Source organism: Labrus mixtus, chromosome 4, assembly GCF_963584025.1.
Source record: "Labrus mixtus chromosome 4, fLabMix1.1, whole genome shotgun sequence".
In the NCBI taxonomy this organism is placed as follows: Eukaryota; Metazoa; Chordata; class Actinopteri; order Labriformes; family Labridae; genus Labrus; species Labrus mixtus.
In genome coordinates this window covers 4,243,657-4,315,745 of record NC_083615.1, presented here as the reverse complement: position 1 = coordinate 4,315,745, position 72,089 = coordinate 4,243,657, and the positions used below count along the sequence as shown (strand labels likewise).

At 39.1% G+C, this 72,089-nt stretch overlaps 1 protein-coding gene and 1 long non-coding RNA gene across 2 annotated transcripts; both read left to right on the top strand.

The window, feature by feature from the left end:
* The first annotated feature begins 30,958 nt into the window (after positions 1-30,958).
* Positions 30,959-35,588, top strand: lysmd4 (LysM, putative peptidoglycan-binding, domain containing 4). Its single transcript, XM_061035225.1, has 3 exons — positions 30,959-31,065; positions 33,429-33,704; positions 33,794-35,588. Exons 2-3 carry the CDS (start codon positions 33,438-33,440, stop codon positions 34,337-34,339), a joined length of 813 nt encoding a protein of 270 aa, XP_060891208.1. The 5' UTR covers positions 30,959-31,065; positions 33,429-33,437; the 3' UTR covers positions 34,340-35,588.
* Positions 35,589-37,516: 1,928 nt separating this feature from the next.
* On the top strand, positions 37,517-61,325 carry LOC132973579 (uncharacterized). The gene is made up of 3 exons (XR_009673018.1): positions 37,517-37,781; positions 51,889-52,006; positions 60,982-61,325. It is a non-coding gene; the product is annotated as an uncharacterized LOC132973579 (long non-coding RNA).
* The last annotated feature ends 10,764 nt before the right edge of the window (positions 61,326-72,089 follow it).

Sequence of the window (72,089 nt, the reverse complement as noted above, 5' to 3'; positions counted from 1 at the left end):
TGTCAGATAGCAGTGAAAAGAAGTGAAAGGATGAAGTATGATAAAACGTGAACATTAATCCAGCACTTAGCCGTTTATTATAAACTTCTCAGTACTTCAGATATTGTGAGGTATGATAATAGGATTGTCTGTCTAAAATTCAACATCAACATTAGATCATAAATAATCAGTATGTCCCGAGATTTAAATGATAAATAAGCTGATGTGCCACATGTGTAATTGCGCACAGCAGACGCACATAGGCCAGAGACTTCATGTGACATAATAACGGATAAAGAAATCAGGGGGCTGTAAGGCCTGTGAGATTTTGCCGAACGTTACTATGGTACCTGCAGTGAAATTGCTTCATATGAGAGTGAATTGTTCATGTGTAGGATGAAATAAAACAGAGGATGAAGCGCATGGAAATCAAGTGTGACTCGAAGAGAAAGATGAGGAGTTTATGAATGAGATCGGATGAGATTTTTTAAGTTCAATCAGAATCAGCTTTATTGTCCATGTATGCTTACACACAATTCATTTTTCTTCATTGAACTGTGCTCTCTTTGACTTTCAGCCCGCAGTGAAAGTTGTAAAGCACAGACTAGCTAGCTTGCGAGTCGTAGTTATTTAGGACTGAAGTCAGAAAAATAGTCAGACTAATACCTTGGGGTGGTTCAGAGTATTTAATTAACGTAAAGTGCATGTCTTTGACTGTGGGTGAAAACCGGAGCACCCGGAGAAAAACCACAAATGCACATAGGGAACATGCAAACTAGGAACCTTTTTGCTGTGAGGGGACAGTGCTTATCATTGAACTAGCATGCATGCCTGTTCTTATTATTAATGAATAAGGGAGGGGGAGATGACTTTGGAGAAGGGAACACATTAGAAGAAGGTCGGGAGACGACCAAAGAATGAGGAAAAGATTTCTCCAGTGTTCCTGAAAAACTGGATGAATCTTGTCTTCAGAGATGTACTTTTTGGTCGAGTCTCCAGCTTGTAGATCTTATCCTCCAGCTCAGCAAGCTCGTTTCTACACTTGTCCAGAGCTTTGTCTCTCTTCTTCACAGTTTGTTTGAGACTGCTGAAGTGCTGGCGGAGATTGGACCTCTCCTCCTCCCATTGCAGCTGCTGATTCTCCATCTCTGCCATTGTGTGGGACAGTGATGCCTTCAGTTTATTGTTTTCTTCTTTTTGCTGCCCCAGCTGCACTTCCACTTCAAGTTGACCCGGCAGTTGGTTCCCTAGATATTTTTCCAACTTCTGGAAATTTTTAAGAGTCTCAGATTCAAAAGTATTCTTCCCTAACAACTGAGGCTCCCGGACTGTGACCTCTATGTCCCTCATCATCTTCTCTTGATCATGCTGCTCATCGATACTTTTGATCACTTTTTTGAGCTGTTTCCCCCCGGTCGTTGAAGCTTTATTGTGCTTCTTGAGCCTTGTGGTCTTCTTAACACTTTTGTTTGTGACTTGCTCAGGCTCAAGCTCAGAAACAAAATTCATGTTTGGCATGGACTGAGCCCTTTCCTTAGCACAAGCCTCAGCCGGTGTTTCCTTCACCTGCACCAACAGAGCTTCCACAGTCTTTTGGTCCGGCTTTTGCTTTTTGCTCTGCTTTTTCGTGATCAATGAAGTTGGCTTGTTATCACTAAGATCTAGCTTCTTTAAAGCTGGGGTTTCACTTGTGTCATGCTGTGACAAAGTCTTTACTCTATCAGCCTGCGCTGGTTTGGCGGGTAAGGTATGGTTATGCTGTTGAACGTTATATACCCTACCTTGATTTGCTGTTATTTCTGGGTCTCTCTTCTGTTCAGTTTGTTCGGGACTGCTGAGGGACTGGAGGAGGTTGTACCTCTCCTCCTCCCACTGCAGCTGCTGATTCTCCATATTTGTAATTGTGTTGGACAGTTTCGCCTGCAGTTTGTGATTTTTTTTCCTTTCAAGCTGCAGCCGCTCTTCCAGTTTAAAGTAACTCTGCTTTTGGTTCCATAGTTCTTGTTCCAACTGCTCTACATTTTTACGAGGCCCAGAATAAAAAACATTTTTCCCCGACAGCTGACCCTCCAAGTCTTTGAGCTCTATGTCGTTCATCAGCTTTCCTTCTTCTAGCTGCTCATCCATCTTTTGGAGCTCTTCTTTGAGCTGTGTCACCTGTGCCTCTAAAGCCATATTGTGCTTCATGAGCCGTATGATCTTCTCCGCCTTTCCGTTTTTGAGCTCCTTAAGCTCAAGCTCAGAAACAAGAACCATTGTTTGCTGCGCTTGTTTGGCTGCTACTGGGTTATGGCTATGCTGGTGCATGTTATTTACCCTACCTTGATTTGTTCCTTTCAGTGGGGGTAATGGTAAGGGTGCTTGTTTGGCTGCTACTGGGTTATGGCTATGCTGGTGCATGTTATTTACCCTACCTTGATTTGTTCCTTTTGGTTGGGGTAATGGTAAATGTGGTGCCCAGAGCTCTTTACCTACAAGTCTTCTTGACATACTGTTGTCTCCACAAGCCTGCAGTGAAGCACCTGTAGATGCAGCAGTCTGCTGTGCAGCATCTGGTTTCTTTTTGAGGATGAGATGTTGGGGCTGAGTCTCTGCCATCTTCATCTTTGAGTCTCTTTCCTCTTTCTTGCTCTTCTTAGCCCAATGTTCTCTCTTCTGGCTCGGTGTCTCCAGGGTTGAGGCGTCCATAGCCTGCTTATGGGCAGGTTTAACCTCCTGTAGAGAGGTAGCTCTCTCCTTCTGCGAGTGGACATTGGACATTTTTGAATCCCAAGGACCAAGAACCCGTAAGTTCAGGGAGTGCGACTCCATGGGTTTCTTTACGTTCTTGTTTTTTTTACGTCCTTTCTTGTCTTGTATGTCTTTGTTTTCCATCGTGAAAACTTCTGTTATCTTTGCTCCGTTCATCTCTGCGTGTACTTGTATCCGGCTGCCCTGAATAAGTGTGTAGTATGTCAGGTAAAGGAGCTCTATTTGGTAAGTCTAGAGATTCTAGAAATGTTGGTCATCAAAGGGAACAAAGGAATCAAAGGACGGAATGTTGTTTTTTTTCCTCCAGTCTTTACCATGACAACAATCACTATGGAAACGTTTGATGGGCCTGGGTTCTGAAATGTCTGGGAATGTTTTTTTAAAAGTAAATAGTAATTATACATAATTGCACATAAATGTACATAGCTCAAAGCTACAATGAGGAACATTTATATTGTTCAGTTGACAAGATGGTGCCCTCATCTCTCTACTACGTACTCATCAGAGTGATCAAGTAGTGAAGTTGATTTTGTGGTTCTTTTGATACGTTAATAAAAAACAACCGTGTCTGTCCAATCCTGAAAACATTTAGAGCAAGAAGAGTTTATTATTTTTTATTTGAGAGACAAGACAGTGGATAGAGTCAGAAAACATGGAGAGAGAAGGTGGGGAATGACATGTGGGAAAGCAGCCACAGGTCAGATTCAAACCTGGGCCGCCCACTTGGAGGACTACATTCTCCATACATGGGGCGTGCACACTAGCCACTGGTCCACCAGCGCCCCAAAATGTATTAGACTTCTGACTTGAATAGAAAATACAGTTAAATTGCTTAATGATTTGCCAAAACAACTTAACAATGTCTGTTGTGTAAACACGTAAAGAAATGTTAACAGAAGTTAAATGGCCAAAGAAGAGGTTGACAGCAGGATAACAGAAGAAAAAGACAGCTGGATAATGTCAGATAGCAGTGAAAAGAAGTGAAAGGATGAAGTATGATAAAACGTGAACATTAATCCAGCACTTAGCCGTTTATTATAAACTTCTCAGTACTTCAGATATTGTGAGGTATGATAATAGGATTGTCTGTCTAAAATTGTAAAATCGCAAAAATAACAGTATTGCAAAATAACGGTTCTCATGAGGCGCATATCAAATATCCATAGTATCGTGAGTTAACCCGGGACTCCCAGCCTTATTCAATACTGGTACTAAACTTTAAAAATAGCATATACACTCTAAACAAGTCTACAATGAATTTAAGAAAAATAAATAAACATATCTACCTATTGAAGGTAGCATCTTTAAATAAAAGTTGTGTACATATGTTGAACTTGGATTCATAGAAGGTGGAAGGACATGATTGTATTAGGGTTGGAAGGTTTAGGTACAGGTTCATCTATCTAAGCCTTTATTTAGCCCCCTATCCTGTCTGGGTACTTCCTGAACTGAGATCAGTCTGCAGTTTTCCCCAGAGACAACACTAATGTCACATACTGACTTGGCACACTAATATTTCACATCCAAACCGAACCTATTAAGGATGACTACTTACCATAGACAAGATATGTCCTTCACACAGCAACCTTCACATTCAATGTTTTTTTCTATCCCCACACACACACAGTCACATACATGTACAGACGGGCACATAAACACAGAGACTGCTGTGCATATGTTTTTTTGTGTTATATTTCATGTACTGCCAGATATGATGGTCTTGTCCTTTCTCCCCTTATCATACCCTTGAAATCTTTAGCATCACATACAGTGCTGTTCATGAGCCAGTATTTTCAGATAGCAGTGTGGAACTGGAAGAAATCTAAGTCAGAATGTAAATTTAGGCTAAAATTGTAAAGCTACAGTGGCCTAAATAATGTTGAAATCATTTTCTCTTTGTACACTCATAACACTTAATTATATCTACATAATCAAAGAAAATGCATCAAAGCTTTATTCTCATTAAAGGGACTGTATTTTTTTCAACTGGAATATCTGTTCAAAGTAGGCCTGGGCGATAAAATGATAACGATAATTATCGCGGTATAATTTTTGTCAATATAAATATTAAAAACATTTGATAAAAGTTCGATAGATTTAAACCAGTAATTACACCATCCAACCACAGGGAGTTGCCATGCTAGTTGCCACCCGACATTAAAGAGAAGAAGAAAAAGACTACGAATAGCCGAAATAAGCGATAGCTACTCTGAACAAAACGTTAAACCTACCGGCTCAAAGAGGGGGGATTATCATCGACAAGACGACAAGAAAGGCCGCTTAACTTCCTGAGTTTAGAGACATTTTGGCTCTTTACAGTCCAACAATTTTTTTTTTTTTATCGTGATAACATTTTTTCTCATCGCCCAGGCCTAGTTCAAAGTACTGTTGACTCCTTTCAAATCAATAATATGAGAGCTCCTGTACTTAGTTTTTAGCTGACTACTAGAGAGACTGATACCATTGCCTCTATATGACCTACAAAAGCAAAGCAGATTTGACACAATTGATTATTTCCATATATCATTTTTTTAATGTCTGAAATCACTGCTTCAGGGTAGGTGTCAGACCAAGTGATTGACAGTACGTTGCAGACACAGCCTTTGTATTCCATAGCAACAATTCACAATAAGTGAAACATTCGACTGTCAAAATAAAGGATGAAAGTTTTCACCAGGAAACACTGCTTACACATACAGGACAAGATTGGCAAAGAGATAACATAAAGAGGTATCAGAGAGGTGCTTGGTAATTCATTTCACATTTTGTCCACAAGGGGTGCCGAAATCGACACTACACCTGAAAGTTCCTCAGAGTAGCTCTAAAAATGAAGGTACCTAGTAGATTGTCAATTCACTAAAGTGTTCTCATGAATAACTAATCTGTACGTATCAATTTAAGCATCAGAAGTTATATGTGCAAACACATTAGTATTTAGGCTTTCATACTCAAATCCAAGTTGTGAAAGTTAAATTGTTCTGGTCTGTAAACATTCCTTATCACTTTAAAGATAAAAAAGGGAAAACTTGCCAGCAAAAAAAGTTGCTTACAGGTCCATAACATATGGGGCAACATCAGCGTTCATCTGAGTCCATTGGTTGAATTAAGAGCCAAGTATCACTCCCCTTTCAGTTATCCCATTATTTTCCACCTTCTTTGCAGAGATAACTGGCTCTTTGGCTGTCAAAAGCTCAACTATGCTTTCCAGTTAGTTGTTGCCTTATAGGTGGCTCATTTGAAATTTAAAGAACTTGTTCACTAGCAGGTGCTGCCTGCATTGGCTGAATTTATATATATACATATATATATATATATATATATATATATATATATATATATATATATCGATAGATATAGCCTATTATAGCCTTTTTACACATGCACAATCCTTTTTAAATATATTTTCTGAAAATTTCACGTTGAGCTGTGAACACAAACAGCTGCACCCTGATTTTTCTAAACTTTTTACAGCCAGCACCTTAATAAATATTTGGCAAGAAGTTGGGTTGAACAAAAGTGTGAACACAGATGTTAACAATGAGGAAAATGCATGTGAGGAAGTCTACTGTAAATACGTTCAACACACGTAGCTTGCCGACTGTTGCTTTGTCTATCATCTTGGATATAGTGGTGGACGATATAACGATCTTAGATCGTGAAGGATTTTAACGATCTGCCAAAGCAGGGAGATTGTAGAACCGGGCTAATGTGTTTATTCTATCATGCTGCAGTTTATGCTCCGACACAGACGCGTCTCCCTCCCTCCTTTTTGCTCCGCAGCAGTGAAAACGAAAACGAAACTTAAAAGTAACACAAAAATAGGACACATAACTAAATCATCATTTCAAAGTGGTGAGGAAAACCTTCAAATTGTGCATAAAAATTGATCAAATTGAGGGAAAGACGTTTCTGTTTCTGCTAAAGAAGGAGAGACCTCCTACAAAGATGTTTTTCAAATAGATTAAACTTGTCTGCACAGTTTTTGTGCATTCAAAAACATTATACAGGGAAATAAGTTTGGTTGAACTGGTCAGTAACTTACAAATTTGTCTAAAGATCAGTATGAAAAAAATTGTGATAAAATCGTGATCGTGATTTTGCAAAAAAAAATTGTGATATGATATTTTTCCCATATCGCCCACCTCTACTTGAATATAATGAAAACATTACACTGACTTCCCCATTGTCCTTTCCTCATCATAACCAGCATCTAAAGACCCCTACAGTAATAGTTGCATTATTACAGATTTGCTTTATTCCTTTATACTGACCTTATGGTAATAAATGATTGACAAATAAGAGACTACTGTTAATCTGTTTCCTGTGGCAGCGTTCATTTGATTTTATTGTTCTCCCCTATTCTATTGAACAAAAGGAACACTCCACCTTGACCGCTCTATTAAAGCAAGAAGCCAAAGTTATCAATTGAGGGGGTGAGAGGAAGGGAAGTCTTCTCAACAAGCCATGCTTTCTCAGCCTAATGGATCATGCTACGCAGCCGAGAGCAAAGGAGAGAGACAGAGACCGAGTGAGTGAGACAGAGAGAGCAAGATGTTGCTTCTACTGTATGGTTTTGACTGATTATGCATTTTTTTCTTAAGCTATTCATAGAAGATAGATTCATCATTCCAATTTGTCATGCTAGCAAAGATTTCAATTAATTATGTGCTGCGAGAGACTGGGTGTATTAGGCCTCTCTTGTCAGCACTAGTCTGAGTCCCCCATTTACCGGACTCAAAATAAAGAGGTATCAGAGAGGTGCTTGGATCCACCAGTAATTAATTTGATGAATGCCTTAGCGGCACAAATAGTGGCAGCCATGCATCTTTTCATCAGACACACCGGCAGCAGTCTCGGTGCTTGGTGCTAATTTGAAGGGGGCAGCTCATGTGTATAGTGGATGTGTTTGTGGTTGGATCTATTCTTCAACCCATGTGCTCACTGCTGCCTGCTGTCCAGACAGTGTGTGGGGGGCCTTATGTTTTCTGTCAACTTTGTCCTTGTGGCAAGCAACTTGCTGCACTTTAATGTCCAGTTTTTTGACTTTGTGGCCTGAACTTGATAATGGGAGGCCTTCTGGATTAATGAAAGGTGCTGTCATGATGCTCTTGGTCATTCAAAGACCCAGACAGTATTGAGGTAATTACCATCATATCATATGCTGTATCTGCCTGGCTCATGTGAAATGGATTAATCTTGGGATAAAAGCGCCTATCTGACAAACTACCAATAATTAATTAGAGGAAAATATCTGATTACATATTTTAAGGATAAGGATGCATCTACACAATGATAGATGAAGAGGGTAACATAGTGTGAGGTGTGATTGGGCCAAACTAAAATGATGGATCATATTATTGTTATTAGGTGAAAGCCTCAATGGCAGCTATTTGTGATGCACACCGTCAATGTCGACAGGAGGCTCAGCCGAACAAAGAAATAATTGGACTGGTGCCACATAATTCAGGTTCATATTTTCACAAGTGGGGGGACCTCATTATAAATCAGGTCAGCCACTGATACAAGACCATAAATCAAAGAAAGACATAGCTCGAACAATTAGATAATTACTAGACCACCATGTCACGGCTGCTGAGATGTTTTGCCGTGCCGCTGAGAAGCGATGGAGAAATTGAACGACCGGCACTTAGAACATACAAAAACATTTTGGCATCAAATGAGAAAGTAGAGAGGAATAAAAACAAATCAATAATAAGGCTTTTAAAAATATCACATTTCTTGGTTATGCTTTGAAATGTTGTCTAATAATCAAGCTTCTGCAGCAATTGCTTTTGTATTAAAAACACATTTTTTTCAAGTTTTTAAATGAATCAATAATCACCTTAATTCATCATCTAAAAGACTATGTCCTCTCATCCCACCTATAAGTGATCTAAACATGTCAGAAAGGGTTTCTTAACTGCATGATTTCATGGACTGCCACTGACCCCTAGTGTTGCTCAGACATTTAGTTGCACCACTTGAACGGCAGCGGGAAAGCCTGTTACTCTAATTTTATCTATGGCCGCCTCTTGATTACCTCTAGGCAGAGAAGCTCCCTGAAATCTAGAGGCAAGGGTCCAATTGACCCCAATTGAAAGTGTCATTTCACAGGAATGCAAAGTTGGAGATGCACTTGCAGTACAGGATGAGCGGACATTAATTCAATGTTCGTCCTCACTTTCATTGTTTGATATCGGAAAGGCTCTTCCACTCTGCCGACCTATGCTCTGCTGGGCGGGTGCAAACCTGCCTGTATAGTTCTTGTGTCAAACCGGAGTGTGAGGAAGCTCCAACAGCAGTCAAAAATTGAGGTCACAGCACAAGAGTGAACCAACTGGAACAGATTGTCGAGGAACCTCCAGGCTTTTGCTGACACGTGTTGATCTTAGCACAGCTTTTACCTTCCCAGCCCTTTCTTCACAACTCCCTTGGAAGCAGCTTATGGATAGGCGCAAAGTCCAGGCGTTTCAATTTACATCACATGAACTGAACATCCCTATCAATGTCTCAAGTATGATGGACATCCTTTTAATCAGTTTCTAACACTTGGCAGAGAGCTTTGATGTTTTTTTTACGTTTGCTTGTTTTAAAGAAAACGTTTCATCTGTTGCTGCTGTTTGAGCAAAATTAAAAAGAAGTGAAAATAAATAGCACTGAAAATACACCACTGTTACTGTTCACAAATTGTGAGTTTTACGACAATCGGCTGCTTATCTGCTTATTCTGCCCAGTTTGATTTTATTACAATCATATTTTGAACACGTTTCCTTGTAATTTTTTCAATAATGACAAGCATTTAATCTTGGCTGTGTGGGAACATACAGTTTAGGTCAAAATTATTTCAGCTTGGGTGAAAATGTGTTTAACACAGAAAAAAATGACCTGTATCTGAACTTTAGCATACTGTGAATGTGTGTATGCCCATAATATCAGATGACAGCCTCTTTGGTCAGAGCTTTCTCAACCCAGCTGAACAAAATGTAAATGTCTCATTAGATCATTGTCTCTAAAGCTCTTTAAATAGATATTAAAGCTGCTCTGCATAAGTCCCATCTGTTCTACTACATATCCCCATGGAGGAGAGGCAGTGTTTTAAGGCACAATTGATCCTTTTATAATGTCATGACCATTGTATGACCCTTAGCAGGGGGTGTGCTTGTTGGAGGGGGAGGTGGCTTGTATGTGCACACACATGTTAAGGTCTGTTGATGGGCAGTGGGAGGGATACAGGTACTATGATTCTGTTTAAGAAGAATGGGATTCAGTGTCGTCTTGTGTTAACTGGCTACATTTGGTAACATTTCTGACATTCTGTCATAATTGTCACTTTACATGAGAGCTGGGACAGCAAAGAGGGAGCACTGACAGCAGATTGACCCCAGATGCTGTTCATTTGATTGATATCGCTAGAGACAATGATCCCTTTTTTGCACTGCAGTGGTGGTTACATAGGGAGGCGTTGGGAGGGGGCAAATACAGGAGAAATGTCACACCAGGGAAGTCAGCGAGGCGTAAAGCCCTGCCTGACGAGTGCAGGGTCAGTGGCTCCTCTCTGCCCCCTTTGTGCCCCGGGTAAAATGATCTAAGTGACTCTGGACCTCTGCCACCGATCCGCTGGAGTGCAGGAGTCAACCGCGTAGGCATGGTAGAGTGATGGCTGGCAAAGGATTTACTGGTAAAACAGCATGTAGTGTGCTATTGCCTAGAGGACAGACTCATTCCATTGTTGATGCTTTCATTGCATTTTTTTTCCCATAACCAGAACATATATATAAAAATTGACGTTATTTTGTCAAGCAATACCTAAAATATATAATTTAGAAAAACAAATGGGTAACACTAAACACTTAAACTAACATTTTCTTTTAAATTGTGCTGTAAAGCTTTTAAAGCAACTGCTAAATGTCAGACCATATATAGAAATCATTCTGATGCTCCCGGTGTTTCTATATTTATAGCTGGGCGGTTGAGCCTCCCAGATGATGAATAAAGGGGAGAGGTTAAGATTACATTGTTCTGGTAAATTACTTGCACAGAATGGCTGCAAGGCAGAGCTACATCAGTGGATCCGTGGAAACATCTTTAAAGACTGCAGCACAGGACTTATCTTGTGTTTAAGCTGTATGTTTCATTATTGGGATCAACCTAAATGAAATGTGCAAATATTGTCACTGTCTGTCATTTGGGGGAAATGGCCACCACTGCCACCCACCCCCCACACCACACACACACACACACACTGAATAGACATTTCATGAAAACATTCTATTCAGGTTTAATGGAGCATTAAGGACTGTATGTCATGTATTACAGCAGCATTGTTTTATTGTAAATGTTCCTTGTATTTTTCACAAATATTTAAAAGCTTGTTTAATGATGTAAATAACAATATCTGCATCTAGATGTGTTTGTGTCAGAGTCAGAGGGAGCAAGTTGTGTGGCAAGCTCGTCACTGCGCAGGGTAATAAGGTCAATGCAAAAAATAACCCAGGGGCACATTTCCCAGCAAACGTGCAGAAACACACAAACACACAAACACACACACACACACACACACACACACACACACAACACTGTCCCGGCCTTATGTTGCAGAATCCAAACCAATCGAGTCAATTGCCAGAAAACATGACATGACCTTTCAGATTCACTGAGCATCAACCGTGAGTGGGACTGGCGTGCTTTCCGTTTCAGCGCACCCTGTGCCCCTCCCGCCCACTCTGTCACCCCCAGGGCCCTAAACCCTCCACAAATAATTACTCTCAGTGGAGTCTGTACTCCAGAAGAAAGAGCCAAAAAAACTTGACTCTGATCTTGACCCATACTTAGGGTACACTCACTATTAAATCATTCCTCACAGGGCCTTTAGTATTTGAACAATTCAGTCACCGTAAAGTGAAAATGAGTAGAGGTCGGGATCATGTTTAGACACCTAGTGTAACAAATAAATCGTAGGGGAAATTAATTGAGTTTTAATTTCAATTACGATATTGGCTGCCAACGATCATGAAAACAAAATAATCAAGATCAAATGATTACTGCATGCCATGTTGAGCTCGTTTTGGTTTCATGTGTGGTAAATGTTTCAAGTGTTCTTTGGTCTACATTTTTTTTACGTAACAGCCTGCTGTAGTATGTAGCTCCAAATGTAGACAAACTGTTATAGAGCGTTGTGCTCGATTACTGGATGTAACTCCAGTTCTGAGAACGTGCTTAGCCCTCTGACGGGCTTCGCTCTTGGTTTGGTAACAAATACTGCTTTAAAATGATTCAGCTTTTCACATTACAGTCAGTTGAACTCAGATCTTAAAAAACACTTTCTAAATGAAAGGGAGTTCAGGTTTATCCAAATGTTTGTATAATTAGTATCAATGTTATTGTACAATTTTTGCATTTATTTTGTGTACATGTTACTCGTGCTTAGTTGTTCCTTATGTTTAAGCCGATGCACACGCAGATATTTCTCTGGAACATTTTCAATACCAAAATTGCTTTTGTTCACCGCCAACTTTCTATACTTTATCTGACACACGCGAGTATTGTAAAGCAGGCTCATCTTAAATGGGGCGGCAGTAGCTCAGTCTGTATGGACTTGGGTTGGGAATCGGAGGGCCGCCGGCTCAAGTCCCGGCACGGACCAAGTCCAGAAATTGGCCTGGTAGCTGGAGAGGTCCACTTCCTGAGCACTGCCGAGGTGCCCTTCAGCAATGTGTTCATGTTCATCAGACAGAGTGTAAAATTGAATTTCCCCTCGTGGGATTAATAAAGGATAAATTATATAAAAAATTATAAATTATAATTATTATTATAAAGGATAGAGCAAAAATACTATGGATGGTATATGAAAGGGGCCTCCAACCTTTTTTCATCATCCAGGGGCCATGTGATGGGTTAAGTAGTATCAGTGTTTTCACTACCTGCAGCTTGCATGTAAGGAACCTGGGTCTGTTGAAGGTGGCAATACAGTTTGGGCTGTGATGACCATGTGGTGGGGTAGGTAAGATATAGAAGTTTTGCATGTGGGTGTGGTGGGCGGTAAGAACCGGCATGGAGGGGGGTGACTCTGGGACGCTGAAGCTCACTGTCTGGCCTACTGGTAACAGCGGTGAAGGGAGGTTCCCATTTGACAACCCTGGTGATGTCCTGTCCTACATGGTTGAGTTGTGGAGGCCAGAAGTGGCCATGTGATGTGTAGGTAGTATCGGCGTTGTCACTACATGGAGCTCACATCAACAAAGCCTGGTTCTGTTGAAGGTGACAATGCCATTTTGATTGTGGTGGCAACTAAACAATGATGGCAATGTAACATCAGTACACAATAAACAACCAATCCATTACTCACGCAAAGGCTCCTTGAAATGTATATAAGTATGTTTTTTTTTTTTTTCTTTAAGGGGATATCTTAACAGATATTTCAGTCAGATTTTGTAGTATCTAGCAGACAATGTCAAAATGTCAGGGGTCAAACAACCAGGTTGAGGCAGTGAGTGGACTAATTCATGGTGTGTTCAACCATTCTGCATGGCAGCACCTGATAAAGTCATGGATCAATGGAGATTGTAACTACTGACACTCAACAGTAAACTTAAGCAATGTCATCAGTAACCTTAATGGTTGGCCACTGAAGTGTAATCAGGTGACTGTAACTCACCAGGAATTGGAAAGTATCTCTTATCATTCAGCAGAGCAAGGCTGATTCTCCTTCTATGTTCAAAAAATGTCAAATTTAGGCTATGATTTCTATTTCTATGACATCTATATAGTAATAATACATGCTGGAAGGGGCCCATAGAGACTGACTATGTACAGAACCATGAATTTTTGCTAGGCTTCTGCAGGCAATCACTGTTTTCAACTTCATTTACAGAATGACCAACTACTAGAAGAGTTTTTGAGCTGCTTAACATAGGTAATGTCACACAATGTACATTATTTTAGGTTGGGTTTTTTTTTTTAAATGCTAGTTTATCATATGGTATTTCAGCTGCAGGAATGGTTCCTCTAACTGCCAGTACCAAAGTTTTGATATCTAAGATATAGAAGTCATTTAAACATTTAAATTCTCCTTTGGATATAGTCTTTGTTAAGGGGCATTTTTGCTTACTCCAACTTTTTGAAAGCTTATTGTTTATTTTTTCAAACATTACAATATGTGCTTCAATGAATGGTAGAAATGTCATCTTCCCCCTACGCAGCCAATGAGAATTTTATTCCATGTTATTTTTAACTTTTAAATTATGAAAATATTTTGTTGGCACTGAAGCTTCAGTGTTTAGCCAGCTCTGCCTCGGCCTTGAAACTTTTCTGCATTCTAACTTCTCTCTCATCTCTTTAAAAAGCATCTCCAATATTTATCCTAGTTTTATCACGTATCTGGCCGTGGAGCTTTTAGAAAAATGCCAAAGCTGTTAAGGTCGGGGAGACTCAGTTATATCTGAACCAGTTCCCTTGCCCCCCTCCGCCTGTTGATTTCCAGTGATAACTGGTCTCATATCGGGCAAACCGAGGGGTGTCCAAAACAGTCATGTGGGGGTGCCTATCTTCTCTGGTCAAAACAAATACAGACCATTCCAGAACAGAATCGAATCCTAGAAGGAGGACATACTGGCTGCTGCATTGTCGTCATTCAACCAGCATTTCAACATGTTTCCACAATGTCTAATAATGTAGTAATGTCATTTCACTATTTAATTCAGTAGATATCTTACATATTGCTCCTTTAACTATTGGAATAACATTTGACTCCCAAAATTCAAATTACTCATTAACAGAGTCAACAGTATTTTGTTGGCACAACAATATACGAAGCCAACGTGTTCCCTGTTGGCATTTAGCCAATAGCCCAACTTGGGACTGTCTAAAGCAAGCAAGTTTGCCAAACTGAACTTTAAACAGCAAAGAGTTTCAGCACATCACTGATGCCCTATCATGTGAGCTAGTTTATCCACTGCAGGTCACTTGCTTTACAGCTGTGACATATTTCAACTAACACTTTCTTCCTCGTCCTTAGTTTATTTAATGTTTGAGACAAAAACATTAGTAAACTGTTTTGTTTAGCAAACCAAAGACGCTCGTTGCCCATCCCAGAGCTATCAATTACAAGTAAGATTTGTCTTAGAAGGCTTTCTTAAGCCTTAATAAAAAGAGGTGGTCATAAAAAAAAGACTCTTAAGGTCAAGGATTTTAAACTGGTTTCAAGTTTGCTTTTGATTGTGACTGGCTCCGCTTGTTTTCCCTCTCTAACTTAATAGATTTAAAGACTGAGACAATGAAAGGTCAAGCACATTTAACCCTAAATATTAAGCTTATTCCACTGTCACATCTGCATCATCAAATTAATGTCAAGCGACAACACACTTTTTTCCTGTGAGAGGGTAAACCTTTGTGACACACAGCAGGGAGGACCCAGCCAGTCTCTTTTCATTTACCACAAAAAGAGGAAGGCAGAATGATGTGGGGCAAAAGTCTTAATACAACAATCTCATTTCATGGAGGATGCTGCCCTTTCCCCTCTTTTTGTGCCTGTGAAGTCAATTGAAGTGATGGTTAGTCCTTTTGATATGAGGCTGGGTCAGACCAATTTGCCACCTGGTGAGGAGGGGGAAGTAGGGAGGTACATTTTTTAATTGTCAGGTCACTTGGTACAGGGACAGAAGATCCTTTGGGCACATTGTCTGTCTTTGTGTGAAGGACCAGCCATCTGAAATCCCCCACCTCATTATGGGAGAGGGAAGATTAATTGACCAGTTCTCTAACTGGCAGCCTCAAGACTAGATCAACTTCGCAAGGGAGCTCACCAATTAAGACTGATCTACAGCACCTTTTCTTACACCAAGAGTAATCCTTTTTATTATCATTAGTCTCTATAGTCCTGTGAGGAAGATCAAGGCTAAGTTGCCCTTTGTCGAGGCACAAAAAAGACTATAGGATGTGACAGTATGATTTAATGCTAGTGATGGCAGGGGTCACTCCAAGTAGAGGAGAGCACTGCTTCATAAGGGTGAAATAAACATGTGTGTGCATTTGCTGATCTATTTAATGAACAACACTGACGTGGATGTTCCCAAAATCACTTGTTAATGTCACTTCAATAGGTTATTTGTTCCACTACTTTCCCCAACTATATTTATAATAACAAAGAAGAAGAAAACAAAACAGTTATTAGGGCCTGAATTTTGGCACAGGATTACCGCTTACAATATATTGAACTCCCGCAAGTCTGGCTCCCATAATGCTGGAAAATTCTGCGTGAAGTCATACATTTACAATTATGTTAACAATACCCCCATATGTCATACAGTTGCTGGGTTGATTACAGGGTTGACTGGCCACAAACGCTGCATCAGAGTCTTAAACACTTTTGTTCATTTTTTAACCCTCTACTAAACATGCGTAAATACACAAATGCATTTGGGATGGTGAGTGTTCCTCTGGGCAGCTCGTCCAGATATAGTTGCAGTCCAGCATTTTTATTTTCTTTATCTACATAACATCACCATTCCTAATTGATAAACTAGTGGACAATCTCCCTTTTTATCCATACTCCACGCATGTCCACCAGCGGATCACACAATTTCGAGACTAAATGTAGCCTACTTCCAAATTATTGTTACCATTCAACCTTATTTGTTGAACGGCTATGTCATTTGTATGGGAAAAGGGATTATATAAATAACAAAGTTCCACTTTATTCTTATATAACATTGATAATTAGGGCTGTTGCGGTGAAGGATTTCCCCCTGTTGTGATTCAGGGTGGCTCAATAGCTCATGTTTGGCATTATCCCACCACCCCTTTTTCATTTATTTAGCAAATTTGTTTGAATGTCACAAAATATGTTAACTCTAAAGTCTATGTGTACATGAGTCTGTATGTCTGCATGTGTGTCAGTGTTTCAAAAAAAAAAAAAAAAAAAAAGAACCTTTGAGGCAATTCCTTTTTTTTGTTTGACCAAAGGCCAGGCCAATTTCCTCTCTCTTTTTCACTCAGGTTAACCTTAAAATAGTTCATGCTGTACTTCCTTTCCTTTATAGCTTTAAAGTTCCTTATCAATATTTTTCTTGAGAATTCAATTTCAGGGAAAGAGGCTGTAATAATCTTTCACAAACAATGGCACAAGCAGCTAGCTTCACACCTGGGACATTTCAAAAGCTGCCTTAATGAAAGCTTTCCGAGGCACAATCACACAATCAAGTACACTTTATTTTCACTATTATATTTGGCATACAATACATGGCATACCAGGACCAAAAATGCCATTTATATTCCTCAGCAGAGATGTGGTTTTTGTTGTCAAAGCACCTTTTGTGGTGGTAAAACTAACTAGAGGGGATGGATATGTCATGACCACAGAGGTGTCAGAGATCTGGTGCCAACACCTGTCGTCCAAAGGAGCTTGCATCTCCAATAGCAATACTCATTTTGGCATGAAGCATATAACACATCCATAGATATACACATACTCAAACACACACACACACACACTCATTTTGTCTTTTGTGCACACACAAATGCTTTGAGGGCAAACAGAGTGCTGAAAAGATGTCATCATCACTCTCTTCAGGAGGCCATTATGGATACGAAGCTAATGCACTCCGTTGATACCAGCGTCTTTTTTACCAAGGGCTGCATATCCCTTGTGGGTGATCGGTAAAATTGGTTGACATATTCCTGGCTCCAATTAACCTTCGATTTGACTCTCGGTTTTGCCTGTCTTCTTTTATTGTCTTCTTGGAACAGTTGCAAAGGGGCAGCACAGTTGGAAATAGAGGCATTGGTTTCCTGATGTTGACCATATCCTTTTTTGGCCTAATTGTTCTCTTTCCCTGTGGATGACAACTAAATGAAGAGTTGATGTACTTCATCAGGAAGCCATGGCATTCTCCACAGAAGGTTAATAAAGTTCTCATCTTATTGAATTTTAGAACAGATATCATTTGAGATAAAAAAAAAAAAAAAGATAAGTGCCACCATTTTTTTCTTGAGTCTTCTTTTTTTTCTTTTCACCCTTAAAAAAATCGAGTTCAATGTTATCCCAATAGATCAATCCGAAATCTATTTTATCTAAAGCTATACAGGATGCGGTCTCAAGGGTCAGTCATTAGTGTTTGCCTGTGGATAACAGTTACTTTATAATCATGTGTATTTAGCTCTCCATCCATATAGTGGTTCATTCAGAGGTCAAACTCAGATTGTGTTAAGAGGTTTTCCTCATGTTAAAGCTGTTTGTAAATGTGCACATTGCATTATCTTCTACACGAGTAGAGAAGAGAAAGACAGAGAGAGAGAGAGAGAGAAAATTCTTTGTAGGGTTTATTTAAAAAAATAAAAAGAAGGCGCAGATTGGTTTAAAAGATTATACCAGGGCATTACACATCGACAAGCCCCATCAACTGAATAAAGACTCAGGCTTCTTATCTAGAATGAATAAATCATAATCGTATGAGGATAAACTTTATCAACCCACAAAAAAAAAGTTGACTATATTGTGGGGAATATTTTAGATGAGTGGCACCGCAGGTGGTTCGTTTGGCGTTTGTTAGAGAACAGAACGTGTTTTAAAGGCAGTACAACGCTTCTGTGGTCAAAGGTTAAAGAATCTCATGTACCTGTACCTATGCGTAATTATGAGGATAGGATTGCATTTGTCCAAGTGTTATATTTTCCCCCGAATATTAATTTCCACATCTAAATGTTCTTTATTTTTTTTAATTCGATTATATATTTGAATTTGGAATATTCTTTGACAGTCCTAATGACCTGTTCTTAGTATGTTTTTATTGATCCAGGGTAACAAATAAAAAGTTGTTTATCTTTACATCCCTATTATCAAAACATGTGAGATGTCTTTTATATATAGTATAGTATATTACAATGATGAATGCCTGTCCATTTTTATAAAAACAAATGTATCCAAAGGGTTAATTGAGCATCAACATCTTGTGACTATGACTATAATTAAGTCAATGAAAGTCAAGTTTTATGCTTGTCAGATCTATAAGAAACAGATATTTAATAGGGGTGGGAAAAAAGTCGATTTAAATAAAAAATCAAGATTGTTATCTTCTGAGATTTTTTTATTAATTCATAACTTCCCAAAATCGATTTTGATCGGGGGGTTTTAGCAAAGGCTAGCTCTTTAACTCAGTCGATTGCCAACTGGAGCAGTACGAAATTTTGCCGGTCTCACAGACGACTTGAGTAGATCCTGCAGTGTATACTAATTCAATAATAGACTTTGAATCCATGGATCCATGAATACAGAATCGTTTTTAATCGAAAATTGGTTCTGGATCCAATCGTGACCCCAAGAATCAAAATCGAATCATGAGACAACCAAAGATTCCCGGTCCTAATATTTAATGCTCATTATTTTCTTGCAGCTATTCTAGATCAACATTGTTTTGCTGTTTCTTTAAGAGAGAGTCAAAGAGTATCTATTGACTAGTTTCCACTCCATAACTGATTTGACCGTGTACAGTGAATGGGTTTTTCTTAACGCCCATCTTTTGTCATTGCTCAACCTCAGGAGTCTCCACCAGTTTGAAGATGGTATTTTTACTGGAATTCACTCTATACAGTTGTACCACAACTGGCTAAAGAGCAAAGTCTATAAAATAATCAATATTTCAATGCATCTCATTTTCCCCATCAACAGTGTGGATTTCACTGCACTAACGCTGAGGTCATGCAGTGGTCCAACTAAAGCATAAATATACAGTGCAGTGCCTGAACACAACTGGCATACATTATTGAAATCCCATGGTCACAGGGAAACTGACATTCTCTCAAACCAGCAAAGGTAGTGAAGCCTGTGACTGCAGTTTGAACTCGCACTGAGGATACCAAGCATTACAAGTCACTCTCCTCTCAGAGGCAGAGTGTTTTTCCAACATAGTCCATTACATGAAGCCTTTCAACTCAATGTGTTTTTGGGGGTATTTGCATGCCAGAGGTAAAAGAGAAATAACTTTGACAGGCATGAGCTAAGTATTATTCAATTAATGTTCTTCCTTTTTGTAGGTGAGCATAATACTATTGCACGTCTTTGCCAGATTTATGTGAATGTGTTATCTTTTATGGACTCAAATTATTTTTAAGACTGTGTTGAACAGTCTCACAATTGCATTATTCTACTGTTTATAGAATTGGTTAATTGGGCAGATAAAAATTATTTGACATAGGTGCAACATCAACTCTCCCCTGCTATTTTTTTAAGAAACCTCAAATAGGTGTGGGAATTGAGAACCTGAGCTAAAGTAGTAAGTAAGGTGTCTTTATATAGCACTTCTAAATATGGCTGTTCATAGGCAGTGCCCATGCTAAATGTCAATACGCATTGCTCCGGTCGATAAATCAGTTTAACCCGACACAGCCTACATACTGTACATTATTTTATCTGAATTTTCTAGCTCATAGTACTGCCAGATGCACTGCTCTCAGGAAATGCTCTTCACTGTGCTTTGTATTGGTGGATGTCTTCATTTGAGCATAAAATATAACTGGCATCAAGTGCCAATAAATACAAATAATGGTAGTATTGATAGTAATTTGGGTGCTGAATAGTGAGGCTGATGACATTTAAACCTTTAGTTAACTAAAATTGCACATGCAAGGCAAGTTTATTTATAGCACATTTCAGCCACAAGGCATTCACAGTGCTTTATACAGCACATGAAAAGCATCAAGACAAAGGGAAACATGCCGTGTTTTAAAATACTTGGTTACATAGTAATCAAATTATCTTGGCTGGCAGTGGAGGATACAGGTGCGGGATACAGGTCTGGGCATAATTCAGCTCAATGCAGAAAAGATGTTAAGATATCCACAAATGGGACACCCCTGTTCCTAAAGTATCCCTTAAGCCAAGAGTGAAGTTGACGCAGATGTCTGAAGTTCTCCACACAAAAATTGGCAGGGGGACAGCAGGCCGGTGATTATATACTGCTTGTTGGTGTCCTGAACGCTAGCACCAGCGGAACTATAATAGTAATAGAGTAATACTTCCAAAAAACATTCAGTTTTTGGCTGCGATAACACTTTGGAAAAGCACCCATTTAAACAAGGTCACAAAGGCTTATGCCCTTGTTTAACAGAGGTACAGGCTACAAACATCATGATCCAGTACCATGCCCCAAATGTCCTAGCCCTGGTACGCAGTTAGGGCGAGGTTATACAGAGCCTCGGATCTCATAGGGCTGAAGCGCTGGCTCAACGTCAATCACGGTAATGTTAGCTGACACATTGGTGAGGGTGGTGACAGGGCAAGGTTATGTGTCACTGTACGCTCATGGCCTGCATGAAGACCAGGACTGCCAGACCTCTATCTCATGTGAGGGGTCACCCTTAGGGTTTGGGATCCAAATTAATATACCCCACTACAGTCACACAGCACCTATCAGCAAAATGCCCCCCTCCACTCAAGACCCATCTCCCTACTGAAGGCATTCCTTGCCTGAAATTCTACCCATAGCACAAAACACACCATCATTGGCACGCTATCATAAAATATACGCATGACATTTTCTGTTTGAGCCATGATGTTGGCTCTCAAAAGTTGTCCCCACATAGGCATAGCTATCCTCATAGATTCATGGTTTGCCGTTATCTTTTTATTTTTTTCTATTTATTTAACCAGGAGAACGTCGTTGAGATTAAGAATCTCATTTGCAAGAGTGACCTGGCCAAATCTAATGACGTGCTAAAAAAAATTCACAGAAATGAACAAAAAAAGTAGCGTCAAATTCCTTAATTTTTTTCATCTAATCTTCACAATATGACTGAAACTGACCATTATTTAATTTCAAATGAATTTGCAATTTTTTAAAATTAATATATCAATTACTTGATAATGAAGTAAATTATTCAACATTTTCAATGCAAGTTCTTAGAGATTGCCTGTGACATTATTATCAGCATCGTAAGTTGAACTAAGAATCTAATAAAGCATTTTATTATGATTACAATGATGTAGAACATGACAAAGAGTGTTGTTGCCGTTTTCTCAGACAAATTACTATCTCAGAATATCCAACAGTATAGCACATTTTTAAACAATTGTAGAGCAGATCAGACAGCTGTGACCCTCTGAGAGGATTCTGAACTATGGAATCGGACCACACCCTGCTGGACGAACAACTGATGGCACCATTTCTTAATCGACCTACAATTGTAAATACATTTTCTTATGTCCTGTTTCCTATCAGTGCATATCAGAAAACATACACTGAAGCTGTTATAAGGCTCCCATGGGCTTATTACAACTGCTGAAGTTATATTTGTAATTATTTTAATAGGTCTTTCTATTACTTCAAGAATAAGAAATGTTTTTTTAAAAATATGGTATTATTACTAACCCAGAACATGACAGCTCAGAAACCTGCATTTCTGGTTACTGAGTCCTATTTGAGTTATACAAAAGATCCAAACAAGCAGTGATGTTGTGTTGGTTTGAATGTTCCTCTACGGGTGATGGATTGTTGAAGTAGGCCCCTCTGAGTTGTGAATCACATTCACCTGGGCAGTTGACATTTAATCAATAAACATCTGAACTGTTGCCATGACCCTGAGCCATAAGGATTTAATTTTGTTTTCCCGCACCAACTGAAGCAGGACCCCCATGAATTTCCCAGACAAACCTCCCATCACCTGCGGTTCCTTTTTCGACATCCACCCAGCAGACGAAAACAAAATTCTTATGCTCTAATTTTTGCAAGACACATAATCAAATGCTTCTCACGGTGACGTCAATAGGGTGTAATCAGGCATGTGTCAACACTTCAATAACAATCAAATAATAACTGCAAAATGCCACCTTCAAAAAATACAAGATCACTACTTAAGAAATGTCATTAAAGGTGTTTTTGCATACTCTTATAATTTCAGGAGGACTGCCCCTGAAATTCTCCTGATGTGGTTGTTCACACATGGACCTAACAGCTAGGAAAGACTATGCCTATTCATAGTTTTCAGTCATGTGACCAGCGCGGAGGGCAGAAGACGCTCTGGAAAGTAACGGCTAGGCGTTGAAAACACTGCAGCACAGGCTTTTGATTGAACTCTTCCTATAAACGACATGTGTTTAAATCACCTGACAACCAAAGTAAAACTGAGTTATTAAGATAAACAGTGCGTTTGGGGCACTTGCACACGGGACGCTATTTATATCGCTAGAAACGGCAAAGTCTGTGCCGGTGTTACAGTTAAAAAAGTGACCATGTTAACTGGTGACTGTCAGCCGAGTGAATCTGGTTGTCGGACGTTATGTGTCCCAACAAACGCCTATTTGTTTAGCTTTCATTAAAACACATCGAATAAGTCATTTTGACACTATGATAATACAAAACGCAATTGTCTGAAAGTTGTCACTTAACATGCTCACTGTAACACCAGAACGTCCCTTCAGTGATATTTAGAGGAGACTCCCTCTCTTTACATCGATGTAGGATGAAAGTCTACAAACATACAGGCAGCTTTATGTATTTCGGATGTGTCCGGGTCGATAATGCTGCTGTTTGGGAAGTGAAGGGGCAGTAATGCTTATCATTCAAGCATAAGCTAACATTAGCTAGTTAATGTTCGCTAACGATAGTATCGGGACTGTCAGCTGTCAATTTCAGTGTTCTGGGGCAGTAATGTGAGTTACCAGCAGGAAGATTTAGATTTAGTCAACACAATCTTTGATGTCAGGATGAGGAGAAATCAGTTCTTTTTTCCCTCACAGTGGAGGGTCTAACTGCATTAATCCACAAAGTTCCTCCTCTCTGTGTTTTCTTTCTCAGAGTTAATTCTGTACACTAGAAGCAGAACCTGAACTCGTCTCCTCGTCAATCAGTGCATCACATTAAACAAAAACTATCTTTCATTTGAAAAATTTAGAATTATAACTGATAAAAAAAAAACGTAGGGTGCAACTGAGACCAGTAACTTCTCAGTAGCGTACAGCGGTGGAGAACCTTTCATGCCAGCCGAGTGGGCGGTTCCATAAGACTGTGACATCATGTGAAAAGCTATGAATTGATGGAAGGGGGGCAGGGGGTCTCCTCAGGCAAGAAATGACGTAACAGAGTCTGCTATATGACACTATGATGAGAATATTTACCTTTGTATCAATGCTATGAGTAGTTCAACAGAATTACAATACAACGTAATGCAACAGTTTAAATTATGAGAATGGAGATCGCAACGGTCGCATGCCTAAATCTATGGTCATGCACCAATCACAAGTGACACACGTCATCAGCCTCTCCCACTCTCTTGAGGTCAGTTCTTCAGATTATATCCTGCTGCATTCTCATATTAGCTCACTCAAACTTTCTGCAGGAAAAATACTAGAGGTCTGGCAGGAGAAAATGTGGCTGTTTACACTCACACATGATCAGTTTTCCAGGACTTTTGTGCAAGTGTGATCAAGGCTTAAGATAAAAATGGAGGCTCCCCAAGTTTTGGGGGAAATTGCCAAAACAATATTTCCCTCAGAAAGTATATTAAAGGATATTTATAGCTGAGCCTTTCCCCTGATCCACAGAAACTGCATTAAGATGAAAATGTAGCTTTTAACAAAGCTGCTTTTGTGCATACTCTAACACCACCAACATGTGTTTTTCTGTCAATTAAAAACCTCTCACAAAGATACTAGTACATGATATTATGTGGCCGTACAGCAATGAGTTCATAGATGTGGCATACATGAATCTTTCACCTCAATAAATATTTAATCTTTGCTCTGAATCATTTAAAGCAAAGCCCTTTCTGTTGTTCTTCGGGCAACATGTGCATGCAGTGCAGGGTTTTATCCCCACTTCTCGGTCTCTTCCTCCCTCCTTCCCCTCTTCCTCTCTCTCTCTTTTTTATCTCTCCCTCTCATTGCATAGTCTCTTACTCCCTCTCTCTCTCTATCTCTCTGTCAGATGGACAAGCTGCTCAGTGGCCCTGAAATATGGCACATTATGCCGCTCTGCTGATCATCGTTCAGCGTTACACCCTGAATCTGAATGCAATGTAAATGATATGATGAAACCCTCTAAGGCAACATTAACTTAACTATCGTTCAGCATTTTCAAGTGCAAAGGCTGTCTTGATGAGACAACGAAGTGAAAAGAAAGGTTCACTTCAGTTTAACGCAGTGACGATGGTGCATGAACTTACAATAACAACAGCAATTTTAAAACAATCCTGGTGAGACACAGAGAGGTGTTTATTCAGAAGATTCATGCATGTTGAATTATTATTTATATCATAATACTGTTCTTTATCATTTCACACCAAATACAGATTTACAGTGATTACACTATGCTGTCTAGTTAAAGGAGTCAACTGGAGGTCATGTGTGGTTTCCAGCTGACTGGGTATGCATATGTGGAAAGAAACACTAGAATATGCATGACTGCTATTAACTTCATGTTTAACCAGTCTTGCTTGTAGCTCAGCCCTGTATATGAAATGTGAATTAAAAATAATGTACACAAGATGCACTTCATAAAACGCAAGTATGTGACTGCTGAGTAAAACAAATTTAGTATTTTTCAAGTTCAAATGTTTCTGATGTATGAAAATACAGTTCTACACTTGAATCCACGATTTTTATGAACTTTAACTAAAAAACAAATTACGGTAATAGGGAGAGTTATTTTGTTTTGTTAGCAAAAATAAATCATGTGCTTGCACAAGTAAATACACTTGCAACAACTCCTTTAGCTGCTGCCATATTATCAATGACTGTTACATTTTTGGGGCAAGCATGCGACATAAAAAGCAAAAATTCCAAAGATTTTTCCCATAAACGCAGAAAAGTTAAAAATATTTTTTCTCCAGCAGTTGTCATTGACAACAACACCAGACTCAATGTTACCCACGAACTGACTTGACTTGGGCCGACCACCCAGCCATAATAACGACAGCCAAAGTATACTTGGCAATGCAGTTTAGCATTTTTCTTCGATGTCCACAAATCTGATTTTATACCTATTGGTTTTCGAGAGCTAGATTCGAATTAGGTAAAGCTGTATTCCGTTCCAGACGGTCATTGTGTTGCACATGAGGTTGTTTAATAACTTCCAGAAAAGTCAATAAATTTAGCCAAATTTGCCTTTATCAGACAGCTAGTGAACTACACAAAGTAAAGTAACCCAAACACAAGTATGGATATGAACAATAAACAAGACAAGTTTTGCTGTCTCCTTTACTTCTGATTCGAGTAAGGTCTTTTACCTGCTTCTTGTAAAGTGTCTCGAGATAACACTTGTTATGAGTTGACGCTATACAAATAAAAGTTGATTGAATTGATTGATTCATGACAATTCCCCAACCTAACAGATCATTCAATGGTCGAACAGATCAGAGATCAGGTCAAAACCACTACAACATCTCAGGGAGCAATTTCTATGATTTATCTGTTGATCTTACTAAAACCTCGTGTCTGTCAGTCTTAAACAACAGTAAAAACAGCAGTTAATTTCTGTGTTATCTCAGGTCAACTTTACTTCAGTATCATTTCTACCGGGATAGACCGTGTACTTACCTTTCTTACATATGGCTTCCTGACAGTTACACTTGGGAGGAGTAAAATCATTTTCAAATGTTACACAGGAATGGCCTTATAAGGTTCTAAATTCATTTTGATCAACTTTGTCAAGGCTGACAATCAGCAACATTCCTCTGTTGACCTAGCTGCTTCCAACATGAATATGTGTGCATTATGAGTCTATGTTGTGCTGTAATTATACAAATTAAGTGTGTTAACAGGCATTCGTTCACTTTCTGATACAGAGCAACATGAATTGTCTGCATTGAATATAAAATACCTGTGTTATAATTATCTCATCTAAAATGTTTACATTGTCTCATTTACCCAGGCAGTCAGTATGTGTGTTAAGTGAATGCAGAAAGCCATTGAGATGTTGTCAGGACTCTCAAGAATCTGTTGCAGAGACCTTCAGCGTTTCTACAATCGCCACTTGTTATTTCTCAAGACGAAGCACAGCCATCAGAAACGCACAGAGTTACAATACAAGTGCAATGAAACGTACACCTTCAAACTGGTTTCTGTTTTGTCCATGATATCCTTTCACATTTCACCTCAAAGCCTTTGAGTTCATGATATCAAAAGTTTCCTCCAATTGGCACGACTAAAAATGAAATACTCTGTTTACAATACGGACAACTACAATTTCAACAGAACATCTGGTCCCTCTTTTAATATTAAATTCAAAATCCAGTCTCACTTCCAGGAGCCTCTGTGTCACTCTCAGTGTCTTCATTTCATGTACCAGCAACTACTACAAGCACTTGAAAAGTTTCCAGAAAAAAAAGTGCATTCTTGAATGTTTGTAGAGTGGATATGTCACAATACAATTAGCCATGGACAAAATGCTATCACTATACCAATGTCAAAATACAGCTTACCTCGTCACTTCTTGCTTCCTGCCTTAAATGCTCTTTCACCATCAGAAACTCATACGTCTGTTTTGACAACAAAAAAAACATTGACATTAATCTTCTATTTTAACTTTATTCAAATTAAGTGACTGTTCAAATGACATGTATTAAAAAACATTACGCTTCTGTTTAAATTCTCACCACACGTTTTGCATTCTCTCCCAGTTTGGCTTGACGTAGCTCTGCATCACTTTTCTTCAGTTAATTCATCTGTAATGACCACAAGTGAGAATTAAAATTAATATCATGATCTGATATGCACCTAGATCAAAAAACACAAGTTCACATACACAGTCATAAATATTCTGAAGTCAACTTTTGTATAATTTAATTTGGGCTTAACTCTACAGAGGGGCTAGTCTTAAATCACTAATGCAGCACATCTTTGAACTTTCTAAATACAGCCGTTTACACTGTCGTAGTACCCATCTAGAAGAAGAGACTGAGAGTCTGCCAGGTAGTCCCCCAGCACGGGGGTTACCTGGGTTTGAGTCTTAACTCAAATAATTTTTTTAACTTTGGGTAACTAACAAACAAAAATGACGAAAAGGTAAGCTTCCAACATGAGGTCAAGAATTGAAACAAAAAATATATTATAATAAGGAACCCCTGAAGTCCCGAAAAGTAAAAACATATATATGTATATATCTTGGGAGCACAAGTTGCACAAACTAATTAACTTGTGCGCACAAGATAATTATGTACGTAGCCTACATATTGATGTCAGGTAATGTTTAAAAATAACTGTCAGCCACAGTTGGTAGAGTCGTCGCCTCTCAACCGGAAGGTCAAAGGTTCGATCCCCAGCTGAGCAACATGTCCGATGTGTCCTTGGGCAAGACACTTAACCCCGCATTGGTCCCGCTGCTTCTGTGGCGGTGTATGAATGGATTAGTACTTACTCTCTGATGTACGTCGCTTTGGATAAAAGCGTCTGCTAAGTGAATTGTAACATTGTTAAAACAGTACTTTTTGTTAACCTGCAGTGTTAAAGCAGCAGCTTCTTTTTTATAATATTCTAAGATGAATGTTGTTATAACATTTCAGTTATGTTGAGTTATCTCTATAAGGCTGAACTGAACTATTTGCCGAAGCAAATTAATTCCAAATTAACTTTTGAGATAATTATAATTATCTTGTGCACACAAGATTCTTTACTTTTTGGGACTTCAGGAGCGCCGTATTATAATGAGTCAAAAGTGAAAAGTAGAGCACCTGTATAATACTGCAGTACTTCACAAACAGTATTTACCATTGGCAGCTCATACAGGTTATTTATAATTACATACAGAGCTATTAAGCTAACTGCCATTAGCAAGCTGTCGAGTACTGCTTTACTTGTTTCATAAATGCTTGGACTAAAAAAAATAATAAATAAAAAAATAAAAAATTAAATTAAATTAAATTAAATTAAATTAAATAAATAAAATAAAATAAAATCAATAAAATAAATGCTTGGACTAAAAAATTTAAAAAAATAAAAATCAATAAAAATAAAATAAAATAAAATAAATAAAATAAATGCTTGGACTACGAATACATTGTGTTTGTCTGACTTAAATTAATAATGTCCGTATTATGGACAACTCAAGTTTACAGTAGCGTACCATTTTGGTACCAATTTTAGTTGTCCCGTTTTTTGTTTTGTTTTTTAAGCTAGCAGTCCTAATAATGTGAGGCAGGTATCTGGTTTGAGCTAGCTTTTGTTAATATGGGTGTAACATTTTCTTCAATAAATAAAACATTGCGTACTGGAAGAACCTAAACTAGTAATTTTCTTGGCAGTTTAATCCTCTGTATGAACGATGTGGGCGACGAGGAAAGCCGCCAGCTGAAGACACGCCCCTTAAGAATGCACGGTTCTCGGCTGACAAATCACGTTCATTGTAAACAGGTTCACGTTTTTTTTGTTTTTATCAGTGATGCCCTATAAAGTGTTTTAGGGAGACATGAAGAAACATTATGCTGTATAATGTGGCCATAACTTAAGACAAAACATGGACAGTACTGTATATTTACTATCAGCTAATCCCTTTATTAAGTGCTGTAATTGAGCTTTTTTCAATTATTATTATTTTACTTTGTGTATGCTGTAGGCATCATATATGTTTTACTTAGAAGTAACAACCATGTATATATTGAGACTCATATATAATTTGATATAATGGGATGATACTATTTGTGCCATCACTCTCCTAGCAGTTTTCCATCGCTCCTTTAATATAAGTTAAAATAACTATATGAATATTAAATACCTCTTAACTATATAAATCAATAACAGAATTATATTATCATAATACTGGACTCCATGTCAGAAACCCTCTGCATCAGTTAAATCTGATGAACAGATGAACAGCTTCAAGCCAGAGAGATGTGAAAGATCATTAGCCCCACCTAGTGCCCGCAGTGAGCACTACCACTACTCGGACCTTTTTAAAACCTCTTTGGCCTTTTCCCTCGGGACTCAAGAACCAGCATTCACTTTCTAACATCCTCCTAATCCAAGGCTGCGTTGCTGCTATTCTAAACTCCAAATGTTTTGTATCAGAGCTTCAATTTACTAATTAATAATTTTCAAGAGAAAATACCTTATAAATGAGTTTTCATGTGTTATTTTTCATAAAATACAGTTTAAGAAGTCGAGTGTATTTATATAGTATAGCAATATGCAGACACCACCAAAAGGATCTTGTTAAAAGAAATCTGTTTTGGTTCATGTTCATGTTTTACCTGTGGTCTGGATTGTGCACCAGCCTAAATAACCTGTCTCGAACATTTTCATGTGTGAGGCCACATTGAGTCCCTAGCTCAATCATAAAATACAAACATAATGCAAACTCAGCATAAGTCGCTGAAATGTAACTCGGTGAGCTTCTTAAACGTTGCTGTTAAGTTTCATTAAATTTGGTCTTAACTGGTATACCTTCTTCTTAAATTCTTTTAAATCCCTTCTTAAAACGTACTTTTACATACTTGCTTTTATGTGATGTCTTTTCTTACTGGTTTTACTATTTTTATCTTCTTTTACTTCTTACTGTCCTTTTATTTATGTTCTTTATTTATGCTCTTATCTTAACTCCTCTTATGTTTTATCTTGGTAATTTCTTATCTTACTTACTTTGTCTATTTATGTTTTATATTTATATTTACTTTTTATTTTTATTAATATTATAGTTTTATTTTTATCCTTTAACCACTTGTTTCTATTTTCTTTTACTGCTCTTACCTTCTTATTGCTGTTATCTTTTTATTTGCTTTTAGCTCTTTTAGTTTCTTACATCTTTTTAAATCTTTGGTTCCTCTTGGTCTCAGCTCGTGTTGTTGGGTTCTTGTGTTGCCTGGGTTCTTATGATGGTTCTTATGATGGTTCTTGTGATGGTTATATATGTCTGTTGGGTATCGTGCACTTTGGGTTCTTTTCTGTTGAATTGTATTTAATTATTTTTAGTATTTTGCATTTGTTATGTTCTTGCTGTTGTTTATGTTCTTCTGTGTTTGGTTTAGTTTGTTCTTGTTTTTGCTGTTTGTCAAAGCACTTTGTAAACCTGAGTTTTTAAAAGGTGCTATATAAATAAAGGTTATTATTATTAAAAGTTATTATAATATAGCCTAATATTCAGTATTATTATTATTAGTAGTAGTATGCCTATTAGCAGTAGTATCAAGCATTTTTATCAAGTCTTCTATTTTGGTGAACTTATTTTAGAAATAAAAAAAACAAGGTGTATTACATTCCAGACCAGTAGGTGTCAGTGTTGCATATCTCACAACTCGTTTTAGAAATAACACGAAGAAGAAGGCCAGTAGCCAGTTAGAGCCATTAGTTGCTGTAATGTAAGCAAGTGCAGCTGGTGAAGGCGGTGGCTTGGAGCACTGTTGTCAAAGCATTTTGATAAGGTAACTAAAGTCAAAAATAGAAATCCGAGTTTTAAAAACTGTACTGAATAACATGTTTTTAACCACGATGTCGAGCAGACGAGCTGGCTAACTGTGTGTGTGAGGTCTGCTGAAGACAGTGAGCTGAACACATGCTAAATGTCAAAAGCTAAGGCTAACCTGTAAGCAATAGTTCCTACTACTTTCCGCAGACTGTCCATGCTGCCTTCAGGTGCTTCTTATGCTGCCTTCAGGTGCTTCTTTGTGAGCTCGGTCCAGTGACCTCTGCAGGATTTGTACTTTGAACCGTACAAATGATTTTCGACAGGTTTAAGATGTTTGGGATAAAATTCACTTTTATCTAGATGTTTTATTCGTCTTATCTGCAAGTCTGTGATGGACAACAACGCTGTCTCCTCTCCTGACCGTTTTGGTCTGTTTTCTTTGGTTTCGTAGAGGAAACTGTCAGCCCGCAAACGAGCGTTTTATTTGTTCTACACATAAAGCCATTTATCAGACAATGCTGTGTTTTTCCAAATTTAAAAAAGTGTTTACTTTACACAAACTCAATTCAATTTCAAATTCAATGGTTTTGATTAGAGATGAGTTTCCTAATCAAAAACCGTTTTTGATTAGCTCCACCTGGGGTAACCATGGTAACACTTCAACCATCAGAAAGAAAATATTGTTGATATTCCATGCCTTGTGTTATTTATGCGATTCCTTTTTAAAGTAATCAAAACATTGTGATCACACTTATTTATTGTCCAAATTACTTGAAGTTTATGGCATACCTTTATTATTGGGTTTTGTACTCTAGACCAGTGGTTCCCAAAGTGGGGGTCGGGACCCCCCTGTGGGTTCGGAAGACACTGGGAGGGGGGGTCGCAAGTTGCCTTCCAAAAACAAATGCAAACTGGAAATGACATATTTGACCTTTTATTGTGAAATTACACACAAATGTTGTTCAATTAGTTTAAGGCTTATTGTTGTTCTAATGTCAGTGTTTGGATCGGCCCATTAGTGCGCGCTGCTGTGTGCACCGTTATGCTTTAACCACTTCCAGGGACAGAAGGGGGCCCCCGGTCTCTCGCATCGTTATTTTGGGGGTCGAGGGATGAAAAGTTTGGGAACCCCTGCTCTAGACTGTTAGACATTTAGATTACTCCAGCATGTTTTAATTTAATATCACATAGTTTAAGCTCAATATTTTAGCCCAACTCAGTGTGCAATTTCTGTCTCGCAATACGCGGCACTCTCCTAATAAAGGGATCATCAGAGTTGATTTGCACATCAATCATTTGGTTATGTTAGTCAGTCAAATACATCATCACTGAGGTCATAAAATCAAGCAAAGAGTGCAGACATCTTGGTTAATAAACCTCTTGTCTTCCCTGGTACTGCATGTGGATAAACAGAACTGCCACTTTCTAACTCTCTGCTGACCTCAAGGTTCGTTTGATTGAAACTAAACTGTCCGGGTTCTTTTGTAGCGGTACAACGTCCACCAGGTCCACGATAGGAAAATCAAACAACTTTAAAATGATATGGTTTCCTTCAGTGGCCTAACCATTGGACTAACTATTTGTTTTGCAGTCACTGGACTTTTACAGCACAGTGAAAGTGAAAATGTATAACTCACACAAGGTTATCGGTGTCCCTTTTGGGATTTCTCTTCCTGCAAATGAAACGTTTACAAAACTTGACAAAGACGAGGATGTCCTAGAAAAGGCAAGACACATGTTCTGATGGATGTTGCAGGTTAGGACATCTTCTGAAGTGCAAACTAAAATGTATAATGTTTACTTGCTTCCGCATTTGCATTGCGTCCAGTAATTCAAAGCTGGATTTACCATGAGGCCATGGTGGAGCCCAAATAGCTAAACAATTTTAGAAATGACTTTTTAATTGAAGGGTAATTTTAATTTTAAGGCTGTCCTGAAAAAGTAAATCACAGCGCCCATCAACTTTTGTCTAACAACAATCTGGGAATGATGCTTATTTTTGGGCTCTTCTATTGTAGCCAGCAGTTAGATGAGTAATAATAGGATTTCCATGTCAAGAGACTTCCTATTCTGTTCATTATTGTTTTGCCTTGAGTTGCAGGAATTGATTTCCCATAGGAGGAAAAAAATTCCCATGGAAATTAGGTTTTCAGGCAGAAAAAGCCAAAGAATAAATCTTTAAAAGACAGATGAACGACACTTTCCACCATAAATCCTTCTTGATTTCAATGGAGGAGAGATTAGTTCAAAGTTAATGTAAAATTCTAGCTGGGAAATGAGGCATGTAGAGCCATCTTGTATATCTATGTTTTATCAGCTTCTTAATTGATACACACCCAACTGTGATGGTCTAATTGAAATTTGGGACATCCTTTACAGGCTGTCATTATGCGGCGAGGTGAGCATGTTCCACAGGCTTTCCAGGCCCCGGTGGATGTCCATGCCAGTGCAGACGGCCAGGTTTACATGTTCAGGAGGATGCCGAATGAGTCTTCTGTGTCCTCGGATGATGAGGAGGAGCTCACGGTGATGGAGATGAGGCCCCGAGTTTTGCGAGAACACGAGCCGGACAGACTGAGGAACATGGAGCTGCTCGAGCGGGAGGTGTTGGACGATGACAATCTCAACAAGCTCGCATTACAATACGGCTGCAAGGTCAAGAGTTTTGGTCACTGAAGTTTGTGAATTATTTCTGTCGTTAATCTCTTTAGCCATAATAAATGTTCTCTTGTTTTTGTCAACAGGTAGCAGATATAAAACGGGTGAACAACCTTATGCAGGAACAAGATTTATTTGGACTCAAATCTATCAAAATACCAGTTCAAAAACATAGCTTTTTAACTGAGGCTTCCACAGACCTTAGTTACGCTCAAGTCGAGATGCCACATACATCCAGCACTTTAGTGAAGCCTCAGGATAGAGCCAGAGCCCAACCACATCTACAGGAGGTCACAGACTTTCTAATGGAGGTGGACCAGGATATTGAGAGACTGATTCAGACCACGGATGATCAAGACGAAGATATTTTGGCAAACTCCGGGAACAGGCTGAAGTTTGATCCCAAAGGACAGAGCCTGACCGGTCACGGCTCCGACTGGGGAATCCAGTGGTGGAACGCTGTGGTGGCCATGCTCCTCATAGGCATCGTCCTGCCCTTATTTTACGTCATTTATTTCAAAACAAAAGATAATGGAGTAGTTTCACCAACAGATGACGGTGCAGCGACACCGACCTCTGCCAACTCTTCACACACCTCAGCTCTAGGCCTTGTTACAAGAGGAGCTGGATAGTACAGCTCAGAAATCTAGAATATTTTCTGAGACTTTTAGCCAAGATGAAGCCAAATCCTAAACATTAAACTCAAGTGCAATACCACCATGTCTCTACCCTCCACCAGCAAATGAAACCTTGTGTATAAGAACTTTGATAGTTGAGGCAAATTCCTCCATGGTCGTGTATCAATGAAATATTTCTATACTGATCTAATACTTCTAAAGTAATTGATTCAGAGAGGACTAATACTTCAATAGTTTGATTTGTCCTCTTGGTTCATGTGTTGCCAGTATGACTTACCTTTTTACTTTTGACCCTGGAATGAGAGGTCGCTTTTTTTTACCCCACATGGATTGTGCCCTGAATTTGCGCTTATGCCAAGGTAATTGGAGGGATGTATAACGTATTAAATAATATATAAAATTGTTGAACTATGTGTGATAAAACATATTCTTCAATACTGATATATCTCTACTAGGCCTACATTAGCCAACCAATAGATCGGTCAGTCTCTAGTATTCGATGGTTTTGCAGACGTCTGCTCTAGTCTCATTTCTGTGGAGGCTTTAATCATGACCTGTCTGTACAGCAGTGCCTGTTTTCAGTATTAACACACCATCAAGTGTCATCATATACGTTTTATACCACAGGTACAATCTCTATCACCTCTCTTGGTAAAGTAATATATTTTTAAACTTCATCTTAATGTGACTCTCAAGTGTTTTTGCCATGGGTTTGAGCAGTATACTCATGTGCTTTGTTAACTTATTTTTGTGTGTCTGTGTGTTCATTGTTAAGTTATTGTCATTCACCTCATTGCCTTTTCTCTAGGTATTTGATACAATGCTGCTTAATGTGAAAACTGTGTTTACATAATCAAAGTGGTGCAATACACTTAGTCGTGTTAGATTTTTATGTGCTCATTATTAGACAACTTGCGATCTTAAGAATACAAAGATTAGCATTTTTGGAAAATGACGTGATCATCTCTAGGTTCTTTAAAATGAACTGTGAGGTGAAGCAAAGTGCCTTCAACTTTTTATAGTATCGCACACTTTGTCTTACATTGTGAGCTTGTGTGACTTCACCTATGCAGTTTTAAAGTCTGAAGAGTTTTGAACTTGTGAAACTGGAACAGATATTTTACTGACATATTTTCAAACCTTTACTTCAGTGTAACAGTTGTTGGTGGGATGTTGGACACAATGAATGTGCTAAAATATTTTCTCAGCATGGTCCTATTTGAATACAAACTTTGTGAAAGTGTCACTGTCCTTTTTCTCTGGAGAGTTTGCATGTGTTCTTTTGGTGTTCAAAGATGATCCAAGCCAATTTGTAAATTGGTATGTGGAGCCCACTTAACATACTACATGAAGACTGGGATACATGCAGAACATTCACTACTGAAAGTAAATCTACTTGAAACACCAGTACATATTTTGTGGAATTAAAGTCTTTATTCTAGCAGCGATTGATCTCTTGCAGTATTTACAGATACCAACAGGTGGCAGCATGCACACTGCTTGTTTTGCTTGATTTTGGAGGAATGGATGAAGACAAAATTACTATACCTTCAGAATAAATTAGACTGTATGAAGGATGACTGCATGATTTGATACATGATACATTTATTTTGGAATATAATTGATCATTGAAATAAGATTTTAACAAGACGAGCAGCATGTTGTTTCACTCTCACCCTGTGATATAAAGTATATCTAAGGCACTAAACATAAGTAATAGCACCTTGTAATAAACTTGAACATGCTGTTTGGCCAGTATATTTTGCAGACTGTCATTAGTCCCAAAGTATTTTTGTCGGAATTTGTTTGCCAATGTGTACACACTTTGTCTTTGTTATAACAGTAAAACCAAAGGACAAATTGTGTGAGCAGACTTGTAAGCGACAGGATTTTGAAACATTTGCCAAAAAAGTTGCATAACAAAAATACCATACGTAAATAGATTGCTGTCGTTTTTCCAAACTGAGCACTGCAGTTTGGGAAAATCAGTTTTCATATTTTTCTAGTCTCAACCTTCTCTGTTCAATCAGCTGAAAGGTTCAACTTAAAGGTTTTTGACATACTGAGTGAATAAAAAAAATAGGTGCATAACTTTGGACACACACAGCCAAGGTTTTTAGACCTGAACAGATTCATTTCTATGTCAACAATGAGCACAGAAAACCAAATAAAAAGTAAATGAAATATGCTTGCACAGAGTCACAAAACCAGCAGAGATTTTTTAAAGGCCCAAAGGCAAGAGTTATTGCTTTTCTTTCCCCTCTCAGTGCAGAAGTCAAAGCTCCAGGTTAGCACCAGAGCAGCACTGCTGAAACTATTAGGAATGCAGCGTCTGGCCAATGGACGGTTGTTGTGATGGTGTTGGAACCTTGATTTTCTGGTTGACACTACACTGTAACATTGCTGCCCAAGCTATTTGTACCCTATGTTCAAAGCCAAAAAGACAACTGTGCAGTTTGAAAGTGAGAGGAAAACAAGCAATATTAGTCGTTTCTGAGTCATAAAAACACAAGTTTAAGTCTGACTCTATTGCTGAAGCTGGCTCTATGCCTTTTATTATTCTCATAACTGCAGCTTACGAACCCTGCTCTGATGTAGCTCCAGGCCGCAGAGCTCTGGCACGCTGCCAGCGGCCAGGCTGAGTCTTCTCCTAATGCTGATACACGGGCCTCCCCCTTTTTTTCCCCTTTACCTCCAACCTGGACTCTGCTGCTCCCTGCCTTTCTTTATTTGATGAGTTCAAATCAAGTCTGCTCCTGTAGAGGACAGAAAGAGAGTCTTAATATATCGGATTCAAACCTTCAGCAATCCAAACATTCTCTGGCGGATTGCTCTAATACTTAAGAATGTGAACAAAAGACATCAGAATCAAACTTCACAGTGTGAATCGACCGTGATCAGGATTATTGTTTTAATTCAATTCAAATACTTCACTTTTGCTTGTATTTGAAGTTGAAATAAGTACATTTCTTCAAGTTTATTTAAGTTCACACTCTGTATTTTGGGGGGTTTTGGTGTCAGGAAGGCTAAGTTTGAATCCAACACATTTTCTAGGGGCAGAGTGTGCTTTAATGGGGGTGGGGGCTGAAGTTGAAGGGGCTTTCCCTCTTAACAAAGCACAACGCAGCCATGCAGTTTGGGTGGAGGGTATATAGAGCAAAAAGACTCACAAGCAACCCAAAGCTCTGCAGCTTTAAGAAGTTTGCACACTTGAGCAGCTGGCAGCGCGCCACTTGGCCAACATAAACAGCCCTAATCCTTTTTCCAAGGAGCTTTCAACACTCATCTCTCTGGCACATCGGCCACTGACTCACTCTTTCTCTCTCTAACATTCCTGTTTGTACGCAGGTCAGCAGAGTCGTCACCAGGGGGCGATGTGGCCCTTGAAATGTAGAAGCTTTTGGCTTCTTGCTGTTGATCATTATTCACTGCTAAGGTATGTGCCTTTCTTTGATTTTCCCCTGAAGCGAAACAGGTCTCAGTTTTCACCCTTTCTTAGTGTGAAAGGAGGCTTAGTTCACAATGTCATGTTGACCTGAAGCCCACAGAAGTATGGTGGGAGATTTGTGTTGAAGAAAGTAAACCTGGAACTGTCTCAGGGCTTTTTTTCTTCTTCCCCTCAAGGCACTTTCATTCTGATAAGCTGAAAGTTTAAATCTTTTAAAAACACAGCTTCACTTTCAATGCTTATTAATAAAAAAAATCATCGCAGGTAAGAGTTACAACTTAAGTCCAGCCAATAAAAATATCAAAGTATATTTAATACATATTTTTTAATTTAAAAACCATAATTGTTCGAGTTATAAGCAACCCGAGCTTTCCTTGTGGGTAAGCCTCAGCTCTGTGTCTGTGGGGGCAGGGAGATCCAGGGTTTTGATTTCCTCCGCTCCCGGGGGGATTTGGCAGACACAGGGTAATTTGTAGTGAAATTTCCAGCACAGTTTGTTTTGCAGGTGGCTAAGAACGAAGGCAGGGCGTGGTGGGGAATGAGAGAAGCAATTTGCTGTCTGTGGGCTGTGAATGTGTGTATTGTTGCACAGCAGTCGGTTCAGTGTTGAGCTGGTATGTGCTATGGTCAGGGCTGGAGTGCTGGAAGGGAGGCAGCAGAGAGACAATTGACAAACCAAACCTCAACTGGTGTGCATGGTGTCAGTGTATGACCTTTTTTTAAATCTTTTTTTGGCCACTTTTCCACAGCAGTGTTAGATTACTGAATTGAACCATGCTTGTGTGGACAGATAGAAGTTGAAAAAGACTGTCAATTTGAGACAGGAGTCAAATAACGAGAGGAAAACTATTTTTGATCTGCGAAAGAAGTCACATGACAAAGCAACATGAGCACGTATCCAAAGGTTGTTGCCAGAAGACATTCGGGTCTCACAGGCCTCGGAGTGGATTCAATTAAAAGAACTCTTCTCTTTGAATCCCCTGCCAGACTTTCAGTGTATAAATCCATGCCAGATGTTCCAGCGCCACCACTTGAAGAACACACAAGGTGTCAAAGCAAGAGCTCAGATTGTTTCGGGTTTGTATCAGCATATTTTCCCTTTTATGAGAAACATACATGTGTGACATCAAGATGAATCGTCCAGAAAACAAACAGAGAATGTGCTGTGTAGGTATATTCAATCACCGGAGAGGGATACATCTTTAAATGCAAAAGGGTCGTGCAGAAATATTGCATGCTTGCTGTATGTTATCCTTTAAGTCTGTCTGTGTAAATAAGGGATCATCTGGAGGCACAGTTGGCTGGAGAATGTGATTTTCTGTCAGTCAGGAGCGGCTGTTTTTCTTTCACCCCTCGCTGTGGAGGAACCAATTGCGCAGCACCTGTTTTACATTCCGGCCGAGGTTTGAGGGGTCTTCACTCGGGGGATCATGCTTGTCAAACTAGACTGATGGATTTTCTTTTTTTGAAGAGCTCAAAATTTTAAAGGATTTCACGTTGTCTCGTAAAACCTTTCTGACACCTCTTGGTGAAGCATGTATGAGCTATACGTACCAGTATTTAAACACATTAAATATTAGAGTCACAAAGAATACGTTGTGACCATAATAAGCAACACCAGTTGTAGTATTTTACTCTAACTACACTCAAACCTCCAGGAGACAAATCTTTAGCAGCCAAAATGTAAATTTCAATGAAAAGGAGCAAAAAATGAGAAAGATAAAATGTAACCTACTCAAACTATCATCATCGCTAAATGTCAACATGTCTTTTAAATCACAAGGAAATAAATGGGGGGTGGGATTATAATATAGGACAGACTGAAAAAAGGATAAAATTGATCTTCTTGTGTTCAAAAATTGCAACTGACTTAAATCAGATCTCATGTGGCAGATATTGTAGATTTCTGCTGGTTTACCCTACAACATACCAAGATTGTCCTCCCCAACAGAAAGATTCAAAGTTCAGTTTTTCCAGACTAGTAACGGCTGTAACGAGATGCTAATCTTAAAGCAATCTTATCCTTCATATTCATTTAAGAAAAGTTTATCTTATAGAGGAGTGTTGCTGAAAGACAAAGCAGGTTTCTAACATCATTTTAACTAATTGTCTGTGTTAGAGTATTTACATGCATGCAAACACTTAATGGCATCAGGTTTGTGTTATTTTTTTTAAATGGCCACCGTCTTGTTTTTATTCTTCGACTGTACCGGATCATACTCAGTTTGTGTTGTTTTGAATATATTCTTCTGCTATTGTTCTTACATTTTGTTTTCTCTGCCTGTACTTACCTTTTCTAATTGACGTGATCACACTTATACTACTGATAGCAACTCCATCCCTTAAGAGTGCTGCAGTTTTGTTGAAGCTGTTTCTTAGATGAACAGAATTACAGAGGAATGATTTCTATGCTATATAAAATATATATCATAGTTACAAATGGCTGTGTAAACATTGATAGATTTGACTATTTTTGGCTTTTCCCTTTAAAAAAAAAACTAGATTAATGATTTGAGTACCATGTGAGAGATGCAGTAAAATAACTTGTATCTGTTGGAAAATTCAGAATATATTCTCCTGTCAAGGATTAAGATAAAAGAATAGTCGTACTGTATTCAAAGTGTTACTGCTGAGATCATGTATACTCTCTCATAAGCACTGGCACTCCATTGTGTCCTCGTTAGCTGTGCAGGACAATGTAAAATTCTGGCAGGAGGACAGAATCCACTGAGACAGGCATGGATGAGGAGAGGATAATGGGTTGGCATGCTTCTCAAAATCACTGGATGCAACTCAACTGAGCACCTGCTTGGCTCAACAAGAGCACAACAAGACATTAACACGAGGCCCAATGTGGTCCCTCAGTACTCGCTGATTGTATATTACACCTGCAGTGCTGATGAAATTAACCCCTTATCTGCAACCTCCAAATTTAGACCTTGTCCCAACTTCACTCGCAGTATTTGGAAAACAAAGAATTTACGTTTTGTTTGGAACCAGTCACGTGACTTTCAACACAATTAAGTCCCTTGGGTAATAACGACAAACATTAACAAGATGAATACACAACAAACATTTCAATTATTCATGAGGTTATGACAATAGGTAATCAGTTAATTGGTTGGCCGTCTTGCATTCGTTTAAATTAAATTTCTCTACTTGTGGATGAATACATTTCCTTGTATTTTTCTCTGTTACTAGCATGAGATGCCAAATAAAACATTTTAAAAAACAAAACAGCTAGAGAAACAATGTGTCCATTCTATTTTCTGCCTTCAACACATTTTAAAGGCCCTAACACAAAATCTGGTCTCCTAATCCGAGCAGCAGAACTGCGTGTGAAACAGCTGTGTCGGACCAGATGCAGTCGGTTCAGTCCTCCACTCTCAGGCAGAATTTATACCGTAATTCCTGGCTGATAATGCGCAGCTCTGCTCTGCCAGATGAACACCATTAAAACTGGAGGCTTTTTATTTTTTTTTAACTGGAACTGGAATGCCCTCTCACTCTGGTGGGGGATTCCTTTTATTAACAGACATTTCTTCTTCTGTGGTTTTTATGCTGCACGAGGACATTTGGGATTTTTGTTTGCACACTATGGTGAGCGTTAATGATATGGAAATCCTCCTCGGTCGCCTGTATTCAAGTCACGTCACACCAAGTGTATTATTAACAACTGGAACAATATTGTGGACATATTGCAAAAACACAATATAACAGTAATTATAACGGGAGACAAACATCAACCCCAAGAACCCCAGCTGGGACTTCAATACTGCAATTTGTCTGGAAGAGGACGTGTAATGAGAACCACTTGCCGCTGGACTCCATAAATTCTGTCGGGGGTTTGGAGGTTGCGGCGCTCAATACCATGCTCATCCCTCTGAAGTGCTCGAAAAAAACATTCATCGCACGTCACGCTGAGAGATGCCGAGTTTCCTGCCATTCCCAGATGGTCCCGTGCAGATGTTCTCAGAGGAGAACTTTCAAAGGGAGAGTTATTTGCTTGCGAAAGTTGCGCTCAAGTTTTGACGTTTGCTCACACGTCCACACAAAAGATGGCGTTTGTAAAGTCCTGTTTGAAACACGACCGTTAAAGGCTTAATATGCGATTTTTCACACTTAAATATAATATAAATCAAGTATATCCTCTGAAAATAACTCTGTGAGTCATGACTGTCTACAATGGGTGTAACACCCGAGTCCCACTGTCTGTGATGTTTTCAGAGTTTTCAGAGTCCTATCTTCACTTTGTTTACATCGCCGGGACGGCCGGCTGACTCCTCCCCTCGTGTATAAAAGTTCTTTAATTGAGGGACTAGAGAAAAGAAGAATAACATACTGTACTCACTGCTTAACTGTGTTTCTAGATCACGCTCATTTCAGGTAAATTTACATGCAGTGTGAAGATACGAGCATAATAAAGATCGCTAGCATTAGCATGCTAACACAACAATGCACCACAAGTTGTTTTTGTTTCATGCTGGTGCTCAAGGGCGACATCTGCTGGATCAGAAAAAAATCACATATAAAGCCTTTAAACACACAAGACACCATATAACGTGAAAAGAGGCAAATGAAGCCGTGCATACTATAAATAGACACGGATAGAGTAAACAATAAAGAACAGGTAATTATTCAATTAAATTTTGCATAAACATACAGTACATACTAGAAAGATGACTTAAAACTGCCTTTACTTATTCTATTCACGTTTCACCCTTGACTTAACCAAGTAGCAGACCGTCAGACGAAGCACCCCTGAATGTTGAGGTCAGAGAAAGTTGATGAAAACATGATAGAGGACTCGGTCAACAAAGAGAGCGGACACAAGGAACAAGTGTCTATCTCTCATCGCAGGCCTCACAAAAGCTGTCTTACATCGGGGGAGTTCTTGTCAGCTGCGTTCCCTTTTGGCGAGTGGCTCCTGATCCAAGGCCAGATAAAGACACAGCCACAGACCCTTTATACCTCCAGACTGAGTTGTGGCCTTGACGCTTATTTGGCATCAGGGAGACACAAACACTGACTGCGGAGGGACCGATGTGAGGCCTGACCCTGAATCCCTGCTGGTTCTCTGAAACGCTGTACTGATGCCAGAATATGCAGACTTGTAAACTGATCTGTGTGTACACGGTGAGGCTGATTGGTCATTAACAGTGCCTGCAGACTCCGGACGCAAGCAGATGTTTCAGCAGATTACAACAATCAAAGTCAGAGAGGCCAGCGGGTTTGATTTAGTTTGTCCTGCTGCACATGCGATAGAAAACAAAAGTGAACGACAACGACGGGAAAATCAGGAGTCAAGCGAGGTCCAACAACAGATGCAAAGTCTTGTTCACTACAGCTGTACAAATCTAACATAGCCCTTTGTTGTTTTTACCAAAACTGTACAGATCAAAGCACCACATCAGTCTCATGTTGCTCTCAGTATTGATTTCTCGGAGACTTCAATTGGAGGAAGGTGCAGCAGGAATAGTGGCTTTGTTTTTCTTATTGATTGTTATTCGTCGGACTTCATTACTCTGTCATTTGAAACAGATGGACTTTACTCACGGACAATAATCATAATAGTGATATGAGAAATTCAAATCATGGATGAGCATGGTCCAGCTTCCCATGTGATTTACTTTACTCCATGAAACATTTGTTTATAATTGTATGGTCTCAATCACTAGTTTCGAGTCTTCTTCTATACAGAATAAAGTCCTTTTTTTTGTAAATCATGTTCCGTTTTGGAGTCAAACAGATGATAAAGCAGGGTATTCTTTGGGACCGGCTGCCTCGTGAATGACAGCCACGGTGACCTGTCAACAAACATTGGAGAACTTTGACACTTGGAAAGAGACACAAAAGTAGAAATTTGGTCAAATTGAACCGTTTGTCCACTCGTTGGTTGTATTTTTTTTTAAAAACACAGCATTTGGAGTTGGCTATAATTATTTTGTATCCAGTGCATTTTGTTAGCCAACATGATGTTGGTCAACATGCCAGCCTGCATCTGGATGTCCAAAAAGACACTTAGGAGCTGTCTGTGTTATCCTTTTTGTGTTTTTTGGTTGTTATGCACTTACTGGTATCACAGTTATTATCACAGGATGTGGATTACAGATTCACCTTGTGCACCATGCTAGCTAGGGGTAGCTGAAAACCCTCTGGCTCCATAAAGAAAAGAAATAGAAAAACTAGATGATAAGAGTCAAAATGCAAAACGTGATGCCTCAAACAGCCTTTAAACAATGTTTGCTGTTACCTTACTAAGTCCAGCCCTTTTACATTATCTTTGGCCATGGCGCTTGCAAAGCTTATACAACAAGGACAAACGGAGGAGACTATCTGTGTGAAGAAAAGAAGGAGAAAAAAATCAGTGTCACCAAATGTCACAAATTTGTGGCACAGTCATTTTGGAGCTCTTATTATTGGATGTTAACACACAATCCTTCTGAAATAATAACCAAGGAAAAAAGATTTAGTGAAGCACTTTTCTCAGCATTATTTAGAGTAATAAAAATAAAATGTGTCTGCTCTGATGAAGGCTGTCTCATACAACTTCTGCATCATAGACCTAGCCATAAAACAACCAATCAACACTTTTCAATAGTGCGAGTTTACCCTCACCACTTCAATAGTACCGAGATAGTTATCAGGATTATTGGAACATGTCCCCGGAGAAATGTGAGCACAGTTTTCTGTCTTTGCCTTGCAGCTCTGACTGTGATAAACATACAAGCAGCCCCAGACTTGTGCTCACACAAACATCATAGACCGCTCAGCTGCAGGCTTGCTGCGGTCTGTCTTATTACTGTACTGCTAAATATTAATGTGGAGGCTAGTTCGCGCTGCCTTTTTGAATGCGAATGGAGACTTGCACAAATTTTTCATGGGAGAGTCGAGTTGTTGGTTTTTACCCAAGATGAAAAATTATGCAGTCTTGATTTTCTGGCAAGAATTTGTCAAAACTGCTTTTTTTGTCTGAAAAAAAAAACATCTGATACATCCAATATATGCTTGCAGACACATATACTCATATCTATGGTTAAACGCATCATGCTTCACTAGCATAAAAATAAAGATGTGATTTTAAATATGAAGAATTACATTAAGTTTGATGAAACAGCTGAGTCCAGTTTTATTATTTATTGTTACTCTCCATGCTGTACTGAAGTCTATGTTTAGTCATAATTGCAATGACCTCTTTGCTTTATGAAATCATCTGTAAAATCACACTTACTCACTTTCCCCACACTCTGTTATTGATCTGTTTTCTCTGCGTTGATTTGTTTTTCTGACCTGATTTGTGCTCCCTTGGATACAGCTGCAGAGGGAAGAGTAGGGTGTGGAAAACATGATTCCTTTCTGTTCTCGAGGTACGCCGTGCACACACACTGTATGTGTGCGTCAAAGAGATGACAACGTAGCCTCCCTACACACGCTGTAACCTGACGCAAAAGGTCAGATTTTGTTTTGTACGTCTACGTTTGTTGTGCTTTTACAATCTGTGTCAGTGAGCCCGTCATTGTGACTGACAGTGAGTGAGACAAGAAGTAATCCAGGGAGTTTGTGGCTGTCTTTTCTGACAAATAAAAATGAAGGTTGTGCAGCTGAAAACTGAAAGTATGAGTGATAAACATAGGAAGGAAAATGACAGCGGTAAGCCCGTGTTCAATTATCAAACAATATGTTTCTTTTGTGTTCTTTTCAAATCACTTTTTAAAAATTAAAATAAAATCTAAATGATTAGTTTTTTTGATAAAACTGCCTACCTTTACTTCATATTCAGTTTGACTTTTGAATTTGAAAAGCGTTACCTTGGATTGCTTCTTGGACTTTAACCTCAGACATTGTTGATGCGAAAATCAAGAAAAATGCTTTTAAGAGGCCGTGTTAGTTTCCCAAGGTTGTTTCCGGTTTTTAACCTCACTACTGACATCTGTCAAAAGATGGTAATACTTGTTAGTCCTTCCACAGAACACTTGTGCCAAAAATATTCATAAAACTCATGCTGAAAAACAATTCCTTTGGAAAAATACTGCCCTAAAATGATGTTTTTTTTCCACTTTCCCTAAATCAAATCTTTTCACCAGCTTCAGTGTTTGATCCATTAATATTAAATATTTAAACATTTTTAGAATTCCAGCCCTTTTAATGCTCAAAGTGATCAGAATACGTTGTTGAAAAGTTAATTTTCACTCTTTTATAACTCAGGCCATCAAACTACGAAACTCTCGTGATGACCCTGACGACTTATGATGGGTTTTATTTCGGTTTTAATGATGCGATCATAGGCGCTTTTATATATTCCCGCTTTCCTGTTGTTACTTGATGGACTCCAGTATTTTGTTTTTAATGTTTTTGTTCTGTTTCTAATGTCTGAGTCTACGTGTCGTGTTTTCTATATGTTTTTTTTCACCTGGTTGAAGTTGAAGGTGGCATGTATTGGCTCCTGAATGCTCTTTTAAGGACACTTGAGAGGTGTAGTTTATCAAATTTTATGGGTTTAAGTGTTCGTGCCGGCCTTTCAGATTTGATGAGTACAAAGCGGAATAATGGAAAATTATCCAAACTGTCAAACTAAAATACCGACAATAGATGTGACAAATTGAGATTAAGGCTCTGTCAAATTCCAGCGTGTAATCAAAAATGAAATCCAACCAAACACCTGAAAAGTTTTGTGTTCACGATAAATCTCCACACTCATCCAGAGCTTTGAATTCTGGCTGTGTTTGAGAGGTGGACAGAGGAGGTGCTGAGAGGCTCCTGCTCCCACGGCTCTCTTCTTTGTCACCATCTGCTTCTCCTCGACAACCGAGAGATTTCAGAGGTGTTTTCTGAGCCTCATCAGGTCAGAGCACTGAAGCCCCACTCAGCACGGCAATGAGCGAGCGTCAACAGCCTCCCACTGATAAGAGCAGAGCCAGAGTGTGTGTGTGTCTGTGTGTGTGTGCATGTGTCTGTGTGTGTGTGTGTGTGTGTCTGTGTATGTGTGGCCATTGTGCATGTATATGTGTGTATGCACATGCCCTCGTATCTGTCTGTCAGGCTGATGAGTGAGAATCAGGCCCGAGGGGGATCACGTCACCACGGAGATAGCCACCATTGCCTAGCAACCTCAGCCCTCAGGCCCACTGAAGGAAGAACAAGTGAAAGCTGATCCTTTTTAAAATATGTGCTAATAATGGATCTTTTTCAAACTGACAAAAAGAAAAACATGTAAGAAACATTTTGTGTTCGTTTTGGGTCTTTAAAGGAAAAGTCTGGATAATATTGTTTAATTTGTTTCTATTGTCATAAATATCATAAATGATCAAAGCCCAGAATAAATTGATGCAGTTAAGTAGTCTTTAACCCGCATGGCCACAGCCTGGCAGGGCTATTTTCTCTGTTTGACAGTCTTCTTTTAAAGAAATAATAATCATAATCAATAAGTCACATGACTCATTCTCATGACTAACGCAGGCAGTCTGATTTATATCAAGTCAACCGAATATACACGTCCTGCTGCTATACATTCATGCTTGCAAATCTGCCACTGACATGTTTCTGCCACAAATTCTGCACTAAATATTTACCTTAACAAACTACAGTGCCCATCTGCCATTAGATGATACTGAGCCTTTTCTTCAATACGGATGTATTTGTTCAGTACATATTCAGAAGGTTTGAATGGCCTTCGACTGAGTGCCACAGAGAGGATGGAGACGTAGGAGACGGTTTATTCTGCTTTTAGCTCGACGGTGTTTTTTGGACAATGACAACAATACAGAATCTGGCAGTACTGATTCATTAATTGAATATTTATTATGTATTTTTTTTACACATTTTATGTCAGAATCGGAATTTTGTTTTGTTTTATTGTCAAGTACATTTACACATACAAGGAATTTGTCTTGGTGTATTGGTGCAAAAACAGTTAACAAAGGAAATGTGTGAAGCTTTTTGTTAATATATTACAAATTAAATTAGTGAAAATGTGTATTTTGGAAACTAAATGAATGTTGTGGTGTGCATGTTGTATGGTAGCACTAAATGACCTCTTAATGTGAGATGTCCTTCTCTAAAGGGCTCCAGTTAATAGCTGTCACTCACTAATCCCCCCCAGCCAACAGTGTGCAGACTCAGAGCTCATTTCATTGTATTACTAGACAAATTATTGTCCTCCTGTTAGACAGCCCTGACGGGGCATGTCAATAGTGCAGGTGCAGTTGGGCCTGAAATTGCTTTGTTTAAACTTGTCAGGTTGGAATGGAGATTTTTTTTTTTTTTTTTCAGAAGGATCTGTCCTCATTTGCACGACTGAGGCGCTGTGCAAACTCTGCTGAGATCTGTTACCCCTCCAACTGTTTTTTTTTTTAAAGGAAAAGAAACGTTTTGAGAGTGTGAAATTTGATGAGCTGATAACCTTCTTTTTCAGCCGAGCTGTCAATAATTAAAACTGTCCTTTAGATAACCTTCCGCTGTTCCATGTATTGATGTTTACTTCTGTTTTGTCCCCTGAGTTACAGTGATTGAAAGGAGCTGTTAGAAGTGGGATGTGAAGGGAAATGCAAAGTGGAAACTGGAGTACATCGCATTAATGTTTGAGGATATCTTAAATGTTTTCAACGTCTCAAAGAGCCGGTCTTCCTCAGAGTTTGGAGCATTTATACAACATTCGGACTGTTAAGCTCAGACTGTCAAAACATTGTGTCGCAACATGGTGTTGATGGTGTTCATGAGACCTTTCATTTGCTATTTTCAAATTACCAATAAGATACATCCATGCTCATTATGTAAAATGTTTTTAGTCCCTCTTACAATTATTTTTCAAAACTTTACATCTTAGCTTTGTCACCTCTTCTGACATTTTCATCTGCATTCATTTCATTCTAATGGACATTTTGACTGCTTTACCGCTCGCGCTGTGACAGACTCTTCAAACCCTTACTTCACCTTTATACCGTAACAAAAGAGATGTTTCAGCTCCTCTAACTCACACTACTTGATGTACTTCAACTCGACGCTGTGCTTACAGTTCAGCTGACACTCCTCTCTACTTAAGTCTCTCGTGCTTCAACCATCATTTTAGCACATCACTTTCAGCTCATACTTCAAATTCACTCAATACTTTCACATTCTCATATTTCAGCACTTCAGCTTTACCAGAAATTTCCATTTTGTTCTTTTTTTTTTTTTTAAATTTGGACCACCACCAAATATGGAATGTTTCAGTTTTTGAGTAATTCACCGACTTCTTTTTCCTAAAGTTGAGCCTGTTCCAGTATTACTTTAAGGTTTTATCTTGTTTTGTTTTTTTAAAACATATCTTCAAATTGAATCTTCTCTGTTGTTGTTAATTGTTGTTTTAGTGATTTTAAATTTTCTATTTTAATGTTTCTTTTTCTCTTTGTCATGATGCTTTTGTCGTCTTGTGTGAATCACTCTGAATCTCCTTGTTGCTGTAATGTGCTGTATAAATGAACTTGCCTTATCTCAGGGTGATTACAGCATTTTAATTGCACTTATGATACAGATCTCAAGCTGTAAAAGCAAACTAAAAAAGTTCAGTATTTGCACTTTAAGATACGCTGAAAGCATGCATTATACCCGCTTGTATAGCTCCCCCATCCCCAATTTGTAGAGAGGACAAAGGGCAATGATGCACATTCCTGACAGCAGCCGTGGAGAAGCATTCCATCCTCTGTTTGTAATCGTTCCCAGCTGTAAGCAGAGTCTGCTTCTTATTTGTCACATTGGCGGGGTCAAGCGTTACCATATTTTTCATAATCACTTGAAAAATAGATGTAAAGCTCCAGGAGGAAAAGAGTGTTTGTATAAACTTAGTGCTGTAGGTGAGGCGCTGCAGCTGTTAGCCTCTCTGCACCTCTGCTAGTTGTTCATCTCCTGCAATTTGTTGTTGTGATGATGAACCCAGCATTAATCTCTGTGAGCAATGGATTGACAATAACAGCTTGTCGAGTGGTTCTGTAGAACTTTACTTTCACGTCTCAGCATTAAGGGTTGTCACTGTGCTAAACGTGGCTCTCCTCATACCTTTTGCATTTAAGTCTTGGAACATCTGGGGTTGCATTTTGTTTTAAATAGATGTGCATATTTAACTCCTTTAATTATCACACATCACTAACATGTGTCCAAACAATTCAGTTTTCTTTCCTTATTTTACTTAATCCAGAGTAGTAGTTGTATTTCAGGATTGAAATGTTAATCATTTTTACATATAAACACTTAAAAAAAAAGAAAAATGGTTGACTTAAGCTGTCTTCACCGGTCACAGTCCTCTCCCTGTTTGAGCTACACCAGTCCCAGGCTTTTAAAAAATAGGTGTTATAATTGTGTGTGTGTGTGTGTGTGTGTGTATGTGTGCAAAAGTGTGCATGTGTGTTTGCACAGGTGCCCCAAAAAAATGTGCTCATTCATGCGAGCGGTTCTCCACTTGAGAGCAGAGCGGCAGCAGTCTGCCTTAGTGTTTCTAACAAAGCAAGGATCACACAGACAGCAGGATGATCGCTTGTGTACAGTATCTGTTGTTCTTTAAATCAGCCGAGACTCCTTTTTTTCCAGAGTTGCTAAAAAAAAAAAAAAAAAACTAACAATGTGTCTTCTTTGTTTTACACATGGGGGGCTGAATTATATGTTTTTGTAATGTCTATTGTTTTAAAACGCCACAACACTAAACACGTCAGATGCATGTTAAGGATCTGACATCAGCCGAGGCAGAAAACCTCAGTCATCTCGTCCAACTAGATCATTCTGCCCAAGCCGCGAAATTACAGTTTTTAAGCTTGTGGGTGAGGGAATGAGAGTGACGGTTTTTCTTGTGGACTCTGGGTATGTTTTTCAAGAACCACAGACCTAAACTGTATCTGCTGCCAGCAGAGGGTGATGTAGCTCCTACACTTTGGACACATTCTGGGTTCTTGTGCCTACAAATCCAGTGACACCCAGCTTGAATTGTGGAAACAGTTATATCTGTGTCATATCAAATACGTGCACTGTTCTCTGTTTAGCATCCCCTCTCAACGCTTTTTTAACGCAGGGATGAGTGACTACGGTTTCAACAGACAATGACCTAAACTCGAAACAATGCGGTGGTCCTGCTCCAACATTAATGGTGTTTTCTTGTTATGACTGCGTGATAAACAATGTCTTCTGTTGAGCGTCATCTTCTCTGCATTAGCCTTCAAATTAAACACAGACCTTCATTTAAGACTGTCTCTTGTGTTGTTTTCTTTTTATTTGAAGCTGTAGTTGACTATTTTACCGCCTCATTGAGTGTGGTGATGTGTGTGTGTGTTTGTGTGTGTGTGTGTGTGTGTGTGTTTGTGTGTGTGTGCGTGGGCATCTGTGATGAGCTCCCATGCTAAAGCAGTATTGTGGTAAAGCAGCGCCCGACCCCCCCCTCCACTGGTTTGAACTGAAACAGCTGCCTCGGCTGCTTCGCCTCCAGCTGCTTCCAAATTGTCCCGCCATTAAGCTATTATACGTTTACAACCACATCACCGAGCGGGCCCACGAGGTGCTGGAAGTCCTGATGATCCTCCTGCATTGTAATGGATCATTACGCTGGTTTCTTATTACACAGCTTTTGCCCCGCTGTAATTAGCCGTGATACAATTAAGGCACACTATATCTTAACCGAGCTGCTGAGGTATCAGCCTGATGGCCTGAATATGTCACTTTGACAAGATTAAAGGGAGGAAACCCTCAAAAGGAAAGTTCATCTCCATGAGGTACGGCTTTTTACTGATGTGAAATTGAAACATTAATGTGGAGGTATGAAGATCTGTGAAGGAATGAGACTTCCTGCTAAATACTTATTGTATATTTGTAAATATTTTCACTTAATTTCTACTATTTTTACGGTCTTTGTGGTGCTTCTGTTTTTCCTCTGTTATGTTAAATGACTCTCATAATGTATGAAGAATTCAACCTCCTATTTGTCTTTGTATGTGAAGAAATGTAGCAATGCACCTGTGCCCTGAAACTGTGAAAATTGTAATTTCCTTGCACTATTTTCTGTCTTCAGCACCGGCTTCATATGTGCCAAATCTTTTTTTTTATATATATATATTTTTTTGTATCCCCTCTCTCTCTGCAGCTGTGGGAGAGTACCCACTCAGAGGAGAGGAGCACAAACACATTGATCTTATTTGGACAGGCTTTTGTCTGGGACACATCCAAAACCCAAACAGCCAGGGGAAGCACCACAACAGGGTGTAAGTGATTCTCCTGCCATCCAGACACACACTCTGCATAGGTTACAGACAGAGCAAAGCCACTGGTATGTTATTTCCTGATTCAGCGTGTAAGTATTTATTTAGCCGATATTCACTCGCTTGTTTTTCTCTCTTGTTTAGTTTTAAAGAGGGCCTCTGCCGTTATTAAACAAACTCCCTCTTTACCTCAGAGTGAACTTACATTCTGACTGCCATCGAGGTGTTTGTCTGTCAGCCCAAACACACATCTGGTTCATGTTATGACAACACTGCTCTAAGATGCAGCTTGTATGAAACTGAAGCAGTTTACAGATTTCAAGAACTGGAAGCATTCGCTGTACGCATGTTTCTGATTAACTACCAATACAGAATAACACCAACGTGTAGTTTATTGCACATATTCAAGACATGCAGATTTCACAATAACTCCAGTCTGTTTACTGAAGTGAATCTGTGTAAAATCACTGCGCTGGCTCTCTTCTTCTTTTGCTCGGTTTAGTGTACAAAGATTTTCTGATTTTTTTCTTCCATTGAGCTCTGAAGTCTTTCTTTTGTTTTGTTTTTACACATTATTTTTTGGGGGATATTTTGCCTTTAGACAGGGCAGCTGAAGAGAGACAGGAAATGTTGGGAGGAGAGCATATAGGGGATGACATACAGCAAAGGGGAGAGGTCGGATAAGAACCCATGGTCCCTGCGATGAGGACTCTAGCCTCTGTACATGAGCGACTACCCGCTAGGCTACCGGGGCTCCCCAGTTGTCTTTCATTTCTAAGAGGATTTCACTTACGTTCATTACAATGTAAACACGATCATGTTAATACATAAAGTACGTGGACAAGGGGAGGTATAATTTTCTTGTTTACATTCATATTTTGAAGAGACGTGCAGTAAATGAGAGAGAACTCTTAATAGCACAGACTCCAGGCTGGTTTATTGGTTAATAGATGATAACTTTTGAACAGATCTTATTTAATTAAAACAGCAGGTGTTTCACACAGAGGTTTTCAGACTGGATGCCCCCGTAAAGGTTGTTCCTTAAAACCCGACAGTACAAAGTAATGAATAAACAAACACAGTGGCAATAGTTTAAAACAATGTTAATGAAAAAAACGATATTTATCCAGAGTATCAGGGACCCTAGTAGGAAGGACAAGGGGGGCATTTTAATCCATTAGGGTCTATCCCCGTCATACTGTGAAAAAGTGGCACATCAGGCAATCGTCCGATTAGACACTGGAAAAGCTTGCGTACTGATTTGGGGTTAGACCAAAGCTCATTCAGCGCCCGGGTTGAAATGGGTTCATCACCCTGGGGTCACGAATAGCGTTAGTACATTTAACACACGCCTCATTTGAATATTCATCTTTAGGGTGTGCAAGCTGTAAGGTGAAGTGATCAGTAACCATCCTGAGGGCGCTGTGAATTCTCAGTAAGTAAAACATGTCAAGGCCAGTAGTTGTGAATAAAAACTGTTTTTTAGCAGATTGCCACAGAACAAAACCTGCTGGTGCATTAAAAATGCCAACAAATAACTTTTACAAAAAAATGTTTCATTGCCAAATTTCTTCTGTTTTAGTCTTTAGGATTAATTTGAAAACAATTCTAAAGAATTTGACAACCAACAAATTCAAAGATTTGGACACAATTAAAAAACGAGGTAAATGTCTTACAATGCAGTTGTGCTGTCGCATGGAGAGACTGCAGAGCAACAGGTTTCAGCCTTTATCTACCATCTGTTTAGAATAAGGCAGCAGAAAACACTCATTTGAATCACAGAGCCAAGTTTACGCTCAACTGGCTGCACAGAGAAAACATCAGATAGGCAGCGCCGGCTTATCGGCTGATTCGGTTTTGACTGGATTGCTATCGCCTGCCGCATCAAACGAGCATTTAAGTGTGAATGAAGAAAGTGTGTTATGCCTTAAATACATCAAGTGATGCTTTGAAAAATCATTGAAAGTTAAATGTTATAAGTCGGCCTACAACTGTTTTATCAATTGTTTATTTTTAATGTAATAGAGAAAACAATAAGGTTATACCTCCGTCTGTTCTGCTTCAAACTGATTATCTTCAAAATGTTCACAGCGGGGTGGAAGCCTTTAAACATTACTTTAAAAATCCTCTAATCCCTCGAGAGGTCTGTTTAAAAGAGAAAGTAAACAAGTGTGTTTAATTAATGTGTGATTGCGTTCTGTATACTTCAAAATGAATGCACACTGAAGAAAGAATCCATGAATCAGCTACACAGGATTAACTGGAGCTTTAAAAACCAGGAGTTAGCTTGAAAAGAAATAGTCATAGTATAGTCATACCCTAACACACCAGCTCGTGTTTACAGAAACTCTTCTTCTGCAGTGAACAAACACAATATTTATCTTCAGTTCTGTTTCAGTGGCTAACATTGCTAACCTGGAAACAAGTAACATTTCACTTCTATATATATGTATTAATTTGCGAGATGCGCTCTGTTCTGTGTAATATAAATAGTTGTGAATTTTTGCTATGACAAACTTGCAGGCTAGCAGAAAAAGTGAATGTCAATTTGCCCCCTCGATGATAAAAACAGCAGTGATGTCAAGTTAGCTAAAGACGTCTCTCATCGTACTTAGCTGATTTTGTGTATGTTTAGATTCATTGTAAGTCAGTGTTAGCTTATAGCATTTGTAGTTCTATATATATATCTACTTAGCACATGTTTTTTTTTTTTACATTAACTTGAGCAACATTGTCTGACTCTTCATAGTTAGGGAATCGGTCGCTTAAAGGCTTTATATGCGATATTTTTTTGATCCAGCAGATGTCGCCCTTGAGCACCAGCATGAAACCAAAACAACTTGCGCTGCATTGTTGTGTTAGCATGCTAATGCTAGCGATCTTTATTATGCTCGTATCTTCACACTGCATGTAAATTTACCTGAAATGAGCGTGATCTAGAAACACAGTTAAGCAGTGAGTACAGTATGTTATTCTTCTTTTCTCTAGTCCCTCAATTAAACAACTTTTATACACGAGGGGAGGAGTCAGCCGGCCGTCAGGGCGATGTAAACAAACTGAAGATAGGACTCTGAAAACTCTGAAAGCATCACAGGCAGTGGGACTCGGGTGTTACACCCATTGTAGACAGTCATGACTCACAGAGTTATTTTCAGAGGATATACTTGATTTATATTATATTTAAGTGTGAAAAATCACATATAAAGCCTTTAATGGATGGTACGGCACTGTTAACTTCTCTTACATTGCTGTCCTATTCCGGTTGGAATAACAGTTTCTAATCTTCACTGTTAGTGTACAAACAGTAGATTTTGTTGGCTAATGTTTGTACAATAATCCCTGTTAACGCAGCTCACTGTCTTCATCCAGTACTGTCACATTGATCACTTGATGGATAACCTGTAGATGTCCCAGCAGCTTTAAAACACTAACATCACAACTGTATTAGCTAAAGAAAAATATCGTTTTAATAGCTTTATTTTAACTTGACACAGATTCCATGAATAAATACAACTTTGGTAAGAAATGATCTCTGAACATGTACTCAGCTGTGTTGAAGTACAGTTACCAACCATTCTAATGGTCGATACCAGTTCATGCTAGTAGGTAGGTTTCAATGCTTGCTATTATAACATATGGAGATTGAAGTTCATATCATCCAACCTGAGTGCATCACTTGTCTTGTTAAGCTTCCCTGTTTGCAGAAATCTCTTTATTTTTTTTGCCTTCTTCTTTTCCCTGGAGTCTTATTGAAAGAGGATCAACATGCTGGAGGCAAATTGCATTTAGTGCCCTGCTGTAGGATGTGATCAGCGATAGATCAGGTCGTATCAAGTAACAAAAGACTTGAATTAACTGGCGCTCAAATCGATAGCAGTCTTCCTCTCTATCGCTCCCTCTCTCTGTCTCAATCGTTAGTTTGTGTCTGGTAAAGTTTTCTTTTAAAAAGTTTTCTACTTGAATAAAGAAAAAAGTACATTTTAAAAGCCAAACCCCCCCCCTTGGAATTTCTCTAATACTGCATTTTCCGTTGAGTCACTGAATACCTTTTGAGGTTTTCTCTGAAATATTTAAAACAGTATAGATCTAGTAAAAAAGGAAGAAGCTCTACCTGTTTTCATTTTTATAAATTCTGTTCAAGTCCTCTGCTTTTCTACCAGCAACAGCCAGACATCTACATAACTCACAATAAAACCCAGTTTTATAGAATTTTCTTTGAAGGTGTCCTTGATTCACTATGGTATTTTATTCAAACGGTTTTTCTTTTTGTAAAACAGATGGCTTGTTGAGATAACTGGTGATGAAGAAAACAAAAAAAAAACTTAAGGAAAATAAACACACCGACATTTTTACCCAGCATGCTTTTCCTGCAGTAACATTGCTGTCATTTCTGTGTGTCTCTTAATGCCTCTTTATTTTGGTTGGTGTTGTGAATAATGTGTGCCTGTAGGTGTGTGTTAACATTGTGCATTTGTGTGCTTTCCTCTCATTGTGAGTCTGGTGGTGCTATAGCTCGTGTGTCAGTGTGCGTTGTTAAGGTCAGAACAGACTTAGGCTGCTTATTTTTGTCCAAGTCGACAGCCTGTTTGGTGAGAAAAAATAATCTGGAGCTGTCAGAGTCTCTCTGTGGAGCTCAGAACTGAGTTTGACCTTGTTGAAAAAAAACCACAGCGTGCTCATTTCTGATTTGAAAGTCTGTCTAGTCGATTTGAGGGAAAAAATGTGTGTCATTCAGGGGTCATAGATTATATCTCAGAAAGAAAAAAAAAAGAGTATTTGAATTGGAAACTTTATAATTCAAGTTCTAACTTTTCTTTTCTAAGAGATTAACAAAAGTTGTGAAGGACTTTCTGGGGACATTACAAAGCATGAAACTGCATTTCTCCACTTCAAATATGGTCTCTCTAAACCATGAGAATAATTTATGCTCTTTATGACAGTTAAATATTGGCTGTGGCCTAAAATAACAGCTCGTAACATTATAGCAGTGAAAAAGAGGGCAGATCTTTGCCAGGTGAGTGTGGGGGGCATGCAGGCGGGGATCAGGGAGAGCAGGGTGTGCTGTGTTTGTAGTATGAATGAATAACAATCTAAATGTTGTCAGTCAAGTGTTTTCATTTCATCAGTACAAGCAGAATTGTTTTGCCTTCATTCTCAAATCTGCATGAAATACAATCGAAAGAAGCTGCGACACTAATGTGACCTGAAGTCCTAAACAGAAGCAAGGTTCCAAACTAAAGCAGTTGTTGATCACATGCAGCCACCAGTATCTGTCAATGAGATGCATGTGCTGCAACATTTTGTACTAATGCATCTACACAATTTGAAAGTGTAAACTTGAGTAATCCTTTTTGACAATGATTGAAGAGACCTGGTTTGAAGAATTAAAGCAACTTTAACACATAAAATGAATACTAATAAGAAAATAAAAAATATATATAATTTGAATTTCCCTCTGGATCAATAAAGTATCTATCTATCTAAAAGTATCTATCTACTTGGGAATTTAAATTGAAATATCTGCGTGATATCTGTTTTATATTGCTGTAGCCCATAAGAATACACTACAAAGAATAATCAGTCTTGTAGTCAGTAGTTCATGCTACTTTGACTAACCAGCATTGTGACATTACGGGAGCTGCTAAAAAAGAAATGCTTACTATTGTTATACAACATTAGACAAAATACAAAACCAATCATATTTTTATCTAGAGAAACAGAAACATTGGATTTTTTTTTTTCTAAATGATGAGATCGACATATATGCATATGTAGAAATAGAATATTCATAATAAACTGTAAATGCTCAATGTGTACAGAATGGATTTACTCAGCTCCAGTTTAAGCTATCTCAAGATAATACAGTTTTGGTTGTCTTAAGTGTCTTAAATTTCATTTCGTGATAAGATTTGTTGCATAATTTGTCATTTTCTTGTAGGCGAAAATGTTAAAACATCTGAACTCACTGGACAGATGGTTGAGAATCAAAGCAAGACGATTGATCCTTACGTCCAGCCTCAGGATTTCACTGATTTCATACCGATTTTCACCGAAATCTTTGGTTGTTACTAAGGTCAGTGGAGATAACATTATGAAACTACGGCCTGGTGTAGCAGAAGAAATGATTTTTATCCAACACATTTTATGAGCTGAAGCGTCAAGAACAAATTAAAACAAAGAAGATGATATGGCCAACATGCCTTTACGTCTGACCTTACCTAACCTGCAGTTCAACATGAAATCTCAGTTGTTCAGAGAGCCAGAGCCAAAGTTAAGCGTTATCCTCTCATTATGATGAAATCTTCTTTTCACAGTGTGATGGATATGATTAATCGTCTTACATTAAGGTGCTTTGGAAGTAGTTTTAGCTCTCCTTGAAGGGCGGTGTGACATTTTACTCTCATTTCTGTGGACATTACTCACGTACAGAGACTCCAGACCGAAACATGAGGAGAATATAAAGCTGTTAGAGCAGAAAGTGTTATGTGATGGCTTATATTCTTTTTTTGTTTAGCGAATCCTGTCAACTGTGGTCAGTGAAGAAAGGAGCAATAAAGAAAAATAAGAAGTAAAAAAAAAAAAAACAGATCAGTTTTCCCAGTCAGATTATTGTGTAGCAAAGCATCAGCGGCTCCACACAGGATAAGTACCTGAGAAGATTAAAGCAGAGAGAGAGAGAGCAGGCATGCCTCCAAGGAAACGAGCTGCACTGAGGACATGCACTTTTCTGATGGTGACGGTGTCATTATGCAGTCAGCAGAGAGTCCGCTTGATTCACCTCTACACGAAGAGCCCGGAAACAAATACATCATTATCATCAAAGATTCTGCAGGATAAAGTTAACCCATAAAGAGGGAACTATTCCAAGTTCATTCATACAGCAACATGGAAAACAAAAAGTATTTTTTTATGCAAATGAAGAACAGTAGTTCTCACTTAGACGCTAAATTTGAAGCTGTAGCAAGGAGTCAGTTTTAACTGTTTTTACACCTCTAGCCTTGTTCACAACAAGACATGACATGCATTTAAATAAGTGATTGTTTGAGGTCGTTTTTTTTGTCCCTTTAGACAAATCCAGCAAGTTGTTTCCCCTCATTTAAAGTCTTTGTGGTCAGCACAGCTACCACATATATTATATTATATTAACCCTACATACATGAGAGTGCGCGCATCAAATTTAGAACTCTGCTGCTCGCTTACAAAACAGCGACAAAAAAACGTCTCCTCCTTACTTTAACTCTCTGATCCAGGTCTACACTCCCTCCCGCCCCACTACGCTCTGCCAATGAAAGGCGTCTGATCCAACCTTCACAACAGGGTCCTAAAACGCTGACTAGACTCTTCTCCTCTGTCGCCCCCCGGTGGTGGAATGAACTTCCAAACTCCATGTGATCTGCAGAGTCCCTCTGCACCTTTAAGAAAAAGCTAAAGACCCAGCTCTTTCATGAATACCTACTAACTTAATGATGATGGTCTCCATATTATTGATGATGATGATGATGGTTGTGACGATGGTTTTTGTTTGATAAACGATAACTTATAAGATGGTTTCTATACTGATTAGAGCTCTCAAGAACTGCCCTCAATGTTGTGCTTTGCCTCTGGTCACTTCCTGTCAGCACCTGTGTGTCCAATCAGACTCAAAGCTGATCGTTTGCTCTTACTGACATTGTTCCCTTTTTTTTCTGGATCCTTGCTTGTGTTGTTCTTACTCTCTGATGTACGTCGCTTTGGATAAAAACGTCTGATAAGTGAATTGTAGAATTGTAGAGAGTGGTTATAGTATTTTCATCATGTTCTCGACAAGAAGACAAGTACACGTTTTCTCCCATGCATCTCCTTATCAAATAATGATCAACACTTAATGTAATAGCTGAACATAATGGCTTGAAACTGTGGAAACTGTTGTGTTTTTGTGCAGTGCGTGTGGGTTGTAAGCAATGACATCTGATTCAGAGTGTCTGTCTGCAGTTCAGATGTGGCAGACACTGCGTAGGTTTGACATGTGTGTTGTATTTATTACTTTTTTTTTCCGGGCTAGACGGTCTACACCGACTTGCCCAATGCATTATTAATAACCCTTACAGTGAGGATATCTTTTTTAAAATGTTTTTTTCTCTTTCCCCCCCCTTTGTCTTTCACACTGTTATGACTTGGTGCAAACATGTGGTTGTGTGCAGCAGTGCTGGGATGTATCACGTCTGAGGGGCTGCCTGTGTGTGGCAGAAGCCTACACTTGGATTAATTTGTGCGATGTGAATTAATGTCTCACTGGAGTACGGTTGACGCCCTTTAGTATCACCCACAAACTAGATGAGATCCTCGATGCATTAGATCACCCAGCGAGCTGTGCGGAGACGCTGGATACGGCGCAGAATGAAATGATCTCGTCACCTAAATCTGTTTTTGTGTGTGTGTGTGTGTGTGTGTGTGATGAAATCCTCTCCCGGAGAACAGTTTGGTTGCAACTTCTTCTCTTGATTGGACTGGAAACAGTCTCATCCCTGTTGATTAACCCTATAGTTCAAATCACACAAAAAAGACCCAGAAGTATAAAAAACCCATCATCAGTCCTCTCCTTCCCATCCAGCAGACGACATGCTATTTTAGGAGCCTGCTATTTTTCTTTGTCACATGCTGTACACTAACTGCTCTTTCTTCTAGAGAGAAAAAAATCTTTTATGAGAAGCATGTCATGGAACAGTGGGATGAAAGCCTCCGTTTGTGTGTGTGTGTGTGTGTGTGTGTGTGTGTGTGTGTGTGTGTCTCTTAAACTGTAGGTGTGCTTTGCTTCCTGAATGTGATTAATATATTTATTGGTTTCAGGCATGCAGTGAGATTGCAGCCACACTTTGCCTCCAACATAAGTATCAGCTCCATTCTGATCAAGAAGCACACACCTTGTTTTGAAGCATTATTGCCCGCATCCCTCATTTGTGAGCAAGACATCAATCATGTTTTCCCTTCTGTAATTCAAGCTTTAGTCCGCTTCAGGATCAACTCAGCATGAGCACCAGATAGCAATTGGCGGTGTGACGGTACCATGGTTAGGTATTGATTTTCAGCTTTGTGTTGCTGGCTGTGGTTGTTTCCAGCCCTGCTCGGCTGAAGCTAAATCATTGTGTTTTTCTGTGCTTCTGCCTCTGCTAGGGAACAACTACACAGTGTCAGTGGGAGGCTGCCTTAATCCGTCGAGGGGCTAGAAAGTGAAATGAGACTGGGACACCTAGTAAAAAACAAACAGCTGAGCTACAGGGACTACCAACTAGACGTATCCCCTCGTCATGTAACATAACGTATGCATTAAAGCCCTTTACTTCTACAGTGAATCTGTCTCATTATTAATAAGCATCATGGCTTTTCTCAGTGCTTAAATATGTCTTTATTAGTATTTTAAGCATCAGTACATCAAACTCTGACACAGTGACGATTCTTGTCTGTTGGGGCCCTCGGCAAAAAATGAACACGGGGCCCCTCCAGCTAGCATTCATCACCGTTGTCATAATTAATTTCACACCAACAAAAAAATGCGAAATATAATTTTCTGTTAATTTCCCGGTTGACAGTATTATTTTCAAAATATAAATATAAAGAACATTAAACCTTCATTTCCCTTTCTTTCATTTCATTGACTAGGTTTTCACAGCAACAATGAACACACCGCTTAGCAGCATATTAAGAGTGAGTGCTGTCAGATGGGGCCCCCTTAGGGAGGTTTTCTATACTGTCATTGTAAACTTTGCACATTTTAAGCCACTGTTATGCTTTAAAGTCAGTCAGCTCTCAGGGGCCTCTGCCGACCTGCGGCCCGAGACACGAGGGTCAACCTCCTGCAAGTATTTTACTTGATGTGCAAGCTGGTTGATCGTTTAAGAAATCTGTTCTAAACATCAAACACAACGAGGATGTTAATTCAGATATTTTTTTAAAGGTCCCATACTATGCTTTTTCTGGTTTTATATGCTCTTTAGTGTGTTTTCCAAGTGTCCTGTGCATGTTTAGGCACATCTATGTGCAAAAATTCAAAGTCTGCGGAAACGCAGCTTCTCCTACCTCCTCCTGTTAGCTGTAGCATTAGCCGCATGTAACGCTCGGTTCTAGCCCCCCTCGATAAAAACTTGTTAGTGCGACGTCATTGTCAGTGTGAGATCACTGATCTAAGCCCATTGGCTCGTTGTGGCAAGCCCTGCAGCTCATGTTGAAATTTCCGAGACGCGTGCTGAGCAACTGACCAAATAACGACAGAGCGGATCGGCAGACCAATCAGAGCAGACTTGGCCCACGTGGGGTCTAACAGTGAGGGCTCAACAGAGTGCAGCTGACGGACTCAGAGCGTAGAGGGAGCAAGGAGGAGCAGTACATGAAAACAGACACTTTTTTCAGGCTTTATCTATTGTGAATGTAGAAAAGTAGGTACATAGATTAAATATATGAACCCCAAAAAGGGCAGAATATGGGCTCTTTAAATGGCTGGTGTCCTATAGGGGACATGGAAATGGTTACTGCAACCTCTGTTACACTTACAGTTACGTTCATGCTGTCTTCAGTTTGTTTTGAATGTGTGAATATCTAACTGTGACCTTACATGCACTAACAACGTGTTGTATGTAAAGATGATTTCAAACATAGGATCCAGAACTGCCGGTAAATGTTTGAACATTTCTGAAGCCTTCCTGGACAGTTGACAGAAATCAATATGATAAATATGATTCATGGTATTATTGATGAATAAAAGTAACGATACTCTTAAAAGAGTAAAGGTAACTTCTGTGAGTGTTTTCTAGCCCAATCATGCCTGACAACAATGCCTTTTTTTTTTGTCCGTCAGAGCGGTGACCTTGAAACACTGAGGTGCTCTGTATTCTGAGCTCCGGACTATTTCTCTCTCCGATTTCTCCGCAATTCCTGCAGTCCATCACTGTCATATGCTCATTATTGATCAGAGACTGATGCGTCTCATGTTCACAGTTTGCTGTGTGAGCTCTGCACAGTGATTCATGAGGCATCAGAACTGTAAAATAAAACAGGATCTTTAAGAGTGATTTCCTGTAACAATAACAACATGAGAACTGTTCTATTGACAGCACTGTGACGATCAAATGTAAGAAGGCGTAGGGATTTTTAAATTGAGTTAATTCATAATAATAACTCGTTTGTAATTTAAAAAAAGAGACAATGGTCAGAGGAGTGGCACAGACCTCCATCTGATGCCAGCCTTCCAGAGTCAAATGGCGACATGCAGTTGACTTGTTAGTATCATAAATGGATTAGTTTGCATGTTAAGCGGGTATAGCATATAGAGCCCCGGACAAGGACATTCGTTTGAGGTAACTATTGTAATGTATGGTTGAAAAATAAATCATCAACCTCAAACAACATCGAAGAGAAGCAAACCAACTAGAAAGAACACAAAGAAGTAACAAAGGATTTTTAACAACCACAACAAATAGTTACAAAACATCACCAAAGAGAATTTAAGACTAAGATGGTGCAACACATTCACAAACAGTTAAAAACGTCTATAAAAGGTAAAAAAAAAATAAACAAAAAGAGGCGCTAAATAACATCACAAAGGAGCAACAACAAAAGGTGCAACACGACCGCAATGAGATGCAAATCGACATTAAAGATCTAAAAAATGATTTTAAAGACATGAATTCAAAACAAAAAAGGTGCAAAACAACTAAAGAAGCAGACAGAAAGACCACCAGAGAGGTTAGATGTCTTCATAGCATTAATAAAATGATGTCCTATAGCCCTTCAGACTGTCCATTAGACATGATTGTAAGTTTAATATTCAAAGTTAACATTGTGGAAGTAATGGTTTCCCAGCTTCGCTCCATAAGACGGGTGTGCGGTACAATTTCCAACAAAACCTTTTAAATGCAGCCTCGAGCGCTCCACTGTGAAAACAGCAGCAGGAAATGACTCTAAATTGTATCCAGAAATGTGAGTGTGTGAGCTAAGTTCGAGTGTCTGAAAAGATCCTGGAAATGTCTGAGGACCGCTGTGTAGCATGAAAGGAACATTCATCTCATTTAAATAAGTCAACAACAAGTATTTTGCACGGGGGGGGGGGGGGGGGGGGGGGCTCAGTGGATGCGGGACGCCTCCACAGGAGACGCCCAGCGGCGTGTTAGTTTTCTGCTGATTGACTCAGCGGGCTCTCATTATCACGAGGAGAGCGAGCTGTAAATGTTCCCACTCCTTCTCCTGTTTATTTTTCAGGTTACATCATGGTTGGGGAAAGTCACTTAAATGCCAGATTTGTATATCTAAGAGAAGCAGTTCGCACTTTAGTCAAAGTAACGCTGTGCTTTATTTAGCATTCCCATGTAAATCATCCTCACATCTCTTTACAGGTACCTGAGTGGAACACTTGCATACCCTACAAAGCTGTGACTCTGCAGTATATATCCTGCCCTGTCCATTTTTTATCACCTCAAAGGCTTTAAGAGTAAACACTGTTCTTATGTTCTGTCTTTTCAGTCTAAGAGTAAGACACAATAACTCTCCATAATGTCACAGGCTCTGTACGGCTGAAGAGCTGAAGAGGTTTGGAGCTAAAGGAAAAGCCATGAATGGTTTCACACATCAAAGAGCTCTACAGTAATGTTTTCTCATCTCGGCTCAGGCAGGAATCAATACAACCTCTGCTCTCTAAGCTAACAGGAAGAGCCCAGCACAGGTGCTGCTGTAAGAGTACAGGGCTCTCGTCATGCAAAAGGATTGTCTGCTTATCCACTTTCACATATTTATGTGACGCTGCGTGAATACAGTGATGCAGAAAATCAGCAGCTATGAGTTTCAAACTTTTGTTTTACACTAATTTAAAAAAGTAATGACTCAGCAGTTGCTTTGATGGCTTGAACAATGGCACCGGAGAATTGCAATTTGTTCCCAAAATACATTAATCCCTACAAATTGCAATCTTATGCGAGGCTTTTCTTGGACTGCTGACAAGAACAAGCATAATTTATGTGATTAAATATGTCTCCCCCCCCCCCCCCCCCAATGCACAGGACATAGATTCTGCAATACATGTACTATATACCAATCTTAGGCTTTTAAATATTGCCAACATTAAAATAACACCAATTTCTGTCTCCGTCTGACAGCTCTTGACAAATGTAGAGTGCTGGTTAAGTTCAGCTTCAGTTTTGTTTTCAAAGGATTAAATCTTTGCCCTAAAAGACTGAAAAACAAACAGGAAAACACAGAATTTTAATCCTCGTGGTCTAGTTTGTGCTTCCAGCACTTTAGGTTAATTAACGTGCCATACGATGACAATGTTTTCCTCGTTTGCTTCAGAAGCTCTTATCAAAAGTGAAAGACCTGGCGAGATCAAAGCGCAGCCTCGCGGTTTTTCCCCCTCTGGCACTTTTTGACTGGGCGAGCGAGCTTTTAAAGGACCTGTGACAACCACGCTGCCTTTGAAGTGCATTAGCATTGTCACTGTCTCATGTTGCACAATGATGTTCACAGCGTACTGTCCCCACAAGCTGCTGCTTTAAAACTCTCTGCACAACCCAACCACACACAAATTTCCCAGTTGTGAAATATTTGTTCTCATAATTTCAAAGCACCCCCCTGAGCCCTTTAATGCTGCACTATAATCATAATGAACAGGACCTTTATGGGCCCCAAAAAGCTGCTGCTGATAAAACCTTATTAAGCTTGGTTTTCATGTCCCAGAGGACAGATTGATTGCACTGAGAGGCTTTTAATATAAATATGTTATCTCCCCACAGTGATATGAAATCTCACTTTGGAAACTGCTGCTCCAACACTTTATCAATGGAAACATGATCGGAGGCAATCTAAGACTGCAGCACATTTTAAATCCTGCAGCTACACTACTGCTGAATAACCAGCTCAGGGTGTTTTTTTTTTTTTGAGAAATGGTAAAATGTATTTTTCAACTTGGGTGTTGTCATCACTTTAAATTTTGCTGCTTTTTCTGCTTCTTTCTTTCAGAACCAAACAAAGGGAAGCGATGAAAGACAACTCGCCCTTTGTCAGACGCCTATGGATCGAAAACTACTTCTCCATCTCACCAGCTATGTCTTTGTACAGCAGCAAACAAAGGGTAAATAAAAATGATCTTAAGATGTGAAAAAATATCGATGCAAGGTCACTGCAATCATTTCGATGGACTTGATGAAAGTATGGACAGGCACAGTTAACCCGCAGCAAGATGGTTCTGGTGTGAAACCCCTTACAGAACAGGAGCCATTCTGAGAGTTTGCACGTTCTCCCTGTGCAGGCATGTGTTTCTCTGGGTACTCCTGCTTCCTTCTAACGCCCCAATGACATTCCCGTTGGATAAATGGTGACACTAAATTACCCATAGGTGTGAATGTGACTGGTTGTCAGCCCTGTGATTGTCTGTAAACCTCCCAGTGTGTACCCCCGTCTCTTTCCTAATGACAGATCAAGCCAACTGCAACCCCGAAAAGGATAAGAGGTTTAGGTACAGGTAATGGATGGATGCATGTATTTCTCATGTTTGAACACATTTTTGGAAATATATATTTTTATGAAAAGATAGATATCACTCTCTCCTATCATTATGACAAATATAATACTACATATAATACAGATTTAATTCAGCAAATGGACAACTCTGCCTTTGTGTGAGGATGCTACAGAATATATACAGTAGTAAAGAAAAGGGCAAAAAAACTATACATTACTTGCACCATGGTGGGATTCTGCTACCTTTGGACAAAAGCAAAGCTGGTTTATTCCCCGTGTCTTTTTGCAAAGCAAAGACTTCTTCTCATCTTACTCTCAGCAGGGATGGGAATTTGCGCATCACCAAAATCTGTTCCACGAAGAACTTCTTTGCTATGTTTTCCAAAAAGTATAGACCAAAGTTTATTCTTGATGTTGAAAACTCAGCACAAGATCCATTTAGTCGCAGATCTGTAACCAAGATTTATTATATATTTCATTTATTTTTCTAATAACAGAGGTTATGGTGGTGGAACGAACTCAGCTCTTTCATGAATACCTAGGCACTTAATGATATTATTGATGATGATAATGACGATGGTTTTGTTTGATAATGACGATTTTAGGATGATTTTGCTGCTGATTAGAACTCTCAAGAACAACTATCGATGTCGTGCTTTGCCTCTGTGTATTGCCTGTCAGCACAAGTGTTCGATCGGACTTTAAGTTGTTTGTTTGCACTTCCTGGGTGTTTCTGGGTCCTTGCTTGTGATGTACTTACTCTCTGATGTACGTTGCTTTGGCTGCTAAATTAATTGTACAATAGTAGAATTGTAGAATTAACTCAAAACTCAACAATTTGCCAATCATTCAAACATTGTTGAACGAATATTCTATTGCAGAAACGAGTTGAAATATATCTTACCATCCCTTTCAAATGTCTTCATTGTCAAATATTCTATCGTCAACTTCAAGTCCAATTTCAATATCTTTCAGATCTCAATGTCATGGTATCACAGTCACTACCAAACAAGAATCACTGTGATCAACCTAAAACTCTCTCATCAAACTCTCCACACTTGCAGTAAGAGCCACTACCCTCCACTACGTCTGTAATACAAATGGGATTTCAATCGAGTTGAAATTGATGGATTAACAGTTGCTGCATGTCTCGCCGCTTCTTTTTAAAAAAGTGGTGCGAGTGAGGCAGGGTCTAGGATTAACAAGGACAGGTTGAATTACAGCTTCAGTTTGGAGGCAATTCAATAGGAAGTGAATCAATCTGAGGATTAATTGTTGCACCACATCCTGAGCAGCAGACACTCGATACAGCCAGAGGGAGACGGTGCGGCTCTAATGGAGGTGAAATACAGACAGCAGACATATACAGCAGCTTCACCCTGTTCAGATACTACTACCTGTTTCATTTCTCATTCAAAACTTTCAAATACTGAGTGGATGTAAACCACAGCATAACAGTTCTGATCAACATCATTGAGGGTTTTTTTCATGATGTTGAGACATTTGAGTAGACAGGACGAATAGCACCTTGCCATTTTTTATATTAATTCCATTAATCCAACATGTGTAACTTTGAGTGTAAGACACAAGTGTTTTAGATACTTTCCCTTTGAACTATTTTATTGGGTTGTGGATTCTTCAAAGACGTCATGTCCTTTGACATGTGTACCCTGAATGAGGGGAGGTGGGAAATGAGAAAAAGTCATTTACAAATGTGATATCTCCTAAAATGGGTTTGGTTTTCAGCTTTTTTTCATCATGACTTTGGTACTATATTCTTCGTCGCACCTACAAAATTCCTTTTCTGAAAAACAATTTGAACACATCCTACAAGTGTGGAAGTTTCGAAAAAATATGGATTTTCTTCTCAAACGTCCCTCTCAAACATTTCTTCTCAAACATCACAGTCGTTTGATGACTGTGATGTTTGAGAAGAAATGTTTGAGAGGGTTTTTTTTGTCATAAATACTGATGGAAAACAGCTGCAGTATTATTAGATATTCTACGAGAGTGATGTTAGAAAACAAAAGCTTCCACAAACCATTTAATGGTAAACACTGTCATACTGTGATGATGACTTTGCATCCAATATTATCACAGGTGAAGAAGGTTAAGGTTTCAAAATGTACAACAGGTCACTTCATAAACACATCTCAGGTGAGTGAAACCACATTAGGAGTGGTTCAGTCCATTAAGATTTTGTTGTGATGTTAATTCATACTCAGGATTTTGACACTCGTGACAGTTTCTGAATTTTAAGAAACCATTTCTATTTTTTGATGTATGCAGCAATGTTAAGTATTTACAAAGATGTCCATCCATCCATCCATTCATCCATCCATCCATCCATTCATCCATCCATCCATCCATCCATGCATCACCCATGCATCCACCCACCCATCCATCCATCCATTCATCCATCCATCCATCCATTCATCCATCCATCCATTCATCCATCCATCCATCCATCCATTCATCCATCCATCCATCCATTCATCCATCCATCCATTCATTCATTCATCCATCCATCCATCCATCCATCCACCCATCCATCCATCCATCCATCCATCAACCATGCATCCACCATCCATCCATCCATCCATTCATCCATCCATCCATCCATTCATCCATCCATCCATCCACCCATCCATCCATCCATCAACCATGCAGCCACCCATCCAGCCATCCATCCATCCATTCATGCATCACCCATGCATCCACCCATCCATATATCCATCCATCCACCCATCCATTCATCTATCCATCCATCCATCCATCCATCCATCCATCCATTCATCCATCCATCCATCCATCCATCCATTCATCCATCCATCCATCCATCCATCCATTCATCCATCCATCCATCCATCCATGCATCACCCATGCATCCACCCACCCATCCATCCATCCATTCATCCATCCATCCATCCATTCATCCATCCATCCATTCATCCATCCATCCATCCATCCACCCATCCATCCATCCATCCATCCATCAACCATGCATCCACCATCCATCCATCCATCCATTCATCCATCCATCCATCCATTCATCCATCCATCCATCCATCCATCAACCATGCAGCCACCCATCCAGCCATCCATCCATCCATTCATGCATCACCCATGCATCCACCCATCCATATATCCATCCATCCATCCATCCATTCATCTATCCATCCATCCATCCATCCATCATCCATCCATCCATTCATGCCACCACCCATGCATCCACCCATCCATCCACCCATCCATTCATCCATTCATGCATCCACCCATGCATGCATCCACACATCCATCCATCCATCCATTCATGCATCCACCCATGCATCCACACATCCATCCACCCATCCATTCATCCATCCATCCATCCACCCATCCATTCATCTATCCATCCATCCATCCATCCATTCATGCATCCACCCATGCATCCACACATCCATCCATCCATCTGTCCACCCATCCATCCATCCATCCATCCATTCATCCATCCACCCATGCATCCATCCAGTAGTGGTTGTTGACATTTGAAAGGAAAGCTCACGTTACATCCACAACTTCAGGATTGAAACTTTTGTCAAACATTGTGGGTTTAAATTTCACACTGATGCTTCTACTGTATATGATCTTCTTAAACAGACCAAAACCATCATCGGGAAAATGTGCTAATTTTAGTCATACAAGCTCGTCACAACTCTTTACGACGGTCTGATTGAGGCAAAGTGATTTAGAGCATTGCAAACCAAACATTTACAGTTTTGGCTCATTTTTCAAAACAGTGTTAACGTTCTCTAAACTGTCAATTGTGGAAAGTGATTAATGGGACATAAAAACTCTATTGCATGTCTGCAAAAAGTCATAATTCACCCACAGAGTCGTTGTGTCAGTATATTGGTCAACGTCGCCAAAATGAAAAGTTGTTTAGTTATCCTGTGAGCCGTTCTGGTCAGAATGTTTCAGTCTTTTTTATATCTTTTTGATGTTTTTGTCAACATGTCAGTGAACCCTGTAAAAAATCTCAAACAAAAATGTTTTTTTTCTACATTTTTGTCGACTGCTTGTTGAATGCTACTTTATTCTGTATCATACTGAGCTTTTTAGATTGAGATTTAAACATTAGGTAAAGGTGTACTGTATACACAAAATTCAACAATTCTCTTTAATGTAGAGTTATATACAGAAAAAGCACCGCAAAATGACATCCATGTGTTTCCTAGTTCATTACTGTCAATCTGCAGCTCATTTGCCAATTTAGCAGACACCACAGCCATCCCATATTATCCACATTGACATGCATGTCAGACCCATTTTGACCATTTTCTTGTGACGGCAGTTTGACAGTTTCACTGAGAATCGGTTTGGATCAGTGAGCCATAAACGTACTTACTCTTATGCACATAAGTACTAAAACATGTGAATTTTGCTTGAATGAATTATAGATTATGATCTGTTGAGAACGACAAACAGATTTTTCAGTGATGTGGGTTTAAATAATTTTAAAAATGCTTTTCTCATTTGAGAATTGAGCCCAAACCAAAGAGAAAAAACTGTAACAGCAAGCATACCGCGTTTGTTTCAACTTGCAGAAATTGTCAAATAATTACAATCCCCCCCCCCCTAAACAAGTTGATGAACGAACGGTACAACAACCTTTTTGGACTTCTTCTTCATGTTACATTTGAAATTGTTGCTCTCTTGAAGATCTGAATCATCATATAGGGTAATATCATTGAAACCACTTCTTCTGAAGTCATTTTTATTTTTGATTACCCATTTATTTTAATTTGAAGCTGATCCGTGTTAATCCTCTTTTCTGTTTTTTTCTAATATGGAACTCGTTTCTTTTTCAGCTTTGATACTCAAAATGAAATTTCCCTTCAAAAAAATGTTGACCTTGAGGGTCTACTTTGTCTTTGCTTCACGTGAATATGTTTTTAAAAGGAGCCTTAGGGTGACATTGAATGAGAAGGTTTTTTTGTGTGTACTGAATACCTAGTCAACAAATCTATTTTATCCTTTGAGGTTAGCTAAAGCATAAAAAGACCCTGATATCAATGTTTGCATTGTTCAGTGATGCTGCTGCAGATATATATTTTATTGAATGACATAATCTGACCCACATCTATTGTTGCACATATTACATTTGCTCTCCATCTGCGCTGCAATTCCTGCCAGACCATATTTGCAAAAATATTTTCAAAAGCATCTTGCAGATTTTTGTCTCAGCAGAGATTCATTGCAGGAAATTGATTCCTCTTGGACATTGCTCTGATCTAAGGCAGGTATCTGTCCTCATTTGTTAGATGTCTCTGCGAGCACTCTTCTTCTTTGACTCATTGCATGCAGCCTGGCTGGAGAGGAGATATGCTCTTTTACAAATGGCTGCTGTCACACAGGAGGAAGCAGCCTTTAATGAGCCTGTCTTTGCAAGTGGCACGCTCAATGTTGAGCTCCACGGCCCAGACAGCGCTTTAGCACTTCTTAGACTTTCCTCTGCTCAGTATTATGGATGTGTGACCCAATAATGCACGATTACCAAAGGGAAATACTGAATGTCGAGGGATTGTTAACACAGCAGGATCCATTTAGCCGTGAAAGTTTGCTTGAT

Bases quoted from the DNA above. Each gene is read 5' to 3' on its own strand.
- lysmd4 (XM_061035225.1), top strand. From the start codon at position 33,438: ATGCGGCGAGGTGAGCATGTTCCACAGGCTTTCCAGGCCCCGGTGGAT. The intron at 33,705-33,793 runs GTCAAGAGTTTT...TTTTGTCAACAG, and splicing joins CATTACAATACGGCTGCAAG to GTAGCAGATATAAAACGGGT.